Consider the following 72,089-nt stretch of genomic DNA (forward strand, 5'->3'; position numbering starts at 1 on the left):
AATACACAACCCGCCCCCAAGCTACAAGTCCCGGGTGTTCTTGTCCATAACTGAAAACATAAATATGCAACGGAAGACAAACCACCTCAAAACAGATTACCAGAGTTCTAATTGTCTCAAACACAATCAAAAAACTCCCTGTCATTATATTACAACCCAAAATTACAAAACACAACATCTGGTGTCTCACCAGCTTTGACAACCACTACCGACAATCTAATCCCACCCCAAAGTATGCTAGGCTCGATTCCCCGAAGGACCTGAAATATTAGATGAATATTGGGTTGAGACACATCTTAGTAAAGTGGATAAGATTATCATCAGTGTGTGGTTAACATGAGTTTTAGTGCAAACATAATATTTTCATTTATTTAAGTGAACAGAAAATGACATTTGAAAATTGTATTCACCTGTATAACTTAAAAATACATATACCTTTCCTTCATAACATAATTTGGCTTAATAAAGCCCATTTATCGTAAATTCAAATATATGCATAGAAGAACCAACCTCTTAGTCCACTGGACTAACGACACACTTCCCCCCATGATGGGTTGTGTCGCCCGAAAGCTGAACTTAGCATCTAACCGGCTGACCAATGCTAAGTCAAATTAACTGATTTGTAAGTACGACTTGCCTACCCTGTCCTAGAATGTACCTCAGTAGGGTCCCCCGGTGTAACGACCTGAATTTAGAATGGTATTTAAATAATAAAGAGAGGGAAATGGAGACCAGAAACAGAAGGAGGCTGTCGACTTCGTTGACGAGGGGTGGATTTCATCAATGAAATTTGTGAAGGACTCGTTGACGAAGTACGGGCTCATCGACGAAATTCCCTGTTCTATAAATAAGGGAAAATCCGGATTTTTAAAGCTTCATTAAGAAGCTAACTCACACACTCTCTCTCCCCTTCGGTCCTCTCCCTTTCTTTCGTACATTTCGGGCCAGATTTATGTCGGATCGACAATCCGAAGTCACCACGACGCTCCTGGCGAGGTTCTCTACAAGTCTGCTGGAGCGGATCATCGGTGGAGTCAAGTTGGAAATCATCCCAAATCCAGGGTAAGGCTTTTTACTCATTATTTGGACTTTTGACAGTTGAGAAAAGTGTTCTACATGTAGAAATATCAAAGTTTAATATTGGGAGTTTTCGTTTCCAAGGGTGTTGATTGGGAACGTTGGGAATCATCCCTAAGTTGAGGTAAGGCTTTTTAAATCAAATTTGACTTTGTGGCTGTTATAGAAAATGTTGTACCTACGAAAATACAGAAATTTAATACTGAGAATTTTCAGTTTCAGGGTATTGGTCATTTAATCTTACGGGGGTTAGACTAGATTGTCTTGGGGGCTTTCTCAGTAGTCAGGTAAGGGGATAAACTAAGCTAATTTTGCTTTGAGAAAATGCATGTATATATATATGTAACATCTGGTTTCAGGAAAAATAAATATATTTATATATATGATTTATATTTAGAAAATACTGTTTAAATGATGATATGTTGAATACGTGGAAAATTTGTTCTGTGTGGCATGAGTATAAAAAAGTTGTGAAATACTATTTTCTAGGAATGGGGATGATATGGATTTTTATGATGGAAAACCAACGTACGAGCCGAGATATTTATATATATATATATGTGATTTACTTGCATACGGGCTGTGCTATGTGGATATGTCTGCCGGCGTACGGGCCGTGCTATGTGGATGAAATTTGCCAGTGTACGGGCTGTACTATGTCATTTGCCGGCGTACGGGCTGAGCTATGTGATTTCCCAGCGTACGGGCTGTGCTATGTGATTTGCCGGCATACGAGCCGAGCTATGATAAAATGTGAAATACTGGCGTACGAGCCGATGATTTTCATGATATATGTATATGTGAAAAATGATATGAATGATTTGATAATTAATGATATGAGTTATCCATGTATCACGATTTTAGTATATGTATATGATATCAGAACCTGGTTGGCTTGGTCTAGGCTAGCACTTGTACGGTACCGTTTCTATGTGTCCATGGTCTTCGTGATCATGATATTTGTGTTAACGCCACTGTACGGAGTGGTGTGAGATTGGATGGTCGATGTGGTTATTTTCAAGAAGTGTGCTGTTATCGCCCCTGGTGTACGGACCAGTATGGGTAGACCCATCGGATCTACAAACTACTGTTTGACTTGACAGTAGTCGGCTAACCATTGTCAGGTCCCGCCTTCGGGCCACACAACCCAGTCATGTGGGGGTAATACATGACAACAGCCAGCTAACCTACTAAGATTGTTTTGTGTTATTATTATTATATGAGATTGAAATATGATTATAAAAATGCAATATGTTCTGCCATGTTTTGATGATATATGTATGATTTCCCAAATTCGATAAAAAGTATCGAATATGTTATGTACGATATATGTAGAACGCATAATACGCACATTGCCATACACTGTTATTAGTTTATTTCCCTTACTGAGAGGTGTCTCACCCCTAAATCTTATTAACTTTTCAAGAGCCCCTGATAAGAGAGCGGGAAAAGCCCCGCTGATCTAAGAGCGGTTGTTGCCCTTTTTAAATTGTAAGTTTTGTAGGGACAGATAGATTTTGTGGGGAATGTCCCTAGATGTGATTTTTGAGATGTGTATATGAGATATATTGATTATAGTAACTCTGGTGTTGTAATGCATGTTGTGATGAGCTGTATATGGATTATATGCTTTCTGCTGCTTAGACTTCTACTATATATATATATAAATACTCTGATATATCCCTGGTACCCACGGGTCCAGGTGGATAATGACCTGCTGAGTTGGAATGTGTGATGTGTGGTATTGATTGATGTTGATATTATAAAAAAAAAAATGTGGAAAATGAGCTGGTCGCGACAGCTTGGTATCAGAGCTTAGGTTGCTAGGTTCTGTAGACTTTAGAATGCAGTAGAAACAGTACTAGAGTTTAGGAAAGGATTTGAGGTTTTGTTCTACAGTCTGGAAGCAGGACTTCCGTGGTAGTTTCTGTGTTTTTCCTAGGATGACGATTTCAGGAAAACCATAATAAGCTAATGTCGGGTTGTGTTCCTAGAATGTAGGACTAGGGATTATAAATGAGTTAGAAATGTTGAGATAAGTGGTGAGGATAGGTGGGTAAATTATGAGGATAGGATTATTGAATTGCAAGTGCTATTTTCTAGGATGGATACAGAAGGAAATAGTGCCCATGCGAGTGGTAGTGATGGAGCAGGACCATTAGGTGCAGTTGGGACCGACTCTGATGCGGTATTACGTAGCGTGGCTCAGCAGGTTATGGCTGAGATCGCTAGGAGTTCGAGGGAGCAGAGTGGTCCATCTATAGGCCAGGAGTGTACCATAGAGAAGTTCACGAAGATGAATCCTCCAGCGTTCTCAGGCGAAGTTGATCCTGTAGCCGCTGAGAACTGGATGCAGGAGACCGAGAAAATCTTGACTGTACTGTAGTGTACTGAGGAATAGAGGGTCCTCTTTGCCACCTATAGATTGACAGGAGAGGCTGAGAGGTGGTGGACTGCGGTGATATTATTGGAGCAACAGAGGGTGACTCCAATAGCTACGACATGGGACCGGTTTAAAGATCTGTTCTTTGACAGGCATTTTCCAGCTACTGTGAGGGAGGCTAAGGTAGAAGAATTCCTGAGTCTGAAGCAAGGACAGCTATTCGTCCAGCAGTATGCAGCACATTTTATCGAGCTCTCTCGATTCGCCCCATGCATTGTTCCTGATGAGGTGAAGAAGGCGAGGCAGTTTGAGAGAGACTTGAGGCGGAGTATATTTAGGCAGGTGGTGGTGCTACGGATTCAGGACTTTGCTGAGTTGGTCGATAGGGTGGCCTTTGCAGAGATTGGTGAGCATCTTGATGCGGATGAGCAGGGACAGAGGAAGAGATCTGCATCTACGAGCTACCAGCAAGGTCACAGGCCGGGTTAGTGGAGGACGCGAGGTGTAGATAGGGCAGGGTCCTCCAGTTTGTCAGACTTGTGGTAGGAGGCACTGGGGAGAGTGTCAAGCTAGTGGTGTAGTGTGCTACCGCTGCAGTAGATTGGGACATATAGTGCGAGGTTGTCCTACCCTGCCAGATGCAGCTCCGGTGTGCTATTGCTGCGGTAGATCAGGGCACATGGTACGAGACTGCCCTACTCCACCAAATGCAGTTCCAGCTCCTAGACCATATCGAGGAGGTTATCAGGCACCACGTGGGGGCCAGCAGAAGAATACGACTCCAGCCAGGGTGTTTACTCTGACGTCGGGTGAGGCTGAGATGTTAAGTGACGTGGTGACAGGTATGGTCATTATGCTTTCTTTTAAAGTTATTACATTGTTTGATTCAGGAGCTACATACTCGTTTGTGTCTTCGGGGTGTGTTAAATTATGTGGGGTTGAAACACAACTATTAGAAGTTGAACTGTTGGTATCTACACCGACTGGATTAACAGTAAGGTGTAATAAGGTGCTTCGAGGTTGTCCAGTTGATATTCAAGGAAAGACTTTGTCTGCTGATCTGATAGTGTTAGGCATGCACGGGTTCGATGTTATATTTGGTATGGATTGGCTAGCAGCTAATTTTGCCAGCATAGATTGCCGTGCATGAGAAGTGATATTCAGATCTCCGGGGAAAACAGAGTTTAAGTTCATAGGGTCGCGAGTGCAATCCCTGTCTCAGCTAGTTTTAGCTATTCAGGCCAGGAGATTGCCACTAAGTGGTTGTCAAGGGTTTGTGGCTGTTGTGAAGGAAATGTCAGAGGGTGAATTGAAACTTGTTAGCACGCCTGTAGTAAAGGAATTTACAGATGTTTTTCCAGACGAGTTACTAGGCTTGCCACTCGACCGTAAGGTAGATTTCTCTATTGATATACTTCCAGGTACAGCACCTATTTCTAAAGTACCTTATCGAATGGCCCCAGTAGAGTTGGTGAAATTGAAAAATCAGTTGCAGGATCTGCTTGATAAAGGCTTCATACTACCCAGTGTATCTCCGTGGGGAGCTCCTCTTTTATTTGTGAAGAAAAAAGAAGGGACTATGAGGATGTGTATAAACTACAGGGAAATTAATAAAGTGACCATCAAGAACACGTATCCTCTACCCTGTATCGACAATTTGTTTGACCAGCTCTAGGGTACACAGGTGTATTCGAAGATTGACCTCAAATCCGGGTACCATCAGGTGAAAGTGAAAGCAAAAGACGTCTAAAAAACAACTTTTAGGACCAGGTACAGGCATTACGAGTTTCTTGTTATGCCGTTTGGTCTGACGAATGCTCCTGCTGTATTTATGGACTTGATGAATAGAGTCTTTCACCAATACCTAGACCAGTTTGTTGTTGTGTTTTTTGATGATGTACTGGTCTATTCGAGGAGCTATGAGGAGCATGAGACACACCTGAGGCAGGTTTTACAGACACTTCGGGAAAAGAAGTTGTGCGCCAAGTTCAGTAAATGTGAATTTTGTCTTGAGAAGGTCGTGTTCTTGGGGCATGTTATATCTGGAGATGGTATTTCTGTGGATCCTAGTAAGATTGAGGCTGTAGTAAATTGGGCTAGGCCAAGGAATGTACAAGAGATCAGGAGTTTCTTAGGGCTAGCTGGATATTACCGTCGCTTCGTTGAGGGATTCTTAGCTTTGTCAGGACCCTTGACACGACTGACGAGGAAGAATGCCATATTTGAGTGGGACGACAGCTGTGAGCAGAGTTTTCAGGAGTTAAAGCAGAGATTAGTCACAGCGCCTGTATTGATCATCCCATCTGGGGGTGAGGGTTATACTATCTACAGTGATGCGTCCTTGAAAGGACTTGGTTGTGTATTGATGCAGCATGATAGGGTAGTGGCGTATGCATCCAGACAGTTGAAAGAATATGAGAAGAACTACCCTACACATGATCTTGAGTTGGCTGTAGTGGTACACGCATTGAAAATTTGGAGGCATTACTTGTACGGTGAGCAGTGTGAGATCTTCTCCGACCATAAAAGTTTGAAGTATTTCTTCACGCAGAAGGAACTGAATATGAGGCAGAGAAGGTGGTTGGAGTTGATTAAAGATTTTGATTGTACCATCAGTTATCACCCAGGGAAAGCGAATGTGGTAGCTGATGCGTTGAGCAGGAAATCCAGGGAGCCAGTGTTGGCGGCTATGGGGATCCAGCATCCGATCATGATGAATATAGAGAGACGCGGCACAGAGTTAGTAGAGAGTGATCTCCCAGTATGTATTGCTAGCCTAGTGGTACAGCCTACTTTGTAGGAGAGAATTAAAGCCGCCCAGAGGGAAGATCCAGAGTTAGCAGAGGTAATAAACAGAGTACGGATGGGTCAGAGGGAGGATTTCAATATTGTAGATGACGGAGCTTTGCGATTCCGTTCTAGATTATGCATTCCTGCTAATACTGAGATTAGGAAGACCATTCTAAAGGAGGCTCATAGATCTTTGTATACGGTTCATCCCGGAAGTACGAAGATGTGCAGAGATCTGCGAGAGTCATACTGGTGGAGTGGTATGAAAAGAGAGATCGCCGAGTATGTAGCCCAGTGTTTGATGTGCTAGCAGGTAAAGACTGGGCACTAGAGGCCGGCAGGGCAGTTGCAGCCGTTGTTTATCCCAGAGTGGAAGTGGGATCATATATCGATGGACTTCGTGTCAAGACTGCCGATGGCATTACATGGCCAGAATGCCATCTGGGTGATCGTTGACCATTTGACGAAGACCACCCACTTTATTCCTATCAAGATCAGCTACTCCCTCAGCCGTTTAGTAGAGATTTACATTCAGGAGATAGTTCGTTTTCATGGGGTGCCTGTATCTGTTGTGTCAGATCGAGACCTATGATTCACATCACGATTTTGGAGGAGTTTGTAGGAGGTTATGGGGCCTCAGTTATCATTTAGTACGACATTCCATCCTTAGTCAGACGGGCAGACTTAGAGGACGATATAGATACTAGAGGATATGCTTCGAGCGTATGTACTAGGCTTTGGGGGTAGTTGGACTCAGTTCATGCCGCTGGTAGAGTTTGCGTATTATAACAGTTATCAGTCTAGCATTGGCATGACACCATTTGAGGCTTTGTACGGTAGGAGATGTCGATCTCCTTTGTTTTGGGATGAAGTGGGTGAGCGGCGAGTAGTGGGGCCAGAACTTGTGCAACAAGCACGTGATAAGGTTCGGCTTATCAGAGACAGGATCAGTGCAACTCAGAACCGACAGAAAAGTTATGCTGACCATCGCTGCAGGAATTTAGAGTTTGATGTGGGTGATCACATGTTTATGAAGATAGCTCCGATGAAAGGGGTTATGTGATTTGGAAAGAAGGGTAAACTTAGTCCTAGGTTTATTAGTCCATTTGAGATTCTAGATAAAGTGGGACCAGTAGTCTACAAACTAGCTTTACCACCTATGTTGTCCAGGATCCACGACGTATTCCATGTTGCTATGTTGAGGAAGTACGTCCCAGATCCTTCTCATATCATCAGTTACGATGAGTTTGAGCTTAGTGATTCACTGGGGTATGAGGAGGTACTAGTACAGATTCTAGATAGGAAAGTACAAGAGCTACGTAACCAGAAGATTCCTCAGGTAAAAGTTTTGTGGAGGAATCATGCAGTAGAAGAGGCTTCTTGGGAATCTGAGGAGCAGATGAAGCAAAGATATCCGCATTTATTTCAAGAGGTCTGAGTGGATAAAAGTAAGTGGTTAAGTAGTTTCTTTTGCAGGTACATGTAATGGTTAATTTGAGTAGCATTTTAGTTGTGGGAAACGTTTTCTTTTGTATATGTAATCTCCCAAGACTCGGAATGTAACCATGGTATTCCTTCGCCATAAGTGAGGGTAAGTAATAAAATGAGTAGACCCTTTTTCCTTATTAAGGGATGACGAGTTATGTGAATGGCAAATTTCGAGGACGAAATTTTTATAAGGAGGGGAGGATGTAACGACCCGAATTTACAATTGTATTTAAATAATAAAGAGAGGGACATGGAGATTGAAAATAGAAGGAGTTTGTCAACGACATTGAACTTTGGGAGGAAACACGAAAAAAAAAGGGGATCAGCAGGACTTTGTCGACAAACACAGGGTTTCGTCGACGAAGGCTTAAGAGAATTCGTCGATAAACACAGGGGGCTCGTCGACGAGAAAACACTGATAGGGGTTTTTGAGCCGACTGAATTTCGTCGACAAGGGGTGGATTTCGTCGACGAAATTTGTAAAGGACTCGTCGACGAAGTACGGGCTTATCGACAAAATTCCCTGTTCTATAAATATGGGAAAATCCAGATTTTTAAAGCTTCACTAAGAAGCTAACTCACACTCTCTCTCCCCCCTTCGGTCCTCTCCCTTTCTTTCATCGATTTCGGGCCAGATTTATGTCGGATCGACAATCCAAAGTCACCACGACGCTCATGGCGAGATTCTCTACAAGTCTGCCGGAGCGGATCGTCGGTGGAGTTAAGTTGGAAATCATCCCAAATCCAGGGTAAGGCTTTTTACTCATTATTTGGACTTTTAACAGTTGAGAAAAGTTATCTACACGTAGAAATATCGAAGTTTAATATTGGGAGTTTTCATTTCCAGGGGTGTTGATTGGGAACGTTGGGAATCATCCCTAAGTTGAGGTAAGGCTTTTTAAGCCAAATTTGACTTTGTGGCTGTTATAGAAAATGTTATACGTACGAAAATACTGAAGTTTAATACTGGAAATTTTTGGTTTTAGGGTATTGGTCAGGAAATCTTACGAGGGTTAGACTAGATTGTCTTGGGAGCTTTCTCAGTAGTCAGGTAAAGGGATAAACTAAGCTAGTTTTGCTTTGAGAAAATGCATGTATATATATATGTAGCATCTGGTTTCAGGAAAAATAAATATATTTATATATATGATTTATATTTGGAAAATACTATTTAAATAATGATATGTTGAATACGTGGAAAATTTGTTCTGTATGGCATGAGTATAAAAATGTTGTGAAATACTGTTTTCTAGGAATGGGGATGATATGGATTTCTATGATGAAAAACCGACGTACAGGCCGAGATATTTATATATATATGTGTGTGTGTGTGTGTGTGTGTGTGTGTGTGTGATTTGCCGGCGTACAAGCCGTGCTATGTGGATATGTCTGCCGGTATACGAGCCGTGCTATGTGGATGAAATTTGCCAGCGTACGGGCTGTGCTATGTGATTTGCCGGCGTGCGGGCCTAGCTATGATAAAATGTGAAATACCAGCGTACAGGCCGATGATTTTCATGATATATGTATATATGAAAAATGATATGAATGATTTGATAATTAATGATATGAGTTATCCATGTATCACGATTTTAGTATATGTATATGATATCAGAACCTGGTTGGCTTGGTCTAGGCTAGCACTTGCACGGTACCGTTTCTATGTGTCCATGGTCTTCGTGATCATGATATTTGTGTTAACGCCGCTATACGGAGTGGTGTGAGATTGGATGGTCGATGTGGTTATTTTCAAGAAGTGTGCTGTTATCGCCCTTGGTGTACAGACCAGTATGAGTAGACCTATCAGACCTACAAATTACTATTTGACTTGGTAGTGGTTGGCCAACCATTGTCAGGTCCCACCTTCGGGCCACACAACCCAGTCATGTGGGGGTAATATATGACAAGAGCCAACTAACCTACTAGGATTGTTTTATGTTATTATTATTATATGAGATTGAAATATGATTATGAAAATGCAGTATGTTCTGCCATGTTTTGATGATATATGTATGATTTCCCAGATTCGATAAACAGTATCGAATATGTTATATACGGTATATGTAGAATGCATAATACTCACGTTGCCACACACTGTTGTTAGTTTATTTCCCTTACTGAGAGGTGTCTCACCCCTAAATCTTATTAACTTTTTAGGAGCCCCTGATAAGAGAGCGGGAAAAGCCCCACTGATTTAAGAGTGGTTGTTGCCCTTTTTGAAGGGTAAGTTTTGTAGGGATAGATAGATTTTGTGGGGAATGTCCCTAGATGTGATTTTTGAGATGTATATATGAGATACGGTGATTATAGTAACTCTGGTGTTGTAATGCATGTTGTGATGAGCTGTATATGGATTATATGCTTTCTGCTGCTTAGGCTTCTACTATATATATAAATACTCTGATATATCCCTGGTACCCACGGGTCCAGGTGAATTGTGACCTGCTGAGTTGGAATGTGTGATGTGTGGTATTGATTGATGTTAATATTATAAAAAAAAAATGTGGAAAATGAGCAGGACGTGACACTTGGAATGTCCTTCAAGAGGGTTCTCCTGGCATATTCTTTAGAAGTAGTACTGTACCCCCGCCAAATCGACTATCCCCTACCACACTTTCATACTAGTGTGGTTGCACTCCCACCTGATTATAGTTACGGTACTGTGCTCACATTACATTTGATCCCTCGGGGTTCTTAAACCATATATTGCAATTTACGAAATAAAACTGTAATAAAATCTCATTTCCATATATCAGTATAAAACATGCCATATTGTATCTCGGCATCGAACTGTTGTGTCATAACCCAGCATACAACCATTATTTCATAACTTGGCATACAACCACAATTTCATACCCCAGCATATAGCCGTCATTTCATAACTCGGCATACAACCGTCACATTCTGTACTGTTAAAACATCTAATAAAAGCATCATATTTAACTATGCTATAATACTCGTTCTCATGCCACACAATTTTAATTGATAAATCATAATATAATAAAATGCCCAGGGAATATAAAATTTGCTGAAAATAAGGGTATGATCATCTCGAGGGTTTAATTTAACTCAAACTATATGTTTTATAGGAAAAAGGAGATGATTAACCCATTCACTTTAGTTTTCTCCAAATAAGTATAATACTCAAAACTATCATTTTTTATAAGTCTGGTTCATTCAAAAAATCACATATACCATTTCTAAAATCATATACAATAGTTTAATTGGTTCATATTTCAAAAAGAGCTGACATAATCTAATCCCCTTACCTGTTCCTAAAAAGTATGCTTAAAACCTTTAGAAACTCAAAACCCTAACTGCTTAAACTTGTCGAGGATCGACAACCTACGAGCTGGGAGGAGGGAGAGAGGATCGAGGAGCACGTAAGAGTGATCCAAGAGGCTTAGGAGAGAGAAAATTGAAACCCTAGGAGAGAGAGAGAGAGAGAGAGAGAGAGAGAGAGAGAGAGAGAGAGAGAGAAAGAGAGAGAGAGAGAAATTTTTATTTTCTAAAGAAAAATGAGCTTACATATATATATATATATAGCCAAGCTAGCCCGCACGAAATCGTCAACGGTTTGGCTATTTACCAAACCGAATTCTTCCTCAAAAACCTCTTGATGGTTTGGTCCTGTGCCAAACTGATTTCCTCATTTCTTTCCGTTTCTCTTTTCTTTTTCCTTTTTATTTTCTTGGTTTGGATTCCTACATCCTCCCTTCCTTATAAAAATTTCGTCCTCGAAATTTACTTACTTTCACCACAATCACTGTATTATCACTGATCTGCTAGACCGACTCTAAGTATAGCCGGTGGCCACCCACATAGCAGCTTCATCCCAAGTTTATTAATTACCCTTACTTATGATGAAGGAATACCATGGTTACAATAACGGTCCTTGGGAGATTACAAGTAGATCAACAAAATTCTCCCAATATCACTCAAAACAATAGTCTGAAATTTATGAATATACAAACACTCAAACTTAACTGGACAACCTGCACAAAACACAGTATATATACAATCAAATTCTTACCTGAACCGTTGTACCTACCTAGTGTTGGGTCTCGTTGAATAGTTGCAGGTACTTCTGAATCACCCGATGCAATCAAAATTGATGAAAAAAAACCAAAAAAACCTCGAATAATAGGGTTTTGCCTCGATTTACGATCCTGGAGGAAAAATTATTGTCATACCTCTCCTTATCATTTTAGAATGCTTTGAATCATTCAGTACAGTCAGATTTGGAAAAAAAATACTAAAAAATTATGGAACGGGAAGACTTTTGCCTTAAATTTGAGTGTCTGAGGTCAAAATTACTATTCAATCTTTTCTTATCATTTTGAACTTTTTCGAACACCCGTCGACGTAGTCAAATTTGGCAGAAAGTGGGAATAAATGCCCAGAATGATAGATGTTTTGTCACAATTTGCGTGCACAAGGTCAAAATCATTATTGAACCCCATATTAAAGTTTTGGACTATCTCGAAGCACTCAAGATGGTCGAAAATGACAAAAATAAATTAAAAAAAAAAGGCAAAAAAGAAAGGTGAAAAAAGAAAGAAACAAAAACTTGACAACCTTTGTTTTGGACATTTGGTCAAAATAACTGTCAGGATCAAGCGCTACCGGTTCTTCTAAAACCAATTGATGGTAGAAGGAGCGCAAATTTTTCCTTTAAACGGTAGTGCAGATTCCCGCACTAAGCATTAGGTGGACATGAGGGGCTGCACCAATTCCAAGCAGGGGTGCCGCGAGTTGGGCACGCCAAGCACATGCAATCCTTGGGTGTAACAACTGGCTCAACTTATCACATAATAAACATGAATAATAGTAACATCAACCTGAACCCATGGGTAGCGGGGATAGCCTTACATAAACAGCGGAAACCTAAGCAGCAGTAAAAATAAATTTCATCCGTCAAACCATTAATTACATAATACCAGAGTTTACTACTTCATCAAAATACTATATTTATATAGAACCTCCAAAACATCAAAATGACCCTAGGATCATACAACAAAAATAATCCTAATCCTAGTACAAAATCTTACCCTCCTAGTAGGGTAACTTAATAAGCTTATTGGTGGCCACGACCCGCCGGTCTCTCAAGGTCTCCTGAAAAATCAATTAAGTTCGGGGGTGAGACACATCTCAGTAAGGAAAAATAAACTAAATACAACTGTGTGGCAACATGAGTATATAATGCAGTTATACATATACAATACATTTAACATATCTATAAACATTCATCAGAATATAATGAATCATCATATACTTTCATATTTTTCTAGTAACTCATATCATTCATAAATCATCTGTTATATATGATAATACTGAAAATATACCTAGAATGAATAGCTAACTGATGTCATGTATTACCCCCCATGACGGGATGTGCAGCCCAAAGGTGGGACCCGACAATGGCTGGCCAACCATTGCCGAGTCAAAAATGTCTGTAAGTACGATGGGCCCGCCGCACCCTGGTCTGGACTGTTAGGTGGACGTCTACAACTCTACACTGAAAGCCACATCGACTATCCATCTCCCACCCCCTCGTGGGGTGGTTAGCACAAGTCTGAACATAGATATCTGATCTATATACAACTACGATACCGAGCTCCTGAAACTGAACTAAACTAACATCCGAGTTTTGATAACATATAATACATGATAATATAGCATATTTCATAATTTCATAATTACGGTCTCGCGTCGAATATTTCATAATTACGGCCTCGCGCTGAACATTTCGTAATTACGGCCTCATGCCGAACATTTCATAATTACGGCCTTGTGCCGAACATTTCATAAATATGACCTCGTGTCGAACATTTCATAATATTCTGAAAATAAATCAATTATCATGAATTTCAAAATCATCATATACTGCATTATTACGTAATTCTTGAAAACATGCTTATTAGTAAAATTGCCGTAACATAATACATTTCATGAAAAATAATACTCATGCCACACAATGCCGAATTGAATCATATGTTCCATCTAAAATCGTAATTCCTGTATACAGCAGTATTTTCCCAAGTATACATTTACTCCATAATATTTGTATATAATACATGTTTTTCTGAAAATAATTTACTTATATATAATAATAATTTGCGTGGAAAATAACTACTTTAGTTTATTCCCTTACCTGACAACTAAAAAGCCCCTATATATTCCTAGCCTCACACCCGTAGGATTTCCTGATCAATATCCTGAAAATGAAAACTCTCAGTTCTAAATTTCAGTATTTTCACTTGTATATCATTTCTTGTAACTACAGTAAGACCAAATTCGGCATAAAAAACCTTACCTCAACTCAGGGATGATTTCCAACTTGCTTTCACCAACGATCCGCTCTGGCAGATTTGGAGAGAACATCCCCAGGAGCGTCGTGGTGGCTTCAGATCGTCGAACCGGCGAAAATCCAGCCCAAAATCGAAGAGAGAAGAGAGAGAAACCGAAGGGGGAGAGAGAGGGTGAAATTTTTCTAAATTTTTACATTTAAATCCGAGGTTTTGATATTTATAGGACTGGATTCGTCGACGAGCCATGTCATCTCGTCGACGAGTCCTTTAATAATTTCGTCGATGAAACCTATTCCTCGTTGACCAAATTCAGACAGCCCCAAACCTCTCTCGGTATTTCCTCGTCGACGAATCCTGTCTTCGTCGACGAGGTCCTCTTATACCCTCATCGATGAATCCCCTGTGTTCGTCGACGAGGCCCTGAAAATTTCTCTCGATTATTCCTTCCAAAGTGTAATGTCGTCGACGAAGTTGACTTCCTCCTTCTGTTACTATTTCCATTTTCCATCCTCTTAATCATTTAAATCTCATTGTTATTCGGGTTGTCACATTGGGCCCCTGCCCTATTGCGGATAGGGTTGACTGCTAGCCCTCATAAAGCCAACAATCCCCCCTTGCAGCTACCCTAGGGCGCTCGAACCCGCTACCTCGCTCTGATACCATTTGTCAGGATCAAGTGCTACCAGTTCTTCTAAAACCAATTGGTGGTAGAAGGGGCGTAACTTTTGCCTTTACACGATAGTGTAAAGCCTTAAGCATTGAGTGGACATGAGGGGCTACACCAATTCCAAGTAGAGGTGCCGCGAGCTGGGCATGCTAAGCCCATGCGATCCTTGGGCCCCTTCCCTATTGCAGATAGGGTTGACTACTGGCCCCCATAAAGCCAACAATAACCATCGACAAAGTCATATTATAATGCAACATCAATGCATTTGAAAAGTGGTTGAAAAGTGTCCAAGTACCCAAAAGGTGTTAAAGAACTTCAAATACTTATATATTTTAAAATTATAAGCATATTTGTGTAGTGACATAAGTTTATTGGAAATATTGTCTAAAGAACGCTAGTGTTATAGATATAATACCCTTATAAATGTACAAATATTTCGTAAATTATAACATTTAGAACATATAGTACATAAATATATATTTTAAAATTAAAATCTTAGAAAGATTAAAAATGTGTTTACCTAAATTTAGGAAAAAAATTTATTCTTACTTTCTATAAAATACGAATATATCTATACAATATTAATTGATACACATTTTAAACAAATAAATAATACCACGTTGTAATTATACTTCTTTTGATTTAATATTTATCATATCTTTCCTAATAGATCATGTTTTTTTTTTATTTTTTCAATCATAATTTTAAGGGTAAAAGACACTCACCACTCTTAAGGTTTAACAAAAAGACAATGACTTCCCCTGTAGTGTCAAAATTTTTATTGACTTCCCCAAGGTTTTAAAAATATCATATACTGCCCCCTAAGATTTGTCAAAAAGACACAAATCTCTCTTTTAAAAATTATTATTATTTTTTTGCAAAATATAAGTGGAAATTTGGTCTTTTTCACAAACCGCGTAAGAGATCCCTAAAATTTTTCAAATCTTAGTGGAGATTCTTGAAAATTTTGAAATCTTATGAAAAGTTTGTGTCTTTTTGCCAAACTTTAAGAAGTATCAATGTCTTTTGCCCTAATTTGCAAAAGTGAAGTGAATTGGATTGATGCTCAAATGTTTCAATTTTTTTTTTAAATAGTTTAAATTACACTAAAGTGTGTGTGAGTGTGTGTGTGTGTGAGAGAGAGAGAGAGAGAGAGAGAGAGAGAGAGAGAGTTTGTACTATTTTAGTTCGAACTTAGAACCTAAGTCCACTCCACGAAAAAACTCTACAAGCCTTTTGCTCTTCTATATTCTTCGACAATATCTAGCCCCTTGAACAAATATAATTCTCCACAAACGGTAGAGAAGTCACTCTTTAACCAATATCCTTGACTATACACAATCCAAAAACCCATCCTCAATAAAATTAGTCCTACCCTTTAATGAATATTTACAACTTTAAATTATATCTTTAAAATCAAACACTTGAAAAAGACAACTCATTTGAGTGAAAAATGATTAAGCTCACAAGCACAAGTGTGAAAGTTCCTTTTCATTATATATATATATATATATGCTTATAGTTGCTATATGAATCGGGTATAAATGATCTAATTTCCCCATTGTTTCAACCAATAAAAATATAACATTCAAATTGAATTGTATAATATTTTAATTTAATTTCAAATGACAAAAAATTATATAAAATTTGTATTCAAAAATATTCAAGTTCAATTTTGAATATGAAATTTAAATTGTATAATATTTTAATTCAATTTCAAAAAATAAATGATATACAAATTATATATTTTGAATTACATAATATTTTATTTTAGATTCAAAAATACAAATTTATTTTTTTAATATATTTTTACCAATTTTGAAATTATGATAAATCATTCTCGGGTGTAAGCTAATTGTCTTGAATTATTCAAATAATTTTGAATTTCTCACTTTTGAATGAAATGGTTCTGTGAGTGTGATTAAAATTTTAATTGCCTATAAGTTTTCGAATTTGAGGATTAACCTCCTGAAAAAATTAATAAGCTTTAATAAGCAATAATCACATATAATATGATGAATTTATTTCAAATATCAAAACATAATATCAAATTATATATATATATATATATAAAATTAAAATGTTCAAAGATAGTCACTCGAAAAGGAATTCAAGTATAATTAAATGTACAATTTTAATGTATATCGAGAATTCATATTTCCAAAAAAATAAAATAAAATACAAATTAAAAGTACATCTAGAGTTCAATTTAAATTTCAAATGATAGTATAAATAATTGGAGCGCTTGGTTCGCAACATAAAAAATATTCTCATGAGATAATATTTTGGGAGAGAGGAATGCATGCATGTGAGAATATTTTTATTTGGTTTGCATTGTAAGGCTCTTAAGAATTTAGGAAATCCTGGTAAGCATTATTAGATAATCATTGTTATATACTTATCATGTGTGAAACCAATATGTGTATAATAATTATATATTCAATAAAAAAACCTACTAATAGTATGCATTGAATTAAATTCATGTCCAAAATGTTCAACAATCATAAATTAAAATTTTTTTGATACTTAAATAATCAATTAATCAAAATAATTCAGCGCAACATAGTGTATAAATATTAACCATTACATTAAAGTATAATAACACAATAATATCATATTTGTTTTATTAAGAAGAGGTTATATGGTTTGTAAGGACGAGGCTCAAAACTTGAAACTGAAATAGAAATTTAAATATATGACTTTTGAATGTCAACCATACATTGAAGATCTCTAAGATTTTTTAATTTAACCAGTAAGCACCCAACACATTGTTAATAGAATGACAACCTATTCAAATTGAGGACAAGTGATAAATCAAATGTAGCAATCAATCATCACGATAATTGCATATCACAGGAAAGACTCGTGGTTAACAAACTTGAGGTAAAATAGAAAGTTAAAAGGTATAAATGAAATAGAAAAAAGTGATGATAATAGTTTGAGGATAGGGTATAAGAAAATAATGAAACCAAAGAAGGATCACTGTCGCAGTAACATCCAATCTTATCTTATGTAACCCACATAGTAGAAGTGGATCATACGAGTAGTTGATCCGTAGATTAGACTGTGTTTGAAATAGGTAGTAACCAATTTAAGATTAAATTCGAGTATCATTGTTGTAACTTGAGTTTGATGCTTGTATTTCGAGTAGGTGTTCTTTTGTTTATTATTGTTCTAATTGAAGTATCAATTTTCCATCATACTGAGATAAAAATTTATTTTCATCGAGGCATCACAGGTCTTGCCATTACTAATTCATTGACAAAAGCAAAAGAGTTTGGACCATTCAATTTCCATGTATTGGGTAGAGTGAGTGGGCTGAGACTGTAATAAACAACTCATGAGAAAATAACAATCATTTATATTTGAAAAAAAAATCGAGTGAAAAATGTTAGAGAATTAGTTTTAAAAAAATTTGAAACAAACCTGTTAAAATGTCCATTTATTCATTTTTATTCGAGTCAATTTGCTAGAAAATTTCCATTCATTTCCCCATATTATAAATTAACACATTTATTTATTTCGATTAATGTGTCTCAACGAAATGCAATCCCTTACATCAACACAAACTTTCCACAAATTTCTATCCAGCCTCATTAAATTTCAATGAAATCCCAAGTCCACCAGCATAAAAGCTAAATATTAATTGCTCATCCATGTGTATCTTTAACAAAATTATTATTTTCATTTATAACTATCGCTTTCTTTTAATTAGCCCCTGCGTGTCATATGGCAATTATTGAACATTGTGAAGTGTTATATCACGGTTTATTGAACATTGATTATAACTTATAAGTGCTATTACACACACACATCCACTCTCTCTCTCTCTCTCTAAATATGGCATACACAATACAAGTAGCAATTTACTAAATCTCAACTATAAGAACTAGGTACCATGTACTAGGCCTTTAATTGCCAAGACTATTCTTCTCATACCCACTCCTAATGAGAAACTTTATCAACAATTTTTACAATTCACATTTTGCCTAAATATTTCAAAATTAATATTTAACTTTAATTTTTAAAAAGATGTATCGTCAAATAGAAAATGTTAGGAAGGTTTCCAAAAAAAAGAAAAAAAAAAAAATCTATCTATTATTTTTTATTCTTTATTTTGCATAAGAGTCTATTTACTTACCGTGATCTTTTCATTTCTATTACAATCAGTATAATTTTCTTACCGTGATCTTTTCATTTCTATTACAATATGTACAATTTTCTTCTGCTAAGTAACGATCAATGCATTTTTCTAGTGAACAATCTCTAAGATCAACCTAAGTAGGCCTTTAAAGGTTTTTTTTTTTCCAAATTTATTGAGTTCCAAGTGAGACTTGAGTCTAAGCGAGGACAATGATGTCCCACGCATAGTTCATTTAATAATATAAAAAAAACATAGAACGGATTAGCCTTGCTCCTAATCAACCCAACAACAACACCTAACCATATTACTAGCTATCGTGAGAAGACCCACTAAATATAGTTTTCATATAGTTAACTAATTATGTAGAATTATTGTAATTTTCTATTAATAATAAGTATTTTGAATAATTTATTTAACCATTGTTGTGCGAAAAGTTATTATATTTTTATTATTACTCCTATAAATGACTAACATGTTGTGCCTATTACAATGTATATAAATTTTTTATTTACTAAAATCTTCAAACTATTAACAGTATTATTCTCATAATTTGAAATATTCTTATAGAATTGAATTAACTAAAAAACTCAAAATTTATTACATAAATTTATTACTGTGCTATCCTATTTTTGAAAAAAATATATTATTTTATTATAATCTTTAAAATCATTATATTGGAGTCCTATGAAAAAAAAAAAAACAACAATTTCCATTTCCCTTTCTTTAACTAAAAGTTCCACCGCTAACCTAGCTCATCAACACACTGATCACCGTTATCAAAATGGCTATATCACCAAAGTAATTTCGTTCAGGGTCTTCTAAAATTTCTCGACCGTCTGATTTGCCTTTATGAAATGATTCATCCACATCAACGGCTCCGACTTAACACAGATGAACTCCGCATAGTCACGCCGCTCAAGGGTCGGACCAAAATCGTTCCCCCCGACTGAACTCCAGCCAACACGAAAGTAGGCTCTCTCTCTCTCTCTCTCTCTCTCTCTCTCTCTCTCGCTCTCTATCCGCATCTCTCTCAGTCATTTCCCTCTCTCTATCAGCACAACTCTTCTTCTTCCTTCATCCCCTTCCCTCGCTCTCGGCGTGTGCATATAAGGCTTTAGGGTTGAAGAAGTTCAGTCTCTCGGAAATGAGACCATAGCATGCTCCGACTATCCTGACTGAGATTTTTCTTAAGCTAGGGTTTTTTGATTGCTGCGACTGATTTGTTCCGACTACTCATTGCTCGATCTGCGGATGGATTCACGAGATTCGTCGTCACTGACTGCTGCGAGCAGGGACGGGTCCCCGGCCGACGAGGAGGGCGTCCTATCCGTTGCTGCGGCGCTCGCGAAGGACGCTGGCCTGCTGTTTCAGTCGCGGAAGTTCGCCGAGTGCGTTGATGTTTTGAATCAGCTATTGCAGAAGAAAGAAGATGATCCGAAGGTGATTGTTTCTCTTTTTCCTCGCATGAATTTCGGTTGTGATCAATGTGCGCTTCTTGTCGATTGGCAACTTATTGAAGTGTTTGATCTTTTCTTTTGAAATTCAAGTTGTCATTAGTTCCCGTGGGACCACTTATTGGTCAATTTGCTAGTTTTCGTGCCCAATGCAGCTTCATGGTTCGTTTCTAGATATTTTGTACTGTTCTGGTTTTGCGGAGTACAGTTTTATGGATTCATTGTTGTTGTAAAGTTAGATTTGTTCTGTATTTGGATATTGGGATAGTCTGTTGGCGCTTGCATATTGGAGATTTGAATGGTCGAATCATGTATGGCATTACATGCTGAATTTGGATAAAAATATGCGGATAATCCTGGAAGAATATAATGATATCCAAGTTAGAGCTTGTTTGCTAGGGTTTTTTTTTTTTTTTTTTTTGCATTACTAGACATGGATAATCCTGATAGAATATAGGAAATCCTGTGTTAGAGCTTGTTTGATAGGTTTCTATTTTTTTTTTTTTTGCGTTAATTTATTTGTTCAGAAGTTTTGATTGGGGAACTTGTGAGTGTAAACTGACAAGGATTGGGCTTGTGTAATTTGGACAAAGGTATAAATAACATGTTATGTTGGCTTTTTTCTCAAGTTTTGTGAATTCCAGTTTTATTGATTTATTGCAGCCAGGAAGCTAGATTTTTGTTCTTTATTTGGATATGGGATGGTCTGTTGGTGCGTACATATTGTAGAGTTGAACAGTCGAATCATGTCAGGCATTGGGTAAAATATGCAGATTTTCCTGGAAGATATAATAATATTTGGGTTAGATATTGTTTGATGTATATATTTTGCATTATTTGGCTTGGATAATCTTGGAAGAATACAGGAATTCCCATGTTAGAGCTTGTTTGACAAGGTTTTTTTTTTTTTTTTTTCGTATTTTTCTCATTAGTTTATCTTCTTGGAAGTTTTGATTGTGGGGACTTGTGAGAAAGGGATTAGGTTTGTGCGATTTAGAAAAGGTATTAACAACACATCATATTGGCTTTACTCAATTACTTTACATTTGGTAGCAAGGGAAACCATGATGAGAATGGTAGGATGGATGAGCAGGAAGTTTGGGATGTGGATCAGAGTAGCAATACTTGCATCTTGTTAATGTAAGAGACAAAGTGTAGCTCTGACAGGTGATAAAAAGGGAAAAAACAGTTGTGTCTTTTGGAATGAGGAGTGGCAGCATTGGTACTTGGTAATATAAGTGGATTTATGCAGTTTTAAATCTATGAGGCAGGTTGCAGCCTGCATGTTGTTAATATGGTAAAAAACTTGTATATTTTGGATTGAGAGTGCATCTGCCAGCCCTATGGATATTGATTGAAAAGACGAAGATTACAAGTAATCTGCCTTACGAGCTTTTGGTCATGCTTTAAGCAAAAGAAGCATGGAGTATCCTAGGTTCCAAATGCCTGACAAAGTTTTCCTGTTAGTTGATGAAAAAATTTCAATTGAAAAATTGATACCCCCTCTACCCCTTTTCTGCACCTGCTTAAACATTCATACCTGGAGAAATAAAAAAATACCTGCTAGTACATACAAGAAAATAATTTTGGACAATTATTCCTTTCTTTCTCCAAGATGATTTGGGTTGTTTGGAGAAATGGAGAAGAGGGAACCTAAATATAATTTCAATAATTTTTGTATTAGTATTGTTGTATAATCTTGTGGGTTTGTAGGATCTTGGGTAGGACAATGATGAAGGTCTCATAAGAATTCAGTTCTTTTCTTTTGCAATTAAATTTTTTGATTATTGTGCGGCAGTTTTTCCAAGAATTATGGTGTCTATTGTCATTCAAAGTGCAATGCCCCCAATGGATTTTAAATATTAAAAATTGGGTGTTTTTTTGTAGAGGATTTCTTATTCCCATCCCAATGTAATTATATCTTATATTTAATAGATTTGTTTTATTATGTATGAAAAAAAATATGACTTTCATGTTTTGTTTGGCAAATATCAGAACTTAGATTTGAAGGCGTGGTTTACTTATTTGACTGAATTATGGTTCTACACTATTATGGAAAGCCACTGGTAGTGTGAACCTGTATTATTTATAAAATAACATGGTTTTGTTAATATGTATCTCTAATGTGACCGTCAAATTCCCTATGTTGAAAGCTAGCCTCCTTGAACAATTTAAGAAAATTTAAACATCTCTTCTCATCTGCCTGCACTTTTGATTTATGTTTTAGATTGTGCTGGACCTTTAATATACAACAAAGTGTTTGATGTTAAAAAATGTTAAAGAGTTCTTTGAGAGTTAGTGAGTGTTAGACAGAAAATGAGATTGAGGCTCCAGGTCTGCATTTTGATTTGGCTGAGGACCAATGTGATTTTTATTCTTGTTTGTTGTCAATACAGTTTGATAAGAGCACATTATTATTGCAAGTGATAAGCTTGCTAACATGTTTCGTAGCAGTTCCACATTGTTTCTTTGCATACTGTATAAATCTCTTTTGATTTTATTTATGTATATTTCAGGTGCTTCATAACATTGCTATTGCTGAGTATTTTCGAGATGGTTGTTCCGATCCAAAAAAGTTGCTTGAAGTACTTAATAATGTTAAGGTATGGTGTTTTTTCCTGAAGATATTCTCTCAACCCTTGCCGTTCTTCATATTATTATTTTTTATTGCCTCAAAATATCTGCATTTCCACTTGTGATCGTTGGATGCATTATCACCCTCTTTTAGCACTCACACAAAATGTGGCAGTCCTCAAGGATAACTATTGGATTCACGTGTACACACAACACAATTCAGAAGCCATATTCCCTTCAGGGCATCTGCTAGCTCAAACTTAATTTGAATGTCGTTTTCTACCTGGACATGAATCTGCAATTTTTTCCCCTCAAAATAAAATGATATTGAGATGTTTTCTTGGGATGTGATTGGTTTATGAGATTACTTCTGGCTCAAGGCCTTCTGTTAGCTAGTCCCAATGGGATTGTCAGTTCATGAATTGGTGTTACATTCAACCAAGTAGGCCAGCGAACAATTTTGGATCCTAGTTCTAATAATAAAATCTTAGAAAAAGATACATAAACCTTAAATAAGAACAGTGGTTTTACATCAAAGGACTAAAAAATGGATTGTTATTAGTGTTCTTTGAAGCTTCACATGCATTACCTCTTGTTCTTTAAATTTGTTATTCTTTAACATTCAAATGACCCGGACGTAGTCATTGTGGATCATGGCTTTGACTAATCTCCATTTTAATACTATGTTAGATGCTTATATGAATTTCATTCAGTGGTGAAGTTGCGAATCCCTCAAGGAAATTTGAGAGAGAGAGAGAGAGATGTGAATCTTCTAGTTTCAGAAACCTGCAGCATATTTCCTGCAAGCCTATTTTGAAAACTGCAGCCTCCACAAAAGTTGCTCTCTTTGTGTAGGAGGCAACTTAGGTGGAAATTCTCGCTGTGGATAACTTGCAGAAAAGGGGACTGCCTTTTTGTTAACGGGTGTTTTGTTTGTTTGGGAAGTGGTGAACCTGCTGATCACATCCTCTCAGTCTTCCTGGACCAAAATCCTTCTCTGACCAGAGAGCAGTGTGTTACAGCCAGAACACTGAAAGAAGAGCTGTGAGTGTGGAAAGGTATCTCTTCTAGCATGGGGAGGAAGAAAGCTTTGCCCCTCATTCCCCTTGTTATCTTTTGGTCTGTTTGAAGGGAAAGAAATAAGAGAGATTTTGAAGGATCGGCTATGCCCATGCATACTAGAGATCGATGGACTACTATTGTCACTACAAAGGAAGAGATGCACATTTGTTTCATTGTTCTGCGGCACATGGAGCACATACTAGGACCGAGAGACCTGCAGTTGCTTCTTGTCTGTAGCAAAGCATGCGTATTAGTTCTATATTTCTATTGAGTCACCCTTATGAAGGTCTAAATGATAGAAGGAACTTGCCTTCCAAATAATGTCATTCCAAGGGAAGAAGTTGGGAAAAGGGGGGTTTTAAGAGGTGGATGAAAAGATTTAGGAGAAAAGAGACCTAAATATATTTCTATTGAGTCATCCTTATGAAAGGTTAAATGATAAAAGGAACTTGCCTTCCAAATAATGTCATTCCAAGGGAAGAAGTTGGGAAAAAGGGGGGTTTTAAGAGGTGGATGAAAAGATTTAGGAGAAAAGAGACTTAAAGAATTACCCTCCAAACCCTCTGATTTACCCTATTGAAAGAAACAAAGAGACTTGAAGGGATTTTTATAGTTAGCTAATTTATTTAACACAAGTATAAGAACTAAGACAATGCCCAATGAATGTAGAAAAAGCACTCTAATGCCTATATTAAAAAATAAAACACATTCAAAATTGTAATAATTTGTGAGTCATGCAATGAAAATTTGGGAAAGGGTAATTGAATAAAGGCAAAGACTAGAGATGAGGGTTTCATAGGAATAATTTGTTTTCATGCTCTAAGATCCACCATAAAATTTATATATTTATTAAGAAGATTAATGGAAAAGTTTAGGAAAACTAAAAGGGACTTGCCATGGTTTTTATTGACCGAAAACCTGTGATACTGTACCTAGGGAAGTCCTATGGTGGGTTCTTGCAAAAAGGGGAGCATGTAGTAGGTAATGATGCCATTAAAGATATGTACAAAAGAGTAATGACTAGAGTTAGGACTATGTGTGGAGAGTATAGGGAATACCCAGCCACAATAGGTGTAGATCAAGGGGGTATGCTTTGAATCCTTATTTTTATGCGTTAGTGATGGATGAACTTACTAGGAATATCCAAAATGAGGTCCCATGGCATTTGTTATTTGCAACTGATATTGTTTTGATTGATGAAATTAGAGGTGGAGTAGAATCTAACTTAGAATTTGGGAAAGAAGCTTTAGAATTTAGAGGTTACAAGATAAGTAGAAACAAGCTAAATATATGAAATTTAATTTTAATCATGTTAGGAGGAATATTGGAGAATATTGAACTTAATTGCATTAATAGATTTTGATGCCTTGGATTTATTGTGCAAGTTGAAGGAGAAATTGAAGAAAATTTAACATAGAGTTATAGTAGGTTGGTTAAAATGAAAAAATGCTTCAGTTGTGTTGTTTGATTGTAGAAGATGATGACAACTATAGCAGTTATGCTATATGGATTAGAATCTCGGGCAATGAACAAACAACATATTAAAAAAGTAAAAGTTTCCGAAATGTGAATGCTAGAATGACCACTATGACTCTAGAAAAATTAAAGAATCAACACGTTTGTGATAAGTTTGGTTTAGCATGATGGTTCACATGGTTTGGGCATGTGCAATGTAGCCCAAATAGCACAGCAATGAGGAGTGAGCTAGCTAATCTTAGTGGTAGTAGGAGGGGGAGGGCTGGACCCAGGGTAAGTTGGGGTAAGATAGTAGCCTTAGTTGGTAAAGATTTAACAACCCTTCATTTGTTAGAGGATATTGTATTATTGCCTTGGATTGTGCACAATGGCGGATGAAGATTGATGTAGCTGAACCACTTAGTGGGGGAGTCAAAGCTTGGTTGTTGTTGTGTGTGTGTATGACACAAAAAACATGTTAAACTTGTTACAATTAACTAGTCAGGGAATTTTCTAGAATATTCCTTTTACTATGAAATATGAATGTGGCAGATTGGAAACTTCATGCATTCTCGGACTTCTATAGCAAATAGCAATCTCTGTCATTTCTAATACCAAAACATCCCCAACGAACCAAAATTTTCTTTGGACAAAAATGGTGTTTTGTTAAATCTTTCTACAAGAAGCTCTTCCCAGTGAGAACAAATTGCTACAACTATCCATGGATTCATATTTGGAGGACAACAACCCCTTCAAAGGTTGCCTTTCTTGCTTGGGAGTCCACATGTGGAAATATTTTAACGCTGTACAATCTGCAGAAAAAGTGTCTTATAGTCACAAATAGATGTTTTCTTTGTGTGGCTGATGCAAAATTAGTCGATCACATTCTTCTCCACTGCCCCTGGACAAGGAACTTGTGGAATATGGTTCTATCCTTGTCTGGATTTTAGTGTGTTACTGCAAATTCCATTGGAGGGGGAAATTTGGGCTTGGAAAGGCACCAAAGCCACCAAGGAGAATTGAAAGGCTTTGAATCTCATCCCCCTTGCCATCTTTTTGTATGCTTGGAAGTAAAGAAATAAGAGAGCCTTCAAAGATACAACTACTCCGCTTCAGAGTTGCAAAGAGCAGTGGATCGCTGTTGTTTCCAGCTGGCTTAGTGGGCTACTTGTTAATGATCATAATGTAATCCTTGATGTTTGTGACACGCTACAGAGTGGTTGATGTTTTGTATCTTGGGATGGCATCCCCTGCTGACAAAAACTTCTCTTTACTGATTGGAAAAAAAAGTGCGCACTTCTTTGTTCATATGGACCTAAGCAAACTTCCCTACTTTCCTATGAATGAGAGAGTGTGGGAGGTTGTTTCTTTGGGTATGTTCATTTCAAAATCTTTGTCACATCTTCTGAAAATCCCGTCCCTAACTTCTTCTCTTGGAACCACATCCTTTTGGGGGCTAGGTTTTCTGGGAAGATTCAGACCTTTGTCTGGACTGCGATCCTGGAAAGGATTAAGATGTTTGATCTGCTTCAGAGAAGAAGGCCCTACAAGGCTCTCAATTCTGACATGTGTATCATGTGTTGTGAATGCAAGTGAAATGGATGCATATCTCTTTGTGCATTGCCGGGTGGCAACACAGGTTTGGAACACACACTTTTCTTATGCAGGTGAGAGTGGGTGGTGCTGCAGAAGGTGGGAGAGCTTTTTGGCAAAAACGAAAATGGTAGAGGTTTTTTGGGGTGTGGCAGTCTTTGCCATTCTTTGGACCTTGTGGATAGAGAGGAATGGTAAGAGTTTTTAAGGGTCGCACAACCTGCTCACAGATGGGATAGAGTGATCTTCCTTACTTTTGTTTGAGTGCATTCTTTCAGAATTTTTAGGGTTTATCCTTTTCTAATCTCAGAAGGGATTGGAAGGCATGAATTTTGTAATTAAATACATGTATTTGTTTTTCTTGTTTTTTCTCTTCTTTGTATCTTCAGTGAGGACTCCTTGTCCTTGAAGACTTGCACTCTGCTTTTTGGATATTGATAAATTGTCTTCTATTTTCCAAAAAAATATGGACCTAATAAGGGCTAGTGAGATGGTTGGAAGTAGGTAATGCTGGGAACAAAATATTGAGGAGACAAGTGACGTGTGAACCAAATGTGTTATCCTGGATTGGTTTACAATGCTGGGCCGCTGGCGCAGAGGAAGTTTATGATTTTGTGTCTTGAAGTTTTTCTGTCTTTAATTAGCAATGGTGAATTGATTGGTATATTTCTGCAAATGTGTTTGTAAAACTTCTTTGCAGGCTCTAGATATTATCGTCAAGATAACATGATTTTGTGTTCTTGTATCGTATAATAAGGGAGGTACTAAGTTAGTTGTCGGGAGCTTAGTTGAGGGTCAGGAGGATCAGAGTTGTCTTAAGAATTTGGATATTCAAGTCACTCTTGGTTGTAGTGTGGGGAAGTAGCTTGTAATTAGTGGTGGGGAAAAGCTTAATGTGGATGGGAAAAAAGCAGGTGAAGGGAGAGTAGAAATTCCAAGAGTGAGAGCAGCTCTACTCTGAGCAGCAGAATGGTGAGTTGCTGATAGTTGAAAGACAGAAGATGCTTGATAAAATAACATATTATTTTGTGCTTTCCACTTTTCTTTTTAAAAATATATATTTTTATGACACACAAATAAGATGACTGAGATTGAAAGAAGAGAAAACAAAATATAGTATAAAGTAAGCATGCATGAGGCATGCCTCACAGTGCATTGCACCTCAATGCGCCTCTTGAAGGCCATCTTGTCTCAACCCCTTTGAAGAGCAAGCCTGGTTGCCTTAGTGCACCTGGCACATAGGCAGGGGCTTAGGCGTGTCTTTGACGACTATGATTGGATGCATTTTGTGAGTACTGTGGGTATGTTTTGGCCAACTCAGATTTAGTTGGAGACATCTCCCAAGTGAATGCAACTCCCCTTGAAGGCTTAGGATGTGTTAATTTCTTTGAAGATGATGGTAAGGATATAGGGCAGAAGGCAACTGAGCATGTTTTAATAGAATTATGCCTACCCTTATTTCCACTCTTTTTTTTTTTTGAAAATAGAGTGGGGGTGGTTATCGGAAATGGTATTGAAGCTCAATCTTTGTTGGAGTATTGGACAAGATGTGTTTATGGTTGACTGATCCTGGAGGGAAAGAAGTTCATTTGGATTGTGGTAAAGGCAAGGGAGAGAGGGTCAGCACGAATTAGCTAATTTAAATTCTTCTATCAATTTTGCTGGCAAGGGTTTAAGAAGGGGTTTCTTACTTGGTTTGTGTTAGGTTTTCTGATTTACCTTTCTTTGTATTTTTTAAAAATTATTTTACTTATTTTTTAGAGGGTTTCTGGCCCTCCTTTAGCTTGTAATTTTTTCCTTCTTTATTTTAATTTATTTCCCTTTTATCATAAAGGGAAGCGCTAAGCAGTTTTATGCAAAGATGGAGGGGTGCGATTGAGGGGCCATGGTAGAGGAGTCTCTTAGACTTCCAAGGACGTTGTTTCACTACTTTGTTGACAATATTCACAATGGGCTCAGAATTATCTGTTGCGTTCTGACTTTGTTGATAATATTCACAATGGAATCAGAATTATCTGTTGTGTCCTGAAGGTTGTAGTGCTATGAAGAAACCTTGGGCTCGAAAATCAATTTTCTAAGGCAGATAATTGTGGTGGGTAATGTCTAATGATTCTATGTTCCTTTGCTGATAAAGAAATTACAGTGAGTTACATTTTTAGACTTATTCTGGGGTATATAATGGGGATATCTTTACAAACATCTCTTGGAAGTTGGTTGCCTATCTATTGAATGTCTTCATACCCCTTGAATTTTTAGGTAGACACACATTTTACTTGGAGATATGGGTTGTAAGTTTTACTGAGCTTGTTTGGGTGCTTTGTGTCTAGGTTGTCTGGAAAAGAAGGAATGATTGGATTTTTTATGTTTGAAAGTAGAGCAAAGTTATCCATTTTGTGTTTGAAGAAATAGGAGCTTTCATTTTTTGAAAAGTCCAGGGAAGGCAGGGACCTGGAGGGAATTGATATGTCTCTTGGTGCATTTGATAAATACTTGAGGTAGACATAGCTGTTGAGGAGTTAAAAGGCTTATGCTTTTAGCTTGTTTGTTCTACTGGTTTGTGTATCACTTATTAGGACATTTGAAAAATACATTTTTTTCCCCGATGCCAGTTAGGCTGCTTTTAACAGTGAAAGATTGTATATTGAATCTTTGTCAGTGTTAAACTTGTCACATGGAGGATTAAGAAGCAAAATATTGTTGCAGAATGGTGAAGTAGAGTGCAGAAATATGCTTATACAGCTTGTGATATGATGTGTTTTGAAGGACTTCTTCATAGGATTGGATTTTGATCTTTATGTTTCAAAATATTTTTTGGATTGTTTTATGATTAATGAAAATTTTAAAATGGATTTTCATTTTGTTGAAAATTGTCGAATTGATGATGAATAACAAGATTTACGCCCAATTTTTGAAGTTTGGATATTTATTACCGAAGAATGAGTAGGGAGGCTTATTTTTTTGCAATATCTGTAACAACCTAACTGTGAGCAATATTAATGAGGAAATGATTAGATATTCAATTGAGAAATTTTGCTATATTTTATTGGAAACTTGGTGTTTGTTACTCGCCTAGTTGAATTGTATATTGCATTTCACTTTCTTTTGTCTTGGTATACTAGGATTAATTATTATCTGATGGGTGCCAACTTAAAAGTTTTATCTCCTGACATTTTTGTATTGTCTAAGTTGACAATGAGATTATCATCACTCTTTTTATTATTATTATTTTAATTTTAAACGTTGCACCATTGCTTGCTTCTTGTGAAATTCACCATTGCATCAGATCTTCTAAATATTTCCCCCTTGATTGTTTCATTTAGAAATTTAAAGTCCCCTCTAAGATTAAGGCATTTACGTGGTTGGTTGTTCTTAAAAGAGTTAAAACACCAACAATCTGTTGCGAAGTATGAGATTGTAGGAGGCCTTTGAAGGTGTTATCTTTGGATGTTTATTTCTTGTGTTGTAATAACCCAGAATCTGCTTCGCATATCTTTTATGCATTACCAGTTCTTTTGGGAGTTCTAATTGATTTGCTATTTTGGAGGATTGGGATTGCTGGATTTGGTGGAGAAATTTTTACGTCTCTTTTATAGGGTTTGGGAAGAGTACTGATGGTCTAATCTTGTGGACTTGTGGCATGTTTGCATTTTTTTGGGGAATTTGGATGGAAAGGAATGCATGTCTCTTTTCTGGGAAGAAAGAATTCTGATCACTACTTTTCTGCTCTTTAGTCTTTTGCAGCTGATGGTTTTAAAGGGTGCCTTGGATTTCCAGAGAGAGAGGAAGGCAGTCTTATTTTGATTGTTTTCTAGTCTACTTGGGGTGTCTTCTTTTTATAGGAGGATTTTTTTCCCCTTCTTGTTCATTCTTTCCTCTTCAATGAGAATATTTTCTTTTTCTATAAAAAAATTATGGTGTGATTATACATTTTTTTTTATAGGGTAAAAGACATTGAGCTCTCCTAAGGTTTGGCAAAAAGACACTAGCCTCCCTTGAGGCTTCAAAAATTCTAAGGACCTCCCCTGAGGTTTCAAGAATTCCAAGGACCTCCCCTAAAGTTTGCTAAAAAAACTCGAACCTTTCCTTGTATTTTACAAAAGGACAAGACTGTTGAGGTGAGGTTTGTGTCTTTTTGCCATACCTCAGGGGAGGTCTATGCATTTTGTAAACCTTTTGGGAGGTCGATGGGATATTTGAAACCTCAGGGAAAGTCGTTGTCTTTTTGTCAAACCTCAGGATAGGTGAGTATCTTTTGTTTTTTGTTTTTTTCTTTTTTAAATGTCAATGATGAGCAAATTTTTTTTTTAGAAAAAAGAAATTTGTTAAGGAAGAAGAATGTACAAAGAGGTTGAGGAAACCTCTAAAAACGAAAAAAGAAATAGAAGAAGCTAATAACAAAAGAAACCTAAGGCTTGAAAGAGTTAGCCATTCGTGTCGAATTCCAGAAAAAGCTGCATTGCTGTTCGCCTAAACCTTTTAGCGAATACTCAAATGTATTCTTTGGGTTCCTTTTCTTCTAAGTGTTTCTTCATTAATATTTTGAAACCTGCAACCCCACTTCTTTTCATTTGTATCATGTCATTGGAAGGGGAAGGTTCCTTTTAAGATCCATGCTTTCATCTGACTGTTAACAGGATTAATACAAATGACTAGTACCGGCAAGAATACCCTGTAAGGCCATCAGCTCAGATATTTGTATGTTGTGCTGTGAGTCCAATAAGACTAGTGTTCACCTTGTTCTTTGGTTGTTGGGTGGCTAGCTAACTTTGGAACACTCTTCTCTTGTTTTGGACCTTTGTTGAAGTGCTCCTCAAAATACAAATGATTTCTTGCTAGTAAGATTTTGGAGGGGAGGGATTTATGAACATGTGTGGTGTATGCTATCCTTTGACTATTTGGCTCGAGAGGAATGAAAGCTTTTTCAAGGATCAGACAACTCCACCCCCTTTGCTGATAGACAGAGTTAACTTTATTGCTGCTTTTTAGGCACATTCATTTTGCAATTTTTGTGGGGGTTTTGCTGTCCCATCTTCTAAGGCATTGGAGGGCAGCATTATAGTTAGTTGTTTTTTGGGTGATGTGTCATCCTTCAATTATTGCCCTTCTATTTGGTTTTTTTAATGGATTTTTTTTTTGTTATAAAAAAACCTAAATGAGCAAAAAAACATAATCCTGACCCAAATAAATCTACAGATGACCCACAATCTCAAAAGATCTGGGTATTTCTTTCCAGCCAAATAACCCAATGACAGCAAAAATAGAACACCCGAAAATCCCTGTTGAGCAAAATTGTGTTTGTGACCAGATATACTGTGGAAGAGTTGTTTCTTTGAAGTATTAGGGTTTTTGGTGAAGGAAATAGTTTAAGATTTTGTGGGATCATCCTACTTTCACTATTGTCTGGTCTATTTTGTTGAAAAGAAGTGCTAGCATTTTTAAAGCAGATGTTCTCATATCTAATTTATCATGGGAGAGGGAATTGCCTTTTGCTTCTCTTTAGTCTTTGGCCGAGGATATTTTTTGCTGGAATTTCTTTAACATGCATCCAGTGTGAATGTGAGACTGTGATCCTCGAACTCTTGTATCCTTTCTGTGGTTTCTCTCTTAATTTTCTTTTAAATTTGATTGTTCATACACAGCATGAGATTTGAAACCAGAATGTGGTACAGGTTGCATTTTTGTCTGATACCATGAATAATTTTGGCAGTCTATAGTTGCTGTTTCCACGATTATGTCTGGCAATGCTCTTATGATATTATTCCTCTTTAAAAAAGAATGCTGTTATGAAATTATGTGTGAGGTTACAAATTTGATGGCTTTGAACTGAAAATGATGAAAGATTGGTATGAAAATTGCCATTATATATATTTATATCATATTTCTATTTGTTTTACTTACACTTTTTTTGTTTCATGTACTACATTACTTGGACAGTTGGACCTGTTCATCTTGATCATGTTATGTATCTCCTTTTCTTTTAATCGACTTGGCATTGTCATTGTTTTAAATTTTTTTGTTCCTAAATGGTCAAAACATACCATTCATGGAAGCCCATTTGGAAAACCGCAGCCCCTTCTACGATTAATTCTTTCACTTGGGAGGCCACTTTGGGGAAGATCCTCACCCTAGACAGCCTTAAAAAAAAGGGCATCTATACTGTGAATAGGTGTTTTCTGTGCCTCACAGAAGCTGAATCTGTAAATCACATTCTTCTCCACTGCTCCTGGACCAGGAATCTCTGGAGTTTGGTCATTTCCTTGATTAATCAGAATTGGGTGACTGCAACATCAGCTGAGAGCAAGATTTGGGCATGGAAAGGGATCCGTGACAAGAAGTTCAAAAGGAGAGCCCTTATTCTTATTCCCTTGCTATTTTTTAGGCGGTTTGGAAAGAAAGAAACAGAAGGGCCTTCAATGGGACGGCTTCTTCTCTGCAGGCTGTTAAAGATCACTTGTTTTCCATGATCTCTAGTTGGCATTGCGGGTTGTCCAAGAGGGATCTCCCTGTTCTTGATTTCCTGAATGTACTTCTGACTGGTGTTTGTTTAATTTTTTGTTCATCTGTGCAGTGACTGAATGACATCTGCTTGATGCCTCTTTGTCTTTGATAAAATTTCTTCACTGATAAAAAAAAAAAATTCCATTCATGAACTTCTGCTGCCGTCGTGAATGCTTTTGTTTGAGTTTTGTTGTGCGACTGTGTGAAGTATGAAGCCATGGGGAATAATTCGTGGGCTCTTTTTTTTTTTTTTTTTTTCGTATCTTGAGGTTGTGTGCTGTAGAGTTATGTTTGATTACTTAGTTTATATGGATTTTAGATTTTGCTGCTACTTGCTGATTGGCATTTCAATAATTTCTTTATTTGCTATTATGGAAGTATCTACAAAGAAGAAAGTTATGTTTGAAGATGATTTTCATATATTTTTATGTATGTGTTGTAGTGGTATATCCGTACTTGTCATGCATTTCTGCAAAATTTTCACGCAACCCCCACTAAGAAATTTATTCTTCCCTCTTTTTTATTTATTTTTTTTCTTTGTTTCCCTTGTCTCACAATTTTGTTTATTTTGTTGATATTGGTTTAGAAAAGAAGTGAAGAGCTTGCTCGTGCTTCTGGTGAACAAGTGGAAGCTGTTAACAATCATGGAAACAAAAGTATTTCAGGCTCTAAAGGAACTAATGCCGTGACACAACAATTTTCTGCTGCAAATAGTCCCAGTATTGATTACACTGATGAATATGACACGTCTGTGGCTACACTAAATACAGTATGTTCATTGACGAGTTTCAAGCTTTACTGCTGATTATTCAGTGATATATTCTTGAGTTTTGATTGTGTGGGTGGCTTGGATTGACATTTTCCTTCCAAAATTGGTCTTGTTCAGGCAATTATCTGGTTCCATCTTCATGAATATGCAAAGGCGTTGTCAATTCTGGAGCCATTATATCAAAATATTGAACCCATAGATGAGGTAGTAAATATCAAATTTATTTGAATTTGTTTTAGTGGCTATAATTATATGTTAATAGGTTTTTAATTTATCTATATGCAGACAACAGCTCTTCATATTTGCCTTTTGTTGCTGGATGTTGCACTAGCTTCCCACGATGCGTCAAAATCTGCTGTAAGTACACAATTTAGTATGGTGCCTACTTGCTTTCTTTAAATTTTATATGACATTTGCTAGTCCTTTTTATATTTAACTTTTAAGTCTATGATTTGTAAGATTATGAAACTAAGTAGCCTCAAAGTTGAGCCCTTTTACGATCGGACTCATCGGAGAGTATCAAGCCGAGTTGAGTTGAGCATCCATGTTTAGGCTGAGATAACCAATGCTTAAGCTTGACACGAAATTGTCAATTTATGAAGATTGGCTATACCAAGCATGCTTCATTACTCTTTTAGGCATAATTGTCAACTCAGAATTGAGTTGCGGATCTAAAATCATAACCTCTTGAAACAAGAACTGAATCAAATCGCAAGAATCAACATAAATTCTAAAAACCTATTTTTCGACAATGAAGCGTAAGATTGAATTCAAATGACATATGTTGATGAAAATTGAATAATCATGTCCTCTAATATACAAACAGAAACATTTGTATGGATGAAAATTATACTATTTGTTAGGAAGTTGAAAAAGTAAAAGTAGCTTGCTTTTGAAGTGTTGAAATGCTAAAGTTTGTCCATGTCTAAATTCTTCAAGCTTCAAAATAAACTATTTTTTGAGGAGAATCAAACGAATGGAGACTTCATGGGATTTTCAAACTCATTAGAAAAGGTTTAGGAGACCAAAATTTTACCGCGTGAGTCTTGTTTGCTTTCCCGACTGTTTACTGCTTGGGCTTACTTTGTATTGGATTGTTATGAATTTGTTCACATGGTGAAACTGTGGTATACTTTCAGCTGACTAGTTTAGCCAGTGTGCTGAACTAGTGCCACATAGCCCTTCACAAGGTGTGTAGTGTTCGACCCTTGACAGTTGGTATCAAGGACATGTAAAGTTGACTGTTTTTTGCATGGTTATTGATTGGAACAACAATAATTTAGACATTATTCTGAACTTGATCAGTTTTTGAATCTTTGCTTGGATATTTTTGGGCCTCTAAATTCGAGTATCTGAGCATAGTTGTTAGAATCCTATGATCACAATTCAATTCATACAATTCATATTAACTCCACACTAAATCAATTCAAATCTTTCACCTCGTGAATCTAATGAGTCTATCTAAATTTACCAATTCACATGATTCTGGGCCTTATCATATGCTGACAAATCTGATTACTTTAAAACCCATAAAACAACATTTCTTTCTATTTTTTTGATTTTATTTTTACATTTTTACCTTCCATTCCCTCTCTATGTAAATTTTGTGCTAAAGAAGAGAAGGAAATTGAACTTACGTCTTATGTTGCCTTCACAAACTATTCTTCACTCTAGGAGTATACTGTTCTGCCCTTAAGAAGAAGGGGCTGAGCACTCACCGCATAAAGTGGTACTCATGTTTCACTGTGTTGTTAAGATATATGTTTATTTTTTATTTAGTCTGAGAAAGAATATGCATGAAATATTATTATTATTTTTTAATAATTGCTAAACACCAAATGTTCAATTTTTTATTATTTTTTCTGAATTCCGTATATTAAACAGGATGAAGTTCAAATTTTAATTAATATTTCTCGACTCAATTCTCTTATTTTGCATTTGCTTAGGGAAAGCATACATATGAAATATGTTTTTTATTGTCAAAATTTGAATGTATTTTACCATTTTGCTTGTTTTTTGTATATCGATATATGCAACTCATTTTGAATTGATTCTGGAAAATTGTACCAAACCTTATGATTCGATTCAGTCCTCGATTCTCAATTCCCAAAATTGGAATTTTTTCAGTTCACGATTCAGATCCCAATTTGACAACTATGATTCTGAGCAATTGCTCATCAGCTATTGTGCCATATGTTGTTTGTCATGCAGCCCGACAACATTGACTCTTGGACTTCTAATGGTTTCATTGTCTTCTCTTCTGAAGAACTTCCTAAACCAATCCTTGGGGAGCCCAGTGACAATTGCATAAGGCTTCTAATTTGGAATTAATATTACGGCTCTTCAGTTGGTTCTCTGTCTTCTCCACCGAAGAACTTCTAAAGCAATCCGCAGTTGATGAATTTGAAGGGTGTAGTGTACAGGATTCAGAAGGTACAAATGGGATAGATGGTGTCATTGTGATGCTGGGAAGATTGAGCATACTCTTCCAATGTCTTTGATTGATTGAAAGGTGTCTTTTCTGCCTAGCTTTCCCTCCAATAAGCACAAAGAGGTGGCAGGTGACCGAGTTCAAATCTTTGTTATGGCAAACTGAATGTCATAGAGAAATGTTGAGAGCTGGGTTCCTTGGTTACCTGGAGGTTTCGGGCAATAAAAGATGTTCATGGTACAATTGAAAGTTCCAGATCTCAAAAGACAGTTTTTTGTATGGCTTCAGTCAAGTTGTGTTGTGGGTGAAGGGTATTTCAGTTGAATAGTCGATAGATTATTTTGTATCTTTAGTAGCGATGGTAATTTTTCTATGATGCAAGCTGAATCCTACTAATGCAGGTGATTCTATTGGGATAAGACACTTAAAGAGGATAAAAGTGTTGAAGGCAAGGTGGGACATGATTCAGACGAGAGTGATTATGATACTGTATTTGGATTCAATAACAGTTAATTTTTGGAAGAATTACAAGAACAATATGGGGACCGTGTACGAGACTAGTTAACAGAAGCTTCCTATGTCATTCAATATCTGAATGACCTAATGGTGATTAGGGCTACAATTGATCTAAGATGAATGGAGCTTAGACATTTTCAGACTTTACTCAATAAATAGGCTTCAAATTGAGCTTGAGGTTTGTTTGTTTATTGAATAAGCTTAAATGAGCCGAGCTTAGCCTTGTTCAAGCTTAAGTATGTCTAAAATGAGCCAAGCTTAAACGTTGAGCGGTACAGAGCTGACCGTGCAAGTTTTTGACATACACAGGTTGTTTGAAACCCTAAGAGAAGAAGAAAGTGGGGAAATAAGCAAAAAAGAGAGAATTGCAAGTCTTATGTGCCATATATAGACCATCCTATAAATGAGCCTAAACAATTTGTTCAGGAGCCTAAATGAGTTGAGCTTGACCTTATTTGAGATTGACTTGTTATTAAATGAACTTCAAAACTCGGAATTGTTTATGCTGAAAATGAGTCCAAGTCAGCCTTTATCATACCAAACTGCTGATATCGTGGATTACATGCCTCTATTTGTGATGGGCTCGCCAAATCTGCATTTTTCTTATTTCTTTTTTTTTCTTCTTTCTTGGGGGGCGGGTTGCGGGGTGGGGTGGGAGGCTCATCATCTTTTCCCTAATTACCTATAAAAGAAGAAGTCCTATGTATCAGTAGCTTATAAAATCAACATAGGTTGTTGTGTACGTGTCAATCCGTGATGTCAACTAATGGCATGAAAATATTTTAGAATTACAGCTTCCTATTTGAGATGCCCTACATGCCTGAGTCTTGGTGACTCAAACTTGTTACAGGTTGGGTTCATTTGGTTTGGTCTTACTTCCAGTTCTGAGATGAATTTGTTTAATTGGGTGAACAGGCTTGTGCGATCATCGTGTACAAAACTCACACTTGTTGGTTCATATATAATTGTACTTCCTGGCATATAAATACATATGAAAATACAAATTCAAAGTAGTGGATTATTTTGTGCTGCACTGCTTTGCTTTTGTGTCTAGTGCAGTCGGCATCCTGTATATGTGTTAAAACTGGACACTTTTCTCTGTGTACCCAAATTATAGCTCTTTAGGAATGATATACATTATTTGGAAATAATAGGATTATGACGCATAAGGCCACTTGTGTCCCTTAAGACTAATGAGAGGTAGAGAAAGAGAGTCTAAAAATCTAGCAACTTCTGTTAGTTATGTGGGATGGGGGGGTATGTGAGTGGTCTAGGGAGTGTTGGGAAGAGGAGAATGATTAAGGATGCTTTCTCTAGAAATTCACCTGATATCCTTTTCGTGCAAGAAGCCAAGCTTCAGGTTTTTTTTAGGGGGTTGGGGGGGAGGGGTGGTTAGGAGTGATCCGTAGTGTAGGTGTAAGGATTGGGAGTTCATTCCTTCTCAAGGAGCTGCTTGGGGTGTTATTGTTCTGTGATATCCTCATTCTTTTGGTAGAGTTGACAGTCATAGGTCTCTTTTCTAGAGGATTTCTCTTCAATCTGTTTTCTGGGATGAGCTATATGTAGTGTTTGATTTTCGTTTTCCTAGGTGGATTGTCGGGGGTGATTTTAATTTAGTGAGATTCCTGAGTGGAAAGAAAGGGGGGAAGGATTACCTTGAACATGTAAAATTTTTATAGGCTAACTAGGGAGAGTGTTTTGATTTCTTTGGATAATGCTGCTTCCTCTTGGTCTGTGGGCGGAGAGAGATCAATTGCTAGTTGTCTAGATATATACTTATTTTGTTGTGAGTGGGAGGATGATTTTCCTAATCTCTCAAGTTACCTGTCTAGATCAGTGTCAAATCACTTCCTTATTTTGTTGGAATATAGCAGGTTTAAGTGGGACCCTACCCATTTTAGGTTTGAAAATATGAGGTTAGAATTTCTATCAGTTACATGCTTTAGAAATTTTGAAATTGGTAATTGTATATGCCTTTTCAGTCTGGTTTTTGTTCTTTTGGTTTCATAAAACACAAAACCGAAACCAAAATGAAACACTCAGTTCACTGATTTTCTGAAGTGAACAGAATCAGATGACATAAAAACCCAATCAATTTTGGTTAGGTTTGGTTGGTTTCATTGGTTTCAGTTGGTTTTGTTACGCTCCTAATTCCATTCCATTTTATTCATCGAGGATGGTAGTAGATTAATGATCAAGGGTTTGAAGTGGAGCCTTATTTCTAGTTATCTGCTGAGTTGGTTTGAAAGGTCATTTGAGGTGGATGAACTAAGGATGTAGCGTACTAGCATTTGGGATGGAAAGGGAGAAGGCCCTGGGCCTGGATGGTTTTACCATGGCTTTCTTTCAGGATTGTTGGTGTGTCGTTAGGGCTGATCTGATGAAGGTTTTTTTGTGAATTCTACTTTAATGGAGTCTTGGGAAAAGCATTAATTCTACTTCCATTACTTTAGTTCCTAAGAAGGATTAGTCTTTAAAGATTGCTGATTTTCATCCTATTACTTTAGTTACAAGTGTGTACAGGACTGTTACAACAGTGCTTGCAGATGGGTTGAGTGATAGGAGATGCTACTTCTCAAGTCCAAAGTGCTTTTATTGGGGATATAGGATGTTCATACGGAGGAAAAACAAGGGGATTTTATTTAAATTGGATTTTTGATAGGCTTATGATGGAGTCAGTTGGAATTTCTTGGACAAAATCTTTGCTAGGAAGGGTTTTGGGGAGAGGTGGCATGGTTGGATGACGTGGTGTTCGTCAAATGCTTTCTACTCATTCATTACCAATGAGGAAACTGAGGAGTGGTTTAGGGCCTCAAGAGGTGATAATGGGATCTCCTATCTCCTTTTATTCTCATTGTTGATTCATTGACTAGATTGATGGTAAAGGCAGTGGATAGCTATTCTTTGGGAGGGATTGGAGGCGTGAGGGGAAGGTTCGTCTCATATTCAATTTGCTGATGATGTTATATATACAGGGATTATTATAGTTGGCTTTTTAAATACTCTGACAGTTCTCCAACTCTTTGAGAAGGTTTCAGGTTTAAAATAAATTTGTTAAAGAATGAGATTCCCAATATAAATCTTAGTGTTAGGTCTTTGGATTTGGCCTCCTTAGTTGTGTGTGGTGTCCTAGAGTGGCCCTCATCTTATTTATAGTTTCTTTGGGGGTAATCCTAGGTCTGTTGGATTTTGGGATAATTGGTGAAAGGGTGTCTAAGTGTTTAGATGAAGAGTGCTTTGGTTTCTTTAGGTGGTCCTGTCACACTTATTCAGGCTTATTGGGAATTTTGAGAAAGTAATGAGAGATTTCCTTCAGCCAGCAGCGCAGGGAAAGAGGGATCTTCTAAGATGGAGGGGGGGAGGGGTTTGGGTCATTTGTTGTCTAAAAACACCGCCTTTTGGGAAAATGACTGGCAAGTTCCCTTTGAGGAGAACTCCTTTTGGCATAATGTTACAAAATTTAAATTTGGCTTCTATTCTGATTGGTGGGATATACTAGTTTGGGTTTAAGATGTTTTGTGGCGAGTCCTTGGAAGTACATTGCTAAGATTTATTCTTTTTTATTCCCCATATAAAATCTGTTGTGGTCACTGATGTTCTGCGGGGAGTCCTTGCAATTGTATTGCTCAGATTTATTCTTTGTTAATTCTCTATATCAAATATGTTAGTGGGCAATAGCCTCAAATATATTTTTTGGGAAGATTCAAGGGTGGGTAACTTTTCATTTCTTTCCCTCGTTCATAAAGAATGTCATTGCTTTCTTACTTCGAATGGGTCTTCTACATGGGATTTTCATTTATGTAGGCCTCTAAATGATTGGGAGTTAGAGGAATTCTCGTCTCTGTTGGTATTGTTAGAGGACTGTCATCTCTCAGGTGAGAGAGATGGTTGGGTTTGGGTATTGGATTCTTTGAGACTTTCTTCTAAATATTTCTTTGAGCATTTGACCAAAATCATTGAAGTCCTTTCCCTTTCGCCATTTTATTGGAAAGCTAAACTTCCCTAAGATAAAGACTTATATTTGGTACTTCTGGGATCTGTGCGATTTTATGGGGAATTTGGATGGAAAAGAACGCTCATATCTTCTCAAGGAAGAGGAAGTCTGGTACTTTGCCATAGGAAATTACAATTCTTGGCTTCTCTTAGGCCTTTGGCAGCAGACTGTTCCAAGGGTGCCTTTTCCGGATCTCTAAGAGTTTTGGAAGGCGGTTTTATTTTGATTGTTTTCTAGTCTTTTGTTTTTGTTTTTTTTTGTTTTTTGGTTTCCTCTCTTCATACGAGGATATATTATTCTCCTCTTTTCACATTCTATCCTTTACAATGAATATATCTTCTCTTCCATCCAATATATGATAATAATAATTGTAAATAACGATAATATTTTATTATTGCTGCTAGTTTCTGTTATTTTGTATATTATTTTTTTATATTATAAGTTGATGAAATTAATTCTGATAATTATTATAATGATTTGTCATAGCAATTGACAATTATTATTAAAAGTGAATAATTACTACGATTGTTTCATACGAGAATAATCACAATGATTTGTAATAATAATAATATAGACCCGTTGTGGTTTGCTCCTTCCCTGGACCCTGCATACGTGGGAGCTGTGTGCACCAAGCTGCCTTTTTTTAAATTTCATGACAATTATTATTAGAAGTTTCTATTATTATTTCTTTTTAATATTTTGTTTCTATTTAATAATAATAAAATTATTATTATTATTATTATTATTATTATTATATGTTTAGGGTTCATTATTATGATTATTATTGGAACCCCAAATGTTATGCACTGATAGGGGGTAATGTCTTGTGAAACGTCTCTTCTCACTATGCTTCTTTGAGTTTCAGCCTATTGCTACATTGTAGACCATGAAGGAAGGAGATTGCAGAAGATTAGTCCAGGTTGAAGGGAAAATCTTTGATTTGAGACTTGGCTGAGTGAATAGGGTGAGTTTCTATTCGTGCTTGAGCATAATCCTAATTGAAATTGATGGATTAGGTTGTCTTTGTCATCGGTGAAATGGTTTATGGAGGTTTTTGGAAGATTGGGAAGAGGTTATCGAAGCACGAGGATTGAGAGCATCAGGTATTGGCCATCTTTTTGTTCAGTGAAGATGGGGACATCTTTGGAGTTAGGGTTGGAGTGGAATGGTAAAAGATTGTCGCTTATGGTTTCTGTTGGGGCTAAAGGTGATGGATGGTGAGGGTTTATGCAGGAATTTTGTGTGATGGCTGAGGAGTCTTGAGCAATGCAAATGGTTTTGGTAAAGGTGATGTGTGTGAGGGGGTATAAATGAACATTTAATTTTGGAGCAAGGTTGTGACGGCATGAGGAGTCAGTTATTTAATTGTTGTTTGGGTGCGGTACTGATTGTGATGCTTCAGGATTCATCATCTGCTTGTGATCCTGAATGCTTGGAGGCAGCACTGATTGTTACAGAGGCCGCTAGAGTGTCTGAAAATGGCTGTGTGAAGATGATGGCTGGGAGTCCTGCAGGGGTTAGGCTTGGTGAGTTAAATGGGAACAGTGGGGGCTTAAAATGGGTTGGTGTTTGCATCTCGACTGCATTTTGGTTATTCAAAAAGACTATGGTACAGACAACAGGCTTTTCTTCAGCTAGCTCAGAGTTCAAAGGCGTTTAACAATTACATCCCAAAATATTTAGGTCCATAATATGAAGAAGTCGTTGGATCAAAATTTACCGATCAGTTACAGACACAATCTCTCTAATAGGGTGGCTCCTCAAGCTTTCCAAAGGGAATTTCAAATATTTTTGAAAGGGTTGACTTGGAATTTGAGAAGGAGGTGGCTGTGTTCCCTGCAAGCTAATGAGTCTGGAGGTATTATGAGGCAAGTTTCGGTAAAGGGCAGGTGTGGCTCAGGTAGTTTTCTTAATTCAGATGATGTTTTTGCTTCTATAGTGGGTGATAGAAGTGGGCATGATGAGAGATTGGCTCATGGACATGCTTCACCTAATATCGATGGGGGTAGGGACTTGAAGGCTGAGACAGTTTGTGGGTTGGATGCTCTGATTAATCTTGATGTTGTTGGGGAGCAAAGTAGAGATGAGGGAATTAGCAATGCTAAGGATAGGAGAAAAAGAGGGATGTGGTGCAGGTGGATGTTAATGGTTAAAAGAGGGATTCAAAAGAAAATGATTTTAATACCAAGGAGAAAAAGCAATGGGGAGATATGTCGGAGGATGAAAGTGTTGCCACTAGTGAGTTTGCATGTGATGAAGGTCCGTTATTGGATGAAATTTGGGAACAGATGGGTCTCTGTCTTGAGCCGTCTGATTTAATTCGGGATCTCGAATATGCCTCCAACTCCAATGGAAGGTTTGGAAAGAATTCCTCTTTTTGAGGAAGTTGGTCTGGGAAAAGAGCAGCGTGACGCGGTTTTTCCTATTCCTGTGGCTGTGGGGAAAATAGGTGGGAAGGATTTAGCAGCCAAACAACTTGTGCATAAGATGGGGTTATGTCTGGTCTTGGAGAAAATGAAGTTCATCTGGATGGTGGCGCCAAAAGGTGAAGAAAGGCCAGGTGGAAGTATCTAATTAGGTTATGTTAGCTTTTTCCCCCTTTTCTTTTGTCTTTTGCTTTTTGTTTTTTTGTTTTTCCAAAGGAATTTCTTGTCTTCCCTTAGTTTTTAAGTATTTTCTTCTTCTTTAATTTATTTCTTTTTCTAAAAAAAAATATGATCATTATCATCAAAATATTATAAATAATTATTGGTGGTGTCATTATGCTATTTTTATTGTTTTTATTTATTTCTCTGTTATGGTAATTGTTATTAAAAATATGATTAAAGATTATTATTTTTGTTGTTGCTGCTGCTGCATTATTAGCACCATTACACGGATGTTCTGGTAATATTATTTAAATAATATTAGGATACCCATGTTATGCTGACATTATAATCAGAAACCACAGGAATCAGCAAACCAGGGGAAAATATGTATGCGTAGCGTTCATAGAAGATAAGATGCAGGAAGGGTGGTTAAGATGGTTTAGAAACTTGCAGTGTGGGCCAAATAAAACATTGGTAGTGAGTGTTAGTGAGCTAGTTAATGTTAGTGGCAGAGGGGGGAGGTGTGGTGATGGGTAGACCTAGATTACTTGGACCAAAGGCTCTGACAACTGTCCAACTTTCATGGGTCATTCCCTAGATCATGCAGATTGACAAAGGAGGATTCATGTAGCTGATCCCACCTAGATGGGCAATATATTTACCATCAAATGCTATTGCCCTGATTCCATTCTTCTGTATAGTTGAAATGTAATAGGTGTTTCTTTTAAAGTCAATCTCATAGTAGAACTTTTATTCTAGTGGTGTTTATCAATGAAGGAACCTTTAATAAATGGATAGAATCTGTGAGAAATGATTATAGAGCCGACAGATTGATTGGACACATGTTGGATGATTACTTATACCTTGCATAGTGAGTTTGGAGTTGGGCTTAGACCCTACTCACATATGCTCATTTAAATTTGTCATCAGAGGAAACTAGGAAAATATCATCCTCAGATCATTGGGTAGTGGGTATATCCTCACTTCTTTAAAGTTGGGGCATTTTATCATAAGAACAACTGGGCATTGGACAAATAGGTGATCCATGATCTTGTTTGACAGTTTGCACCAGAAGCTATTGGGGGAGTTTGCATATTGTTTCCTTGTGGCTAATGACATATGCCTAGTGAACATTATTGAACACTTACTCAGCTGTGGTCAATATTGGCAGTAGGAAGCACTTTTGGATTCTAGAGCTGAAACCTGGCATTAGGAGTTGAGGAAGAGGGAATTTTCTCTAGCATGACCTGTTCATATTTTGAAGCCTGGGGTTGTGCATATCGAAATCAGATACGCCAATTAAGATGGGATTAAATATATGGCAGGGATTGTTCCCAGGGGCAGAGGTTTCCTCATTTATCACATTTGAAAAATCATAATATTGGGGATGCTAGCTTTTTATCTTAATTTTTATTTACTGCACTAGCTTATCATGTCCCTATCTGTACCATACTGGGTGAAGGGGTCTTTTGCACTGTAACGAGATGTGTATGATATTGCAATATATCATTTTCTTGGCTTTGGTTCAGTTGACAGGGTCAGCATGGTAATCTTTTTAACAGGATAGAAAAGCTTCATATAATTGAAGCAGCATATTTTGTAACCAAATAAAACATGTCTTCAAATAAAACATGTCTTCGACTAAATTTGTGTAACGAATACTTTTGAAATACAGGAACAATGCAGAAAAGCCAGTACTTTCCTCAAACTCTCCTCTACTTCTCTTCCTGTGCAAATGCAGCCAGCTTGTATTAAGCAACGAAGTCTTGTGCCTCAGTTATGCCAAGTCTTAACGTGGCAGACTTATATGATCTGTATTCAAATAAGATGGCAAAGGAGTACCTAGGAATGGTCATCTCCCTAACACCTAACATCATATATCTGACTCCGACTATTATATTAAATATTATTATGGCACACTCTTTCTCTCTTTTGCTCGCTCGCTTTTGCATGCACAATCATTTGTGTGCACACTTGCACACACCAAGGAAAAAATTGGTGTCAATGTTTGTTGGTATGCCTACGTTAAATTAAGATGTTAGTTAGCAAAATCTTGTTGGAAGGAGAGCATTAAAGATCTCATGTTAGCCAATTTGTACTTCATTATCATTGCTTCTATACAAAAGTTTTTTTCATTATGTTGCCTTGTCTACAGGATGTAATTAACTATCTCGAAAAAGCTTTTGGGGTTGTCAGTCAAGCTGACAGTGGAAGTGCAGTGCAGCAACAATCCTCAAACCTAGTTACAAAATCTTCTTCTGTTCCAAGCAATGCAATGGTTCCTGATGCTTCTAATACAGATTCAGCTGCTAATGTAAATTCTTCAGAAAATGACTTGTCAAGAACTTTATCAGAGGAGACACTTGAGTATGATACCTTATTATCAACTCTGGATATGAGTGGACAGAACTTGACAAGGGCTGCTGGCCTCCCATCTTCAAATGATCTTTCAAGGACATCAGCTGATCGGTCCATTCCGACTGTTGATCTGAAACTCAAATTGCAGCTTTACAAGGTTCGGCTCCTGCTTCTCTCTAGGAACCTGAAGGCAGCGAAACGTGAAGCAAAGATTGCAATGAATATTGCACGTGGGGGAGATTCCTCCATGGCTCTTCTTTTGAAGTCCCAGCTTGAATATGCCCGTGGGAACTACCGAAAAGCAATCAAGCTCTTGATGGCATCAAGTAACCGGACAGAAACTGGGATTTTGAGTATATTCAACAACAACCTGGGGTGTATCCATTATCAACTTGGGAAACACCATACATCATCGATATTCTTTTCCAGAGCACTAAGTAATAGTTCATCTCTTCGGAAGGACAAGCCTTTAAAGCTGTTAGCTTTCTCACAGGATAAATCTCTCCTTATAATCTACAACTGCGGTATCCAGTATTTGGCTTGTGGAAAACCAATACTTGCTGCTAGGTGTTTCCAGAAGGCCAGTATGATTTTCTTCAACAGGCCTCTCTTGTGGCTTCGAGTTGCTGAGTGCTGTCTCATGGCTCATGAGATGGGGCTTCTGAATTCCAGTGGGGTAGATAAATCAGACGTTAGAGTCCATGTTATTGGTCAAGGAAAATGGAGGCAACTTGTTGTGGAAGATGGGAATTCAAGAAATGGGCATGTGGATTTTTCGGTTGAAAGAGATGATTGGTTTATGGGTACTGGCCCCCCTCAGCTCTCAATGCTCCTAGCTCGGCAGTGCCTCCTTAATGCCCTTCAGTTATTGTCCTGTTCTGAGTCGAAGAATTTAAAATCTAGTTTGCCGCATAATTCCCGTTCAGAAGAAAATGGATCCAGTGCGCCAACATCCTCCAAGAATTCAAACCACAAGAACTCATCTGGTATTGACACCAAACTTTCTAATGTGACAGTGGGTTCTGTTCAGGTTAATTCAAATGGGGACGCAAAAGACCAGAAGGGAGTATCGGGTTTGAATACCACACTACAGAATTCCATTTCCGACTACGAAGATATTTGTAGAAGAGAGAACCACATGATCAAGCAGGCCCTTCTCGCTAACCTTGCCTATGTAGAGTTGGAGCTGGATAATCCTTTGAAGGCATTGTCTACTGCAAAGTCTCTTCTGAGTCATCCAGAATGTTCCAGAATATACATCTTTCTCGGCAATGTGTATGCAGCAGAGGCTCTCTGCTTGCTGAACCGGCCAAACGAAGCTGCTGAGCATTTGTTCATCTATTTGTCGGGAGGTAATATTGTTGAATTTCCGTACAGCGAACAGGACTGTGAGCAATTGCGAACAGAGAAAATCATGGATTCTGAAGAGTTGAGCAGTGGTGTGGGGACTACCAAGAACCTTGCCGGGGAGGAATCACAGGGTATTGTATTCCTCAAGCCGGAAGAAGCACGTGGGGCACTGTATGTAGACTTGGCTGTAATGTGTGCAATGCAAGGGGACATGGAGCAGGCTTGGCGATTCGCCATGCAAGCATTATCCATAATACCGAACTCTACCGAAGCGATTCTTACCGCAGTTTATGCGGATCTGGTGGTTGGGAAGACCCAGGCAGCTCTTGCCAAGTTGAAACAGTGTAGTCATGTTAAGTTTCTGCCGGGCAATTTAACATTGAATAGCTCTTCTTCTTCTTCTTCTTCATCTTGATGGGTTGTATCAGTGGCTTTTTTAATTGGTTGTGTTGAATGAGGCCCAGCCATCTGTGTTGGAAAGCAAAAGCAAAATCAAAAGCGGGTTTAGATCAGCAATCCTTTTAGAGGATTTGTAACATATATATAGTTCAATTCAGAGAATAAATTTCTCTTTTTTTTTTTTTGGTTATTTGTTTTTGATTTGCAGATGTAGCAGTCTGATGACAGCTGGTGTGGCAAATTATTTTGTTAGTGAAAATGCCCCACTGGCAAATTTGAGATGTAGTTCTGATTCAAATTATTGTGTTTTAGTGGCTAATATCCATCTCATTCAACCATACATATTCCAACAAATTTCATCTTCTTCTCTGTTGGGGTTCGAATACATTGCTGAAGTTATCCCTCCGTCTATAGGGCTTGTTCACGAGAGATGTTGCACAAAGTTCAAACTTGAATGGATAAATTATGCTTGTGACGTTTTTTTTTTTTTTTTTTATTGCATGGTTCTATTTGATTTTTTACACACTCATGTTAGCAATAATACACTGTTAGATCGGGTTATATTATTTCAAAATGCCTCTAATATCAAATATAGCAGTTTCTAATGGCTTATTAAATTTTCAAAAAAATTTTGGGTACATGTTTGATATAGGATCGTCTAACCTAATCGAATAATAGTATTTAGTGGATAATGACAAAAGAAATAAAAATATCGTTAGGTAAGAGTGCTTTATGGTATGGGAGAGAGTGTACTTGTGTTGCCATGTGATGCATTTCTCTTTATTAAGTTGCTGAATTTGTCTCAGCGTCACCTAGCCACCCCGCAGGCTGCAGCTAGGCACAAGCAACACATGTCTCTCGAGCAACTTGGATTTCCCTTGGATGGTACACCCGCGCAGCATGTGACACTCTCCTAAGATGCTCCAGTGAGTAGTGTCTCCCAAGTTGCCTCGGTGGGATAGGTTACACTTGCCGCTCTATTGAGCTGCCTTTCGTGTTACTTTACAGTGTGCTGGATCAAGGATTTTACTTGGTTAAAAAAATAAACCAAGCAGAAATTTATTTCTCATTTTTTTTTTTTCTATTTTTAATATTATTAAAAAGAATGTTTATTTTATCCCAATTAAATTATAAAAAAATTAAATATTAATTATGTGTAAAAATATTAAGAACTTTATTTTGTTTCTTTACAATCAAACGTATTAATTGGTATTCCTTAATTTTTTTTATAAAAGAAAATATTTTTGGAGTTTCAAACACCACCTCAGCTTCCTTGATTAGACGCATGACGCATGCCTCTATCCTGGTCTCCTTTTAGTTGCCTCAGCGGCCTAGATAGGCCATACTGTGATTTGGATATATTATCTATAGCTAGGCCAATCAATAATTGTTTTATGAACTAAAGCTTGAAAATTAGTAAAAGGCAAGAAATTAGTAGGTGCCTTTAATTTTTTTGTTGCTAGTTTCTTTTTAATTAAAGCTTATAGGAATCTTGTTTAATTCTTTGCTTTATTTAAAGGAGCATTAAACTTTTAGATAGTTCAAGTAACATGATCAATAAAAAAGACCATTCCTTTAATTTGAAAAAGCAATATCATTTAGGTCATTGGACATTCTCCTTCTTAACTGTAGATTACCAAAAGGGTTCACTAAATAATAATTCCCTCTATTTAGTTTTGTATTTGTTTTCGTTAGGATTCTTAAGCTTTGCTCCTCAATTATTGCAATAACAATTTTACAGGCTATAGCCCTCTTTCACCTGAACACCACTTGTAGGTAATTTGATCTATTTTATTTACTACAATGGAGTTTCTCATTTTTAAAGAAATTTCTAACCTCATTGTCGAAATCATTTTAAATGGTATTTATTAATAAAGACAAACAAGATCTCTTATTTTTGGTGTTGTGAAGTACACATGAAAAGTGTCTTTACTCATGCTCACCACTAGTATGATATTAGTGAAATGATTTTACTTTTAGTCTATGACCAAATGAATCATTAGTGAATTAAGCATATTCTATTCTATTTTTACTTGGAACTATATATATTACAAGTTTTGGAAAAGTATAAAAGATTACGGTAAAAACTAATGAGGAACATACAAAAAACGAATATGTGATGCTGGAAGTGAAATAATGTTGAGAAGCTATTTTTACCTTCATGAGTTACCTTTTAACAAGATTTTACTAATTAATTAAGTGAAAATTTATATTACAATTACTTTGTTTATTCAGTTAGTTACGTGGAGTTCAAGATAAAGTCTGAAAATTAGTACATTGGGTATGTAGTAAAACTATAATTATGTCACATCAATAATTTTTAAGATTACAATCACTTGTGTTTTGTAGTGATCCTAATTTCTTATGTGGTCAAATTTGTAGTTATGGTAATTTTTAAAATCACCTCAAATTGGTCTCCTCATGTCATGTCACCCTCATGTCATGTCACGTGCTACTTCTTTCTAAGGATTCAAGTCTACTTTTGGGGAAAGAGTGGATGGTCTAGCTAGGATATAAATTATAGAATAGGTCAAGCTTGTCTTTGAAAACCCGTGTGCAAACAATTGGTACAATAAAAATGGAGAAGAAGCTATTCATCACATTAGTTATGGCTTGATGCATGAGGGCATGCCACACCTTACTTTTCACAAGAAAACATTTTCAATATCATTAGCTCCAAGTGGTAAGGGTGAACTTATGACTTTGGTGATTAGGTTACAGATTCGATTCCTTACTTGTGGTTTGTACGATGAATTATCAATGGTGCGTCAATGAGCGGATGGTAATATTTCTACTCATGTGGATTTGGTGCCACACTGAAGGGATCCAAAGGATTCGTCGGTGGCCGGAGTTCCCATGTCATCAATATATATATATAGCTCAATGCCCACATGCCTTTTAAGGAACATTTTTTTTTAATAAAAATATGAGTTTGAGTACAAGATATTTATATTGGTACCGTAGCCTTAGGAAGAGTTATGGAGGTGTGGACGTAGGGATGTGGGGGGTTTGAGATGATGGGATGAGTTTTCTAACTGTGTAATTAAGATCCAATAAGCTTGCCAATGGATCTAAAAAATGTGGCATAAACTTGCATAATTGGTGCTTTATGATTTTCTACAAATTTTCCTTCTTAAAATTTAATTTTCACAAAATTTTATTTTAGATATTGGACATCTGAAATAGAATTAGAACACTAACAATTCAATAGCTCAACAAAGAAAAAGAAATGTGGAAGAAGAGAGATAGGGAGAAGGAGATTAAAAAGAGGGATGGTCAATGACGCCTATCCTCACAATGGATCATTTAAACTATAGGTGTATACCAAAATTTCAACTCAAACCTTCACTTTACTTGAAATGCATTTCAACTATGTATTCATAAATGCTAATTAAATATTCTAAAAATATTGCTAGCTATTTCCTAAATTATATGATTTCATAAAAATCTAAAAATAATGATATTATTGCATTCCCCACTATTAAGCTTATGCTTCACTTTGTTGGTCCAAGTGGCAACACAAGAGAGGGGTAAATTGAGTTTAATAAGAATTAAAGTGCTTAATATAAAACTTAAAAGAAATTAAATAAACCAAACAAATAGACAAATATAAAAAATGAATTAAAAGGAAATTGTAAACTCCTTTTATAGTGGTTCGACAACCAACCTACGTCCACTCTTTAAAGGTAAACCACCTTGAGGTTCCACTAAACTCTTGTTTTTTCGAAGACCAAAGTAGATCACTTAGACCCCTTGTTTTTCGGAGACAAGGAAACCAAATATAGCCTATTGTTTTCTACAGAGACAAGGAAACCAAAACATGAATGCTTACAAAACAAAATTTTCATAAGAAATTATTTAAAAATTTAAGCTCATAAAAGAAACTCTTAAAGATATGCAAAATTATGACACAAGAGATTAAGAGAGAATAAATGTTTAGACACTTGATATATAATTCAAGATAAATTAATCCTATCACGTTTTTTAGGCTTTAAAGGGCATATATATATATATATAAACTAGTCATTTTTTGCCCATTATGAACTTTTTTAGGTCAACCCAGGTAATCGCTTCTTGAGGTTGGTGAACAACTTACTAGCCATTAAGGATAAAGAAATGAGCATGGTAGGCAAAACTTGCCAGACGAGTTGGCCACCTTCTGGTCGACTGCCTCCAACTTCTGCTTGAATTAGTTGACTGTCCCATAGCTACAAGGCTGAGTTTAGTATTCCTTTACTTCCAATTCTCTAGTTTAAGTTCATTTGTGTCATGTTTTTAATATTCTTAGAGTTTTACAAGTTAAAATACATTACAATTGAGAAAATAAAAAATAAAAAAAATAAAAATTTGACTCTTCAAATCTTCTCTCGATTCTTCAATTTTTCAATGACTTAATCCTATTAAAAACAGCTTAGGCACAAAGTCATTAGTACACAATAGTTTGTTATCTTCAAAACTAGGTTAATGAAACCTTAGGGCTAACACACTCCACTAACAATTAACTATTCCAATGGCTTTTCTATTGTGTCTACACAAATTCATCCATTGTGAGCACAACCAAGCCCTAAAAACCATCATCAAGGAAAACACCTAGGGAGGCCCTAATTTGCCTTTAAAGTACATATGCAATGCTCAAATAAAAAAGGAAATGCGAATATGCATACATTGAGAAGTGAGTTCTGATGTAGATACCTCCTTTCTGTCTAAGCAATGAGTTTATAAATAGGTTTGTTAAGATTATTGTTAAGCTACCAAATTATTCGATGCAACTTGCTGAAAAAGTCAATTGCAAAGTTGGTTGCCTCCAAATTCTATTATGATTTCATGTGACTTCTAACAAATTCAAGTTGCTTCTAGATTTTGTTGCCTTTCAATTTGGTATTCATGAGTTGCCTCTACAAGACCTATCTAACACTTTATTTAGAGAAAGGAGTGAGAATAGAAGGAGAAGGGAATTATAATGGAAATACCCACTCTTTATTTCTAACCGGAGAGTTATTGATTTTATATATAGGGGTTGTTGAAATTACTACTATGGATACTAGTTGATCTTGTGTAATTTACCAAGTCAAGTGCAAGTTTAACAAGTTGCCTTCAAATTTTTTCATGACCTTATGTGAATCTTTCCACGTTCTTGTTGCTTTTAGGTCCTAGTCATCTCTTAAGCTGGTTTTAGGTGAATGTGAGAGGCCCATAGTCATGTAAGCATAACCCATTAGTTAGAGTGCTTTATTTGTGGGAGAAGGTAAGGTCTTTGAGCTGTCATAGTGAAGCATGTGATACATTTCTCTCTACCAAGGTTCCTTCTAATATGCAATTAATGCCTCTCTACTAATTTGTCTTAGCATCACCAACCACCTTAAAGGGATATGTGATATGTGTTTTGTAGTAATCGGGAAAAATAAAATTTTAAAAATAATAATAAAATAATAAAATAAAATAAATTAATTAAATTAATAAGTAAAATGAATAGTATGATAAGGAAAATATATATATATATATATATATATATATATATATATATAAAAGTAAGTTATTATGATATATATTTAATATATATAAGTTAAAGGTATATATATAGAAAGTTGCATAAGCTTCTCCAGGAAGCTTTGCTTCAACTAGTAAGTAATTATGATATTAATATATATATATATATATATATATATATATATATATATATATATATATATAAAATACTACAAGCTTCTCTAGGAAGCTTTGAAAGCCAAAATCCAATTTGAATTGGATTCCTGTGTCTGCGCCAGTACTCTCTCTCTCTCTCTCTCTCTCTCTCTCTCTCTCTCCTACGACTCTCTCTCTCTCTCTCTCTCTCTCTCTCTCTCTCTCTCTCTCTTCAATTTCGGGCCAATTTTACGCCGGATTGACAAATCGAAGCTACCACGACGCTCCTGCGCAAAGTTCTCTGTAAATTTGCTGAAGCGGATTGTTAGAGAAAGCAATTTGGAAATCATCCTTAAGTTGAGGTAAGGTTTTTTAAGCCAAATTTGAAGTTGTGACAGTTGAGAAAAGTGTTATACGCGTTGAAATATTAAAGTTTAATGCTAAGAGTTTTTGTTTCCAGGGGTATTGATTGGGAACGTTGGGAATCATCCCTAAGTTGAGGTAAAGTTTTTTAAGCCAAATTTGACTTTGTGGCTGTTTTAGAAAATGTTGTATGTACGAAAATACTGAAATTTAATACTGAGAATTTTTGGTTTCAAGGTATTGGTCAGGAAATCTTACGGAGGTTAGATTAGATTGTCTTGGGGGCTTTCTCAGTAGTCAAGTAAGGGGATAAACTAAGCTAACTTTGTTTTGAGAAAATACTTGTATATATATATTTAGCATCTGATTTATGGAATATATATATATATATATGTTATATTTGCAAAATACTGTGAAAATGATCGTATGATTGAATATGTGAAAATCCGTTTGTGTGGCATGAGTAAAAATTTTGTGAAATACTGTTTTTTGGGAATGTGGATGATATGAATTTTTATGATGGAAAACCAGCGTACGGGCCGAGATTTTTATATGATTTGCCGGCATACGGGCTGTGCTATGTGACTGTGATTTGCTGGCGTACGGGTCGTGCTATGTGGATGTGATTTGCTAGCGTACGGGCTGTGCTATGATTTGTCGGCGTACGGGCCGATGATTTTCATGAAATATGTATATGTGAAAAATGATATGATTGATTTGATAATTATTGATATGAGATATCCATGTATCACAATTTTAGTATATGAATATTATATCAGAACCTGATTGGCTTGGTCTAGGCTAGCACTTGCACGGTACCATTGTTATGTGTCCATGGTCTTCGTGATCATGATATTTGTGTTAACGCCGCTGTACGGAGTGGTGTGAGATTGGATGGTCGATATGGTTTATAAGAAGTGTGATGATCACCCCTAGTGTACGAACCAGGTTTGGCAGACCCATTGGACCTACAGACTACTATTTGACTTGGTAGTGGTCGGCCAACTATTGTCAGGTCCCGCCTTCGGGCCACACAACCCAGTCATGTGGGGGTAATACATAACAACAGCCAGCTAACCTACTAGGAATGTTTTATGTTATTATTATTATAAGATGAAATATGATTATGAAAAATGCAGTATGTTCTGCCATGTTTTGATGGTATATGTATGTTTTCCCAGATTTGATAAACAGTACTAAACATGTTATGTATGATATATGTTGAACACAGAATACTCATGTTGCCACACACTAGTATTAGTTTATTTCCCTTACCAAGAGGTGTCTCACCCCTAAATCTTATTAACTTTTCAGGAACCCCAGATAAGAGAGTGGGAAAAGTCTTGTTGAACTAGTGTTGTGTATCTGCCCTTTTGAAGGGTAAGTTTTGTAGGGACGGTTAGATTTTTGGGGAAATGTCCCTAGGTCTTATTTTTAAGATGCATATATGGAAATACGGTGGTTGTAGTGGCTCTAGTAATTGTCATAAAATGATGGATGTTTTTGTATTTACAATATTGTGAATATATATATTTCCTACTGCTTAGGCTTCCAATTGTGTTATGATGTATCCCTGGTACCCACGGGTCCAGGTGGATTATGATTGGTTGAGCTGGGTTTTGAGATATATGATATTGATTTTATTTTTTTTTTAAAAATGAGAAAAATAAGCAGGTCGTGAGATGTTTCCCTACCAAGTTGCCTTTATTTTCCCTAGGTGGCCTTGATAATACATGAGACACATGACTCTTGAGTTGCCCTAATGGGACAAGTGGCACATGCCTCTTTATCAAGTATCCCTAGTGTTGCTTGAGTTTTCTTGTTGAGACAGATGGAACATGACACTCTACTATATTGCCTTGATATCTCTTTAAGTTACCCTAGTGAGAGATGTGATATGTGTTCCTATATTAAACCTACCTAATGAGTTGGCTAGTAGTACATGCTATACGTGTGCCTTTATCAAGCTATCTTGGTGTGACTTGTCTATATTATTTATACCCGAGTTAACTAATAATCTTTTAAGAACTTAATGTAAATCATATAAAAAGACTAAGAAATTTTCATGAAGGATAACATATTGATAATCGTTTTTAATTTGTTAATTTGTTATTAAATTCTTCTTAATTTAAGCTCATAAGGAATTTTGTTTTCATTCTTTTGGTCTATTTAAAGGGTGTTTAAGCTTTGAAATCGTTCAAGTAAAAAGCCAATCAATTATATTATAAAAATGAGCTCATGAACGGTTTACAGGAAGATTTTTTAGCTTGGCTAGCTAGTAGAAAAGATAGGTCCCTCTAAGTAATTTTCTCGTTCATTGTTGCCAGTGAAATTAGATCATCAACATATAGACAGGAAATCAGTATGCTCCCATCTGTCTCCATCTTTATGTATAGCGCATGCTCGTAGGGACACTTCTCAAATCAATTTTTCTAGAAATAGTCATCAATCCTTATGTTCCACGCACGAAGTGCTTGCTTCAAACCATATAGTGCTTTCTTTAGCTTGTACACTCTATCTTCTTTTCCCTTCTTCACATATCCAGGTGGTTGATCAATATAGATCTCTTCTTCCAGAAAACCGTTCAAAAATGCTGATTTCACGTCCAACTAGTATCCATCCATTTTTGCTGATAGTGACATTATTAATTGATGGTTTCAAGCCTAACAACTGGGGCAAAAATTTCTCCATAATCAATCTCTTCTTTCTGCTTATAGCCCTTGGGGACAAGTCCTGTTTTGTATCTTTGGACTTCTCCTTGAACGTTCTGCTCGGTCTTGTAGACCCATTTCACACCAATAGTTTTGCGACCCTTCGGGGAGATTTTTTAGCTCCAAAGTCTTGTTCTTCTCGACTGATTGAATCTCCTCATCCATCACTTTTCTCCATTTTTATTCTTTATTAGCCTCCTCAAAGCTAAACGGGTCGCTGTTCAACAATAGATAGTATAAAGTAATGTTGACTTTTTGAGTCCGATCCCTGTTTTGATGCTGACAAAGCACCAGTATTTTATGTGTGCATTTAGTGTGTGAACAGGTTTTCATTCCAGCACGAACATAAGATACCAAAAAATGGATGCCAGTAAGAACATAAAGCTCACACTCTCCTGACATTTTCCATAAAGATTTAAAAGTAACGAAGATAAAGAAGACATTTGTTTTTACTTGTAAATACATTTATTTTTATATTTGGTCTGTAATAATGTATACATTTTGCATGATATGTTTTAAATGCTCAGATGACCATAGAATGACCTTAGTCGACCGACGCTAGACTTTTAGGGTTATTTCTCAAAGGCCTTAAACTGACCTTAGGACCCTGAATATTATATAAAAATGTCCCCCACGGACTTGAAAATAAACATCATATAATTAGGGACATCATTTTTTTTAAAAAAAGGACTGAAAATGCCGAAATTGACATGTTCGGTCGACCGAACTCCCACTCGGTCAACATGTTGACCGCTCGATCGACCGACCAGAAGTATATAGGTATAACCTAGTCGACCGAACATCCCCAGGTCAACTTGTGACTCTTCGGTTGACCGACCAAAATTATATGGGCAACGTGTTGGTCGACCGAACCCCCACATGGGAATTGCCAACCTATTGGTCGACCGAACCTCGTAGTTCAAATTGACCCGGTGGACCAAACCGCGCAGAATTAGAAAATCGCCTTTGAACCCTCAAGTCTGGTCGACCATCTTTTTAGTTCAAAATGCTCCCGGTTGACCAAACCTAGTCACTTGGTCAACCGAACCTCAAGTTTGGTTCGACCGAGCCTCTCGGGTTGTTGAATTTTTTACCGAGGTAAATGAGATTATTTTTTAATTAAAAATCATTAATATTTTTATAAAATGACCTTTGTGTCCCCAACTGTCATAATTTTCACAAACTCTATAAATATTCCCTTATTACTTCAAATTAGTAACTTTTTTTTTTGTTTTTTTTTTTGTTTTTGTTTTTACTAAAAGATGGCGACACTTCCATTTATTTATTAATATACCCTCACTTTTGGCGGAGGAATATCGTGATTACAAGATAAAACAAAAGGGAGAGTACAGAAAAACCCTCCCAAGCCAACACCAGCAACCAACCAAACTAGGATAACAAAAATTAAACAAAATTAATAAAGAAGATAAAAACATAAACACAACCAAATTCAAAACAAAAATGCACCAAACGAAACTCTATAATTGAACTAACGACGAACAGAAATGATACTCCACCTATCCATTTGAAGAATACCTTTCAGATAACGTGGTAGAAAGTGTTGTTCTTCGTAGATTACATTGTTTCCCATTTCTCCTTCTTTATCAAGAAAATCAGCCGCACTATTGTCTTCCCTATATTGATGCATCACCATGACGTTCACTCCTTCTAACTCCACCATGAGCTCCTCCCAAAATTCCCAAAGATACCACAAAGTACATCTACCTTTCCAAAACCAATCAACTACAATTCGCAAGTCACTTTCAATAATCATATTAAAATAATGCAAACGTTTACACAAATGAATTCCTTCCTTGATTACTTTTTTTTTCGCACTATTATTCGTACCGTTGCCAAATAACTTGAAAAAGATGCTTTTACCATGCCATGACAATCCCGAATAATTCCTCCACCTCCTGAAGTACTCGGATTGCCCCTACAACTCCCATCACAATTAAGTTTTATCCACTCTACTGGAGGTTTAACTCACGAAATAATTTTTTCAGGCCTGTCGTAAACTCCCTGATGCTTAATTTGAAACTCATTCAAAATCTTAATGTCCGACTTCTTCAATTTTTGAAAAGAATTGGTGCTCTCAGCAATAAAACTAACCCAAAATCGAACACTTCTCCACATCTGATCTACACTTTGATAAACTCCTTCCATTCTCGTTTTACATCTTCGATTCCAGAGACACCACGTAATCAAACATGGAATCATGCCGATTAAAATCCCTTTAATAGACGATTTTTGAGCATAGTGGAACCAATTTGCCATTTTTTTTTTCCAAGGAAGAGATCTTTGGAAAGGAATCCCCAACGCCATACTAGCCCGATGCCAAACCTATAAAGCCACCTCACCTAAAGAAAGAATATGATTAATGTTTTCCTGACTTCTTTGAACGCAGCAATCATAAGTCAAAGCCATCGATATTCCTTTGGCCTGAATTCTATCATCTACAACCAAGCATCTAAACCAAGCTCTCCATAAACACATTGAGATTCTTCTGGGCAATAAAGAATTCCAAAATCAGTCATTCCACACAAAATTGTCACTTTTGCTCCTTACTGCCTCCCAAGCTATTTTTATAGAAAAATTGCCATCAGGGGCAAGCTTCCAGACAAAAATATCTTGCCCACTTTTATCGCCGGTACCTGGTGCAAAATTTCCCTTGTTTTATCGGCACCAACCAATTCCAGTACTAAATCAGAGTTCTAATTATTATTTAGCTAGCAATCCTTAATACACTGATTCTTGTTCAAAATATCCTCAGTGCTCACAGATAACGGGGCTGATGATAGCCACCTGTCGAACCAAAAAGAAGAGTTTCCACCTCTCACCAAAATTTTAACATTATCCATAACTTCTGGAATGGTGGCCATAATTGATTTCTAGAACCGAGAGTCATTTGGTCTCTCATTCCTTATTAATAAATGATCAATTCTGCAATATTTAGCCCTGAAAAAACCCACCCACAAATTGTTAGAGGTGAGCAATCTGAAGGCAAATTTCATGAGAAGAGATTTTTGAACTTCCTTAAGATCTCTCAGACCCAGACCTCCTTCCGAGTTAGGTTTACAAATTTTTCCCAAAGAGCGCCAATGAATCTTCCTTTTATTTTTCACCTCTCCCCATAAAAAATTAGAAAGAAGAGAGTTAATGTGAGAATATGTGACTTGCGAAACCTTAAAAATAGACATCAAATGAATAGGCATGCTAGACAACATATGTCTTAATAAAATCAGTCTTCCACCTTACGAAAGCAATTTAGATTTCCACCATACAATTTTCTTTCTAATCTTCTCCACAAGAGGCTCCACTGTCTTGGAAGACAATTTTTCAAACACCAAAGGCGCACCCAAAAATGTAACTGGGAATTTACCTTCCATGAAACCTGTGATTCTCAATAAACCATGCTTCCAAGCAGGAGTGATGTATTTCGAGAGGAAAAAAGCTGACTTTGTCTTACTGATTTTTTGTCCCGACCACTTCTCATACATTTCTAGAGTGTAAACTAAATTTCTAATAGACCTCTTCCCACCATTCGCAAAAATAAGAATATCATTCGCATATAACAAATGCGAAACCAATGGGGCCCCAATTGGATGATTAAATTGACCAATCTGTCTAGTCTCATAGTTTTTCCTAAGCAACCTTGTCAAAACCTCCTCCATTATGATAAATAAATAAGGAGAGAGTGGATCCCTTTGCCGCAAGCCTCTCGTGGATTGAAAAAACCCTTTAAGTGTTCCGTTCATCATAATAGAAAATCATGGGGACTCCACACAATTTTTTATGAGTTTGCAAAACCTATCAGAGAAATCAAAAGCCTTAAGAACCTCTAGAAGAAAATTACAATTCACTTTGTCGTAAGCCTTAGCCATATCGAGTTTTACCATCACATTGCCACTAGCTATTTTTTTGTGCAAAGACTGAATCATTTCTTAAGAAAGTGTAATATTTTCAAAAATACTACGCCCAGGAATAAAAGTGCCTTGTTCATGTGAGACCAACTTGTCAACAACCTCGGTTAGTCTAAAAACAATAATCTTGGAAAAAATTTTATAAGCCACCGAGCATAAACTAATAGGCCAGAATTTATCAAAGTTAGAAGGATTATCCACCTTCGGAATTAAAACAATAAACGAAGAGGACAAAAACTTGGAAAGCGTAATGCCCTGAAAAAATTCATTGCCGCATCCAAGAGATCCTTTTTTACAATGTCCCAGCAAGATTTAGTAACTTTGATTAACATTAAAACCTCTCAAATCATTTTCTTAATTAAAGTTCCCCCACTCATATTTTCATTGCAAAATCTTTTTGGGGTTACAATTTATACTCTTCAATCTCTTCCAATCATTATTTTGAAAAACGTTTTGAAGAGAATATTTTACTTTGGATATTTATTTTACACTCATTTACATTTACTTTCATTTGCAACTTCATTTGTTAAAATTGTTTTTGAGAGTAGCTTTTATATTTCTCTCGGCTATTTCTTTGATAAATATTTTTGGGAGAAAATTGTTTGTTGCACAAATATTTTCTTGAGCTTAACTCCTAGATTTTCCAAGTATTTCTCATTTGCATAAATTTTTGTTGGAGAACATAGTGCTCATTTTTCAAACACATTCTATTTGTGCAAAAATTATTGAAAGAACAAAACCCTAGGTTCTCCTATATTGTTATTGAAATATCTTTTTGGAGAAAAACTTTTATTAGGGTTTAAATATAGTTAAACAGCCTTACTCCTCTGCGCATTATTTCATATTATTGGAGTGCGTATTTTTATTGAGCTTATTGTGTACATTTTTTCTTGTATTTTTTAGAAGCATTTTCATGTACAAAAATGGTTTTCTTGTACTGGTTGGGTTCAGCCCATTAATTGAACTAGAGAGTCTCAACCCCGTAACTGAGATCGGTTCGGTTCAACCCGAAAATTGAACTGGGGGGTCTCAGCCCCATAAGTGAGATTAGTTCGACTTAACCTAGTAATTGAACTGGAGTTTTCCTTACCCCATAAGGAGAGAATGTAAATGGTTTCTACTCCACCCGTAAGTTAGCAAGTGTAGTGGAATCCCTTTGGGGGGGGGGGATATGCCCAAGGCGGGAACATAGGTTGGTTTGGCCGAACCTCGATAACAAATCTCGTGTCTCTCTCTCTATCTTATTTAAATCCCTGCACTTAAATTCCGGCATGCGTTTGCATGTTTGTTCAATGTCATAATTAGTTGCATCCACACATTTGATTTGAATAAGATATACTACGCATGTGTATGTTTACTTGCACTATTAAAATTATTTTACATACATGCGTGTACATTGAATGGGATATGATATATGGTGAATTGGCGAAATGCTTAATTTAGCCAAAAGTTTTAAAACCCAATTCACCCCCTTCTTGGGATCACACAAATTCCAACAAGTAACATACTCTTTTATAGGTTCTATAGTTTCATACAGATCAGCTAGATTACAAGCTCCTCTAGGCCTCATGTCTGAGATTTCACGCTCAATTGGTGATGAATCTTCATTCCTCTGTGGTGAACCATGTGGAGGTGTCTGCAGCTCGGGAACTTGTGACTTGATAGCCACTTCTCTTGTATGTGTGGGTTCTTCTCCTCCAAGCGTCAATTCCACATCTTTGGAAGATTCAGTCTGGTCCCACTTTCAGGATTCATTTTCTTCAAAAATGACATCCTGACTGTGAATGACTTTCTTGTTGATGGGATTGTAGAGTCGATATCCCATGGTGTTGTCGCCATATCCAACAAGGATATATTCCTCTCCTTTATCTTCCAACTTTTTCCTTCTTACCTCTAGGATCTGGGCATAGGCAATGGAGCCAAATACTCTAAGATGACTTACACTAGGCTTGTGAGTACTCCAAGCTTCAAGTGGTGTCTTTGTATCAAGACTCTTCGTAGGACTCCGGTTGAGCAGATAAACTGCATGTGACACTGCTTCTGCCCAAAAACTTTTGGGCACATTCTTATCCTTTAACATGCTTCTAGCCATGTTAAGGATCATGTGATTCTTCCTATCGACTACATCGTTCAATTGAGGAGTGTATGATGATGTGAACTATTTTTGAATCCCTTGTTGTCTAAGGAATTCTAGGAAAGCTTCTTCCTTGTACTCTCCTCCTTGATCTGATCGAAGTGACTTGATGCGATAGCCACTCTGTTTATCCACAAGAGCTTTGAACTCTTTGAACATATTGAACACCACTGACTTCCTTTTTAGGAAGTAGACCCAAGTCTTCCTTGTGTAATCATCAATGAAAGTGAGGAAGTATCTGTTTTGTCCATTTGAAAATGGTCTCAATGGACCATACACGTCTGTGTGTACTAGCTAGAGTGGCATGGTAGATCTCTAGTCGGCTTGTTTTCAAAAGCTATTTCTATGTTGCTTGCTCAGAACACAACTTTCATATATCACATTTGGGTGGTGGATGTTAGGTAAGCCTTTCACCATCTTCTTGCTTCCCAACTGTTTCAAACTTTTAAAATTCAGATGTCCGTACCTAAGATGCCATAGCCAGTCTTTGTATTTGATGGTAGAGCTCAAACACCTTGGCATATCATGTTGAATGGCGAGTGAAAAGATTCAATTCTTTGTCATTTGTACTCGAGTAACAAGCTTACCTCAAGCGTCTGTTATCACCATCTACTTATATTTAAGGCTAATTGGGTAGCCTTTCTCCACAAGCTGTCCGAGACTCAAGATGTTAGTCTTCATGTCTGGCACGTAATAGACGTTGGAGATAAAAGCATGGCCTCTATCCTTCCTTTTGATTAGGAAATTTCTCCTTGCTTGAACTGGGACTTTAGAGAGATCACCAAATGATATCTCTCCCTGAACTTTCTTATCAAGTTCATTAAATAGGTTCTTTCTACCAGTCATGTGATTGTTGGCTCTAGAGTCAAGGTACCAAACATTTTGGTCCTTGTGGGTTTAATTATGTGCCATCAACATCAACGATTCTCCTTTAGCTTTCTCCTTTTCTGCAAAGTTAAAATTTTCATTTACTTCGTGATTTTAGGGATTACCTCTACACTCATTACTGTAGTGTCCATACTTGTGGTAGTTGTAGCACTAAACGTTTCTTTTGTCTACATTGGGGCAGTTATTATATCCCCCTCTTCTTCCTTGTCCTCTGCCTCGTGGGACATAATTCTGTTGATTGCGTCCTTCTCTAGTGGGAACTCTTCCACCTCTACCGCCTTCTCTGGATTCAAAATTTCCTAAACTTCTTCCACGAGATCCTCGACTTCGTCCTCTTCCTCACCGTGACATCCCCCCTTTGTCGTATCTATCTGTAGTAAGGGACAACTTCGTTTGGAGGGCTTGCTCTAGTGCTTTAACTTCACTCCTTCTATTGACTTTCTGCTTATGGGCTTGGAGTGAGCCCACAAGTTCTTCTATAGACATGGTTTCTAGATATTTTGTTTCTTCTATGGTCACAATTATATAATCAAATTTTGGATCCAAATATTACAAAATTTTCTCACAAATTCTCTCATCGTTGAGAGTCTCTCCATTTCTTCTTAATTGATTTGATACTATCATAACTCGTGTATAATAATCAACAATAGATTTAGTATATTTCATTCTTAAGGATTCGAAATCACCTCGCAATGTTTGAAGACGAATGTTCTTTACTTTGTCTGCACCTTTGTGTGTTCGATAGAGAGAGTCCCAAACTTCTTTGGATGTTTTGGCGGAGGCAATGCTTTTGAACGTGACCTTATCAAGACCTTGGTAGATTATGGACTTTACCTTACAATCCTTCTTTCGATTAGCTCGCAAGATCGTTCTTTGAGCATCAGACATAGATGCTTCGGCTTCTTTTCATGGGACTTCTCTATACCCATCTTCAACAATGTCCATGACATCCTGAGTACTTAGAAAGGCTCTTATTTGAATAAACCAGTTATCATAGTTCTCTCATGTCAACTTTGAAATGACCACTTAGGTAGCACCATTCGCCATTGAATTTAATATATAAAAAATAGAGTGATGGGAATTGATTTTGGCAAATCTAGTGCCACGAGTGTCTTTAGAAGGTCGAAAAACCTTAGGAACAAATTTTGGGTTAAAATGAACAGTTTTAAAAATCACTGAATCGGCTAAAAGAAGTTATGGACCAGTTTTTTTTTTTTTTTAAACGGTTTGACTTAACGGAGTTTAATGGCGTCAGTGATTACCGTTATGCCACGTGGCGGCTTCTGGGCATGCCACGTGTTGGTGAATGGACGAGGGTCCATCAGCCAGGTCGGGTCATCCACGCGGGTTTTGAACAAGGTTGTTGGGCGGGGTTACGGATCGGGTTTTCGTGTGTTCGGGTTGGATCTCACTAGCCTGGCGAAGAAGATGCGTGTGAGCGCGTTAGGGGCGTGACATTGGCGGTCAGTATCCTTGCTGGCGCATGCGGCTCATGTGGAGGACGCTGTTTTGTCTGTCGGCGCGTGTGAGCATGTGTAGAGGCTCCCAGATTCCGTTTGAGACGTTTTCCCCTTTGGACTCGTCTCGATGCGAATTTCACAATGTTATACTCCCCTTTGGATCCGTTTGTATAGTTTTAAAAAATTATAGGTATATGCTAGCAAAAGAAGACATGGTTATTGTGTCAACAAAACTGTTGTCATTTATGTTTTGAACCATATATACTAAACCATTGGTAAAGGTAAAAAAATCGCTGGTATATAATTGCACCTAAAAACCATTTCAAGAATAAATTTACCAATAATAAGATCCATTTGTATAGTTTCAAAAAACTATAGGTATATGCTAGCAAAGACATGGTTATTGTGTCGACAAAACTGCCGTCATTTATGTATTGAACCATATATACTAAACCATTGGTAAAGGTAAAAAAATCACTGGTATAGAATTGTACCTAAAAACCATTTCAAGAAAAGATTTACCAATAATAAAATTCGTTTATATAGTTTCACAAAACTACAAGTATATGCTAGCAAAGACATGGTTGTTGTGTTAAGAAAATTGTTGATATTTTTATATTGAACCATTGGTATATATTCACACCACTAGCAAAGTTTCTGTAATCACTAAGTTTCTCCAACTGTTAGTAAAACGCTTATATACCAGTAATGAAAATTGGATATTTATGGTTCCTTTTTTTTTTTTTTCTTTTTTTTCCTCTCCTTGGTTTTGTTTCCAGCTAAAACCAACTCCTATTTTTCATTATATGATGGAATCAAAGAGTTTGTCCCAATTACATCTTTAGTATTAAAATGTTGAGACAATTTTTTGTAGTGCTAGTATGATACTAGTGCAATAATGTATTTCTCAATGCATAACCAAACATGCCATTATTGAATTAACCATATTCAATTCGAACAAACTATACATTTTAAATAATATATAAATATATATTACCTTTACAATTGCCTAAACTGGTAGTAAAAACTCTTTGAACTAGTTAAATGTTTATAATTTAAAACTTTCAATAGTTCATTCGCACACAATTTATACCCCTTGTTAAATTGCAAATTTCACAAGTCTTTATCAAATTTTTCCTTCGTCAATTAAAAATATTAAATAAAATTTTCTCTGAAAATACTGCTGCAAAACTATGAATCATACAACATATTTAGGCAAAAAAGAAATATATTTTATTTATTTTTCAAATAATAACAAAAATGTACCTTTTTTCTTTTATTAAAATTTTTCAACAATTCTACAGAAAAAACAACATTTAATTATTTTCCAAGTCGTCCATATGAATATTGAAAGCTTAAAAAACATGATTATATTTTTTTAAATTATTTTAAAAGTTAAAAATAAAGAGGAAAATAAAATTACTTTTCCACATTCCATGAATGCATTTTAATTAAATTTATTCCTGGAGTTCAAAGAATATGGTCCCTTTTGCTAGACACCACAAATTTTGAGGGGAGAAGGGACAAATAAGGTTCATGTGCAGCTACACCCATAATATATATATATATATATATATGAAAGTTTTTTTATTTTTTTAATTTTTATATTTTGAAGATAGGGTTTATAGAGGAGGAAAGAGAAAAAATCATATGGAGTGGGTTCCACTATTTTTTTTAATGATTCAAAAAAATTTGAGTATGACAATCAATATGGGACTTGAAAAAATTGAATGACAGCAGTTTGTGATACTACGAATAGACTAATTTATGTTAAAATAATTGAATCTATTATAAATCCACTAATGCATTTTAAAATAATTAAATGACACCTCGTGATATTACAAGTCCACATGACGAGAGAAAAGATATAATATTTCATTATCATTTAATGAGTCCTAAAAGTCTAAACATGACAATCAATGACATTTGATAAAAGTTGAATGACACGAGTTGGTGATATTACGAACCCACGTGATACGAGATGGTCGAATGAATTCATTCAATCAGTTTTTATTACTGGAGTCCGTATTATATGTATTGCATATTGATGGCGTTTAGTTTCAAAATTAAGAACTCTTATTTAAGTTATTACTGCCACTAACGATAACGAAAGTGATAATGTTTTGTTTTATAGATTAAGGATTTAAGAGTATCTTAATTAATCTTGTGGGTTGGAGTTGGCCTTTCTTTCTATTGATTAACTCCAAGTAAGGGAGTTTTTTTTTCGAAAGAGTCGGAAACCACCCATGTAACAGACTCGTCTCAAGTTTATTAATAACCCTTACTTATCACATTATAAACACTTTGTATATGACAGGACAAATCAAATGGGGAATTGGGATGATTATGTATTCAATTGGGTTCAATGCATTAAGGCAGTCTAATCCTATAAAACCTTGACCTATGGTGAAACAACTATGGCATCTTATGTTAATTTAATAGACTATGAAATCTTTACTTTCAAAAATTCAACTAAGTACCTCTCCATATGAGCATATCCGTAGCTAGCAATGACTCCTTTGAAAAACATTGAGAAGGAATCTCTCTCTCTCTCTCTCTCTCTCTCTCTCTCTCTCTCTCTCTGTAGAGACCTGTGTATCTGTGTTTGTGTCTGTTTTCCATGAAACGTGGGGTCGAACCAAAGCCCACTGGATGGCCAAAACCAGCAGCTGTACCTTCTCATCGCCCATTGGAAATTAAACCACCGGCCCCCTCTCTGGGTTTTCTTTTTCTCCTCTCCCTACGTTGATTTCTCTCCTCTCCATTTTTGTTTTTTAAAGAAACAACATGAAGACAAAGTTAGATTTACCACACATTTTTGTTTGAAAATTATTTTTTAATTTGAGCCCGAGATTAATTAAAAAATTAATAAATAAGTTTGAATATAATATATATTGTGTGTGATAAACTCGATTCGCTTGTACAATAAACAAATTTATTTTAAAATTAATTAGATATATAAGATCTACCACAATTGTTTGTTTGAAAAGTATACCGTGCAAGCAATTTAAGTTAAATTCAACCTTAAAACTAGTTGAAAATTTAGGAGCCATTTGATTGAAACAAAAATTTAAAAAATAAAAAATAGAAACTAAAAATTAGAGACTAGTAACTTGTTTGATTAGTATTTAAAAAAGGAAAAATAAATTGAAAACCTAATTTAAAGATGCTCCTTTTCATCTTTAAATTAAATAATATTAGAAAAATAAGATTAAAATAATAAAAAATTGAAAATAATGCACAATAAAAAATATTATAACAAAAATAAAATTTATTATAATTATTTTGCTTAATCGTCATACTTTCAAACTTATTTTACAATAATAATTTTATTAGACATGACAATTCATGAACAGAGAAAAAATATTTTTTAAATGGCTTTATTATTATTTTTAAAATTTATGTATATTTTTTTTTCAATTATATTCAAAGTCATATGATTATTTTATTCTAATTTTAATTCAAGAGTATATAAAATAAATGATTTAATCCAAAATAGCTATTTCAAGATATTAAAAATTAAAACAATTGAAAATCATAAATTTGGTTTTCAATTTTTCCACAGACGAAAAAAATAAAAATGGCAACATAAACAAATACATTTTTATAATCTGTTTCTTCACGGTACAGAAATAGAAATAGAAAATAGAAAACAATAATGGTAATAAATAGGACCCTAATGAATGAGGCTAAACATGCATGATAAATTAACTCACTTGCAATCCTGAAGATAAATATAATTAGTTGAAATGGCGGGTTGTGACTTTGGTGACCCCAAGGTTATAGGTTTGATTCCCCCTTGAGAGTTTACCATGGTGAATTAACAGGGGTGCGTTAATGTGCGGGCGACTTTCACCCCCCGGGTTTGGTGCCCCACCATAGTGTCCAAAATGGTGCCATGGTGGTTAGAGTCCCCGTGTTATCAAAATAAAAAATAAAAAAAATAATTAATTGAAACATACTATTGGGCGCGTGTTGTGTGAATTGTGGGACATTTATGTTGAAGGTTTAAAAAGAATAGAAGTAAGCAAATTCAAAATCGTACCTTAGATCTCAACACAGGATTCCAACTAATTCTTTTTCCTTCTTTTAATTCTTAAAAGTAACGTTAAGCAAATTAAGAATCCTCAAAGTATTTTTTTTTTTTTTTTACATATTTTGCAAACAATTTGATCGTAAGATTTTCATATCAAATAATATATATAGATTTTTTTTTATGGAGATTGGGTTATCCCATTGTTTCAAGTAGGCTTCATAAACTTCTTAATTTAAATTTCAATAAAATAAAAAACCCCCGAAGCAGTAAATGCATATCCATGTTACTAAAGTAAAAAAGGCTCGCATTTGAAAGACCGTAAAAAGGATCTAGACTTTATCATTAGAGAATTATGAAGGGAAAGAAAATGCCTCAAAGGTGATGAAATCAATGCTGATACTAGTAGAATAATCATGACATTAATATATAAAATTTTAGCTTGGGTTTTTCTAACTTAATTTTTTTTTTTATCAATATTTGTGGTCCAAATATGGAATAACAATTAGAGGTACATTTTGTGTTTGGTTTTATGTAAAAATATGTATAATTATTTTCTCAATATTGATTGTGACAAGTGTGATTAGTTAGCTCATGAAATTTACTAGGCAGGTTAAGAGACCAAAGGACCTGGCCAGCCACTTAATCTCCCAATCATCAAAAATAGGATTATGATTTTTTATTCCATTTTAGATTTCACATGCGACTTACAAGAAAATCGACAAAAATGATTTGAACAAACGATCTTCTTACTTCTTTGTGGGTTGTGGTTGTCATTACTAGATTTTGTCATTGATGAATTGGAAACTCTAATCACCATCGCACCACTTTGGACACTATAGTGCAGCACTAAACTCAGGGAGTGAAAGCTTACTAAAATCATAAGTCGCCCTTATCACTTGAGCCAACTCGATTGGGCTACATATATATAAAGGTTCTTGTCTTTAGAAAATGATTTTTTTTTTCTTCTTGCCAATGGGACAAAACACACAAGCAATAATTTCATTAAACAATTAAATGGTGTACAATAAAGCCAAACGTTTGCAGCAATCAATACAAGTGAAAAAAAATAGAGATCCAGGGGGAGAGAGAGAGAGAGGACGATGGACATCCTCTCATGTCGATGTCTTCCAATGCATCCATCAATCTTGCAACCTGTAGATCCACAACATACCATTAGATGTAGCTAGTCAAGAGTTTCCATCAATGGAACTATATTGGAAGAACATGAAGAATTGAAGAAATGTCCAAGAAGCGATTGATTTAATTAAAGTTTTAATTTTGTTGAATTTATTGGGTGAATGACTCAGCCTTTACACAGAGAAGAGAAAATGGGAATGCTCAAACTTCTCTAGATTAAAACTCGAGAGAAAAGATTTTCCATGTGTAGACAACAAAAGACACAAGCACAGTGGTTTGATGAGTGACTAAATTCAATATTATATTTTAAAGTAATGCTATTTGTCTATAGGCCTTTAAACCAATAGGAGAGTAGTGGATGCATGGGCCCACCTATCCCATCCACCACTCACTCGCAACCACCCTGCATGCTTGCAATGGTCACAATCCGTAAGAAAGAGCACTTCTCGGTACTTTAATAGGTATGCAGAAGTTAAAATCTGTGTCTTCTAATGCATACTTGGTGAGAACTTCAACAGAAAATGAAAAATAATTAATTTCCTAATTAAGAAGTCCCCATTTATAATAAGCTTTTGCAAATAATTAATAGCTTCCATAGACATATTCAAAGCTCATGAACTATATATATATGGAGAGAGAGAGAGAGAGAGAGAGAGAGAGAGAGAGAGAGAATTCATTCATGAAATCAGCCTGGCTAGGGTTTTGAGATAATGTAACTTACACAGTTTAACTTCTAAACTCTTAACTAAAGATTGCATGTGTATCCAGGAGGAGGTGTCTTCCCACAAGTGATGAGGAGTTGAAGGGCAAGTGGGACATAGATGTTGAGGTTGAGAAGCTTGAGCTTTAGGGTTGTGCACAAGCACACTGCAGCTTCAAGCTCAACCAGCCCTTTAAGCACTGGGCAGCACTGGTTCACCACCGGGTCCCCAAGGCCAATGTGCACCAGCCCACCAAGCAGGTCCACACAAGCCCCAAGCTTTAGGGTGTCGATCGGGCAAGTCCCGGGTGGCGGCGGGCAGGCCTTTCCTTTGGGTGTCTTGGCCGGAGGGTTCAAAATTGGGGGAACCGTCACGGGGGGGTTCAAAATGGGAGGAACCGTCACGGGAGGGATCGTCACAGGCGGGAGGTTGATCGGGGGCTTGACGATCGGCGGGAGGGTAATGGGACTGCCACCCTTGGGGGGTGAGTTGCCTTTGGGGTTTTTGTGCTTGCAGGAGCCACAGCCAAGAATTGGGGTGAGTGAGGAAATGAGAAGCATGGAAATGAGAAGAAGGGCCGAGGCCTTGGGGGAGCACTGGTGCTCCATTTTAATTAGGGTTTGCAGTATAGTAGTCTGTGGTGAAAGAAAAAGAAAGGGATAAGAAGGGAGGGAGAGAGAGAGAGAGAGAGAGAGAGAGAGAGAGAGAGAGAGAGAGAGAGTGGTGGTAGGAGTGGCACTGACTAGAGGGTTTGGTTAGATATATAGAGAGAGGGAGGGGGAAGCAGAAAAGAACAAACCCTGGAAGCACATCACGTGAACATGGGGCAAGGCTCAAAAGGCAGCTGCCAAACTTTGCTAGTTGGCAACTACCATACACATGCATGCATCCATTTTTCTAGTTATTCCCGATGTTTATTATTGTTTGTTATCTTATCATCATTCATACATATATTATCTTGCAGGCTGTAGTTCTTCAATATACGCCTCTCACAAACCACGCCAAGAGGCTAGCTAGCTAGATTTAATCTACTGGGCAAATTTATTGAATAAATTCAAAGAAAAACCCTACCCTACTCATTGATTCATTATATGAGGTATTAGGGCTACAAAGTTATATATCAGGTGATGCTCCAATATAATTAAGAATACGAGAATTTTATTGTTTAACAGTTGAATATGTTTCGATCACTATCTAATAATTAATAGGATTT

General features: G+C 36.5%; 2 protein-coding genes across 2 annotated transcripts; one reads left to right on the forward strand and one right to left on the reverse strand.

Moving 5' to 3' along the window:
* The first annotated feature begins 19,780 nt into the window (after positions 1-19,780).
* Positions 19,781-48,255, forward strand: LOC131157997 (uncharacterized). Its single transcript, XM_058112523.1, has 6 exons — positions 19,781-20,300; positions 22,831-22,917; positions 34,083-34,265; positions 34,383-34,469; positions 34,551-34,622; positions 45,950-48,255. Exons 1-6 carry the CDS (start codon positions 20,112-20,114, stop codon positions 47,915-47,917), a joined length of 2,586 nt encoding a protein of 861 aa, XP_057968506.1. The 5' UTR covers positions 19,781-20,111; the 3' UTR covers positions 47,918-48,255.
* Positions 48,256-70,018: 21,763 nt separating this feature from the next.
* On the reverse strand, positions 70,019-71,684 carry LOC131157998 (36.4 kDa proline-rich protein). Its single transcript, XM_058112524.1, has 2 exons — positions 70,897-71,684; positions 70,019-70,190 (listed from the first exon to the last, which is right to left on the reverse strand). Exon 1 carries the CDS (start codon positions 71,482-71,484, stop codon positions 70,921-70,923), a length of 564 nt encoding a protein of 187 aa, XP_057968507.1. The 5' UTR covers positions 71,485-71,684; the 3' UTR covers positions 70,019-70,190; positions 70,897-70,920.
* Positions 71,685-72,089: the final 405 nt, after the last annotated feature.

The sequence above is a fragment of the Malania oleifera genome, chromosome 6 (assembly GCF_029873635.1).
Source record: "Malania oleifera isolate guangnan ecotype guangnan chromosome 6, ASM2987363v1, whole genome shotgun sequence".
Taxonomy (NCBI): domain Eukaryota; kingdom Viridiplantae; phylum Streptophyta; class Magnoliopsida; order Santalales; family Ximeniaceae; genus Malania; species Malania oleifera.

Coding starts and splice junctions, on each gene's coding strand:
- LOC131157997 (XM_058112523.1), top strand. CDS start 20,112: ATGGATTCACGAGATTCGTCGTCACTGACTGCTGCGAGCAGGGACGGG. Junction 20,301..22,830: donor AGAAAGAAGATGATCCGAAG/GTGATTGTTTCT, acceptor TGTATATTTCAG/GTGCTTCATAACATTGCTAT. Junction 22,918..34,082: donor AAGTACTTAATAATGTTAAG/GTATGGTGTTTT, acceptor ATATTGGTTTAG/AAAAGAAGTGAAGAGCTTGC.
- LOC131157998 (XM_058112524.1), bottom strand. CDS start 71,484: ATGGAGCACCAGTGCTCCCCCAAGGCCTCGGCCCTTCTTCTCATTTCC.